The 72,089-nt window shown below is 36.7% G+C and overlaps 1 protein-coding gene across 1 annotated transcript; it reads right to left on the minus strand.

Annotated features, from left to right (window-relative positions):
* Positions 1-12,104: 12,104 nt before the first annotated feature.
* On the minus strand, positions 12,105-48,992 carry klf7a (Kruppel-like factor 7a). The gene is made up of 4 exons (XM_043240720.1): positions 48,625-48,992; positions 25,111-25,723; positions 20,857-20,980; positions 12,105-17,069 (listed from the first exon to the last, which is right to left on the minus strand). Exons 1-4 carry the CDS (start codon positions 48,811-48,813, stop codon positions 17,018-17,020), a joined length of 978 nt encoding a protein of 325 aa, XP_043096655.1. The 5' UTR covers positions 48,814-48,992; the 3' UTR covers positions 12,105-17,017.
* Between the last annotated feature and the right edge of the window lie 23,097 nt (positions 48,993-72,089).

The following is a 72,089-nucleotide window of genomic DNA, read 5'->3' on the forward strand; positions in this document are numbered from 1 at the left end:
GGAGTTCTATATCATTTAGTATAACCATGCTAAAGTATTCATATAAAGTCAAACCAATACATGATGAATCATATTGTTTTGGTGTTTTAAATTGCCCTATTGTGGCTTTTTGAAAATGAGCTTGCGTGCAGTGTATAACACAGCTCTAAGTAAATGAAAACATCCAAAAAATATTCATTCTGATAGTGTATAGTTATTGTCTTTTAAAAGAAAGAGTCGACTCTGAATCATTAAAACGAGTCGTTTCTAAAACGAGTCCCAAGCCGTTTCATGTTGACATCGAAATAAAACATTAGCATATTAAAAAAGACTCACTGGTCTTTTTGCGTTGGTCTGATTGAAAATGTAATTTCATTCTTTGCCACTAGGTGTCGCTTTTAGAGCTTTTCACACAAACAGTTATTTAAATAAAATCAACTGATCACCGGAGAGGTTTGGAAAAATGAACCGCTGAACGAATCGTTTAGGGAGTGTTATATAAATGCATATTATAAGAAAATTATATTATTATATATTATATTTTGACGGTGTTTTTCATGCATATCAACCTCCCAAAACCGACATATGCTTCTCTCATAACCCATAATGGTGCGCTTTAAAGACATGTTGCGCGCGTGTCCGTTTGTGAACAGCAGATGGCAGACCCCTCACACGGATTCCTTCCAGAGGGTCTCCAGCCAAAACGGCATCGCAGAGTTTTGAAATGGCCATCTAATCTAAAATGTTTATCAACCTCTGAATGTCGCTGAGAGAGACCTCAAAGCCGCTTTATTACGCGCCGCACAATAATGTCAGATTTCGGTCGGTCTGACAATACGGCAGTCAGCGCGATGAATGAAAATAGATGTTAATTAGCACCTTCCGCCGCGGAGCGCGCGCATCCAGCGGCGCCGGGAGAGCAGCGCGTCTTTGCCGCATGAAAGAGCGTGCTGATGCGGGCGCTAGAAGCGCTCTCGCCGCGCAATCAGCCGGACCTTGATTGGCGGTTGTGTGAACGCCCGCCTGGCCCACCGCCTCTGTTCAATGAGGCGGTGTTTTCAGGGTCCCTTAGAAACCTATTTCAGCTGTTTTATCTGTTCGGTAGTGCTTTGCTGACACTACCCATAAACCCTTGTGCTTTTAGTGTGACATGGACCATGCTCTATTTGTGTGTGTGTGTGTGTGTGTGTGTGTGTGAAGTGAGTGGGGGTGACCCTGAGCTGTAACAGCTGGTGTGTAGGATCCCATGGGACGTGATAAACTCATCTGATATATAATAATAAATCAGGAAGGTTAGTCTTTTTTTTCTGCACAAAATACTATGGTAAATGCACTCGCTGGTATCGATGCGTCGGACGCGTACGCACTGATTCACAATCACTGGCAATTTGGGCTTGTCGTTCCGTGCGCTTCAATATCTCACAAATGTGCACGTACAGATGCGCGCGCACAGACATATTGAGTTATTGACCTTGAGGGAGTAAAAAAAAAAGAAAAAGAAAAAGAAAAAAGCTCGTAGTGGCTCTAAAAGATTCCCTGCGAATCATTCCGCTCAATAGAATGATGCACATTCCCCTCGGTGGAGAAAATGAGCCCAAAAAATCTACAAAAATCTGATTGTTCTTTTTTTTTTTTAGTTACTTGCAAAATTACCATAGTGTGATTGTGTGAAGCCAAACCTATTGCTGTTGTAATGCAAAAAAAATTAAAAATAAATATATATATATATATATATATATATATATATATATATATATATATATATATATATATATATATATTTTTTTTTTTTTCTATTTTAGGTACTTAATAAATTATCATAGTGTTATTGTGTTACGTTCAAAAGGTAAATCTATTGTTGTTGTATTGCCCAAAAAAAGATATATATATATTTTTTTTTATATATATATATATATATATATATATATATATATATATATATATATATATATATATATATATATATATATATATATTTTTTTTTTTTTCTTTTTAGGTACTTAATAAATTACCATAGTGTTATTGTGTTACGTTCAAAAAGGTAAATCTATTGCTGTTGTATTGCCCAAAAAAGATATATATATACTTTTTTTTCTTTATATATATATATATATATATATATATATATATATATATATATATATATATATATATTGTTAAAGAGAGTGTGCAATATACCTCTTTCTTTATTATTATTATTGTTATTATTAATATTAATATTATTATTCATTTGCATTGTTATCGCTTTTTTATATAATGTTAAAAAGGAAAAAAAAACATTGCTCCGTAATGTTCTTTTGCAAGACTCATGCAGATTTGATTCTCTGCCACTAGAGGGCGAAAAGTTACAATGTAGGCCCAACATGGCAAAGGCTATATGTTAATCTATGTACAAAAAAAATAGAAAGAAGAACCATGTTGTTTTCGACACATATCATTGTATAATTTCGTACCATAAACATAATATTATACCACTGGACCACCGTAGTATGTTTTTGTAAAAGAGTAAAATCAAGTAGAATATGATCTTGCAACAGTTTGCTGGTCCAGTTATGGTTATAGTTATGGTTTATTTTCATTACTTCCTTTCATTTTCAAGATCCTGCTTGTGGCTACTTTGAATTTGTAGCTCCAGAACCAAAAAGAGATCCCGCCAAACTCGCTTTTCATACCGGTGACAATAATAGCCTCGAATCTCGAATATTCCTTGTCATTCCTTCCAAATGGATGTTGCATGCTTACGTATCTGTTCAATCACGAGATTTATCTTGACGTGGATAAACGTTTCCCTGAAAAATACCCACTGAACGTGAACCACGGAAACAGACAGACATCAATTTCAACGCGTGACAATTTAGCGGCTCACCAGACACCTTATCATCACACATTTACAAAACACGTCTGCCGTGAAGTTGACGTATAGCTCTGATGCGATCTCTTGCGTTGTGGAGGACAGGAGTGTGCATGATAAAATAACGAAGCGGGAGCGGTATGGACCTCCACGGGTCTATTTTTACAGGCATGGCAGGAGGAAGTGAAATGGAAAGGCTATCTTGCATTATGCATGGCCTGAGAGAAAGAGAGGAGCAGAGGATAGAAAAAAACAGCACTTCCTCTAGTGGGACAACACAACAGACAAAAGAATGCTTTTATATTTAGTGTATGTATGTTTTATGATCTGTACTGTGGTATGAGAAAAAAATATATATATACATACATATATAATGTACTGAATTATTCTTAATAATAATGATAGTAACATTTGTATTGAGAACGTGAATGACTTTCCCCATGCAAATCTTGCTGCTATGATCCAGGATGTTCTGGGGCATATTTTATTCTGTTGCTATGGGGTTGCTAAGGTCGATTTGAGTGTTGCTATGTGGCATTAGTGTGTTGGTATGTTGTTAAAATGGTTTCGGGGTGGTTGCTAGGGTGATCTGAATAGGTTTTATCGTGTTGTTATGGGTTCTGGGTAGTTGCTAGGGTGTTGCTATATAGTTCCTAGGGTTTTCCAACTGGGTTTTCGCATGTTGCTAAGGGGTTTCAGTGGTTTCCAGAGTGCTGCTACATTATATGGTTGCTAGGGTCTTCTCAGTAGTTCTTTGCTGTGTGTTCAGGGTGGTTGCTAGGGCATTTCAATATGGTTGCTGTTTTCCAAGTGTTGCTGTGTTTTTTGCCATGTTGTAGCTATGGGTTCTGGGTGGTTGCTAAGACATTATTGTATGGTTTCTAGGGTGGTTTAGCGTGTTATTACATGATTGCAGTGTGTTCTGGGCGGTTTCTATGGTGTTGCTATACGGTTGCTAAGTGTATTTTTCGCATGTTGCTAGGGCTTTTCTACAGTCTATGGTTGCTAAGGTCTTCCCCGTGGTTTTTAATGTGTTGTATTGTCACTGCTGGGTGTTATGGGTGGTTGCTAGGGCATTTCAATATGATTGCTGTGGTTCTCCGAGTGGTTGCCGGGTTCTGGGTGGATTTGGTCTGTTACGCATGGGTGGTTGCTAAGGCATTAGTATATGGTTGCTAGGGGTTTTTGAGAAGATTTTGTGTGTTATCATATGATTTTTGGGTGGTTTGTAAGTTTTTACCTTACAGTTGTTAGGGTTTTCTGATTGTTTTGTGTACGGGTTGGTATGTTGTTGCTAGGGTGCTCACTAGATGGTTGTTCACTGGTCCTGGTGAAAATCTATATTAGCGAGTGCTAATCAACCAAAACTAAATTCCGCGCAGGTTCTGAGAAGTTCGGGGAATTTAAAACTGTGACGCTATGATAAAAGCCCCGTTGAGTGATAAGTAATGCATATTTGATTTAGTCAAATGAAGGCTGATTTGAATGAAAAGCTGTGTGTGAAGTGTGTCTCTCATGAGCAGCAGCAGCGGGTTTGGATCTCTGGAGACAGGTGTTGACTAATGAGGAGCTTTTTCTGAATCCAGCCATGATGATTAAGTGTTAATTACAACAGGTCAGCTTGACACATTCCCAATAATTGGAAATATTTTGAGACTTTTTGATTTGCAGGACAACACAAAAGAATACATTAGTGCGCCTAATGAGATGTCTATTTAGCTCACCACTGACCCTCTTAACTTTCTGCTGTCTCCTTCAAGGACTATTCAGAGTTTAGAGAAAGGGCTTCATCGACCGGCTGAGGTAGTCGAACACATTGTCAGAATGTTTTCGATAGTCGTGTTCAATACATCAACTTGGATCAACAAAACGTATGTCTCTGAAAAGCTTTCTTGTCTCACAGTTATCCGTTTTATGCTTCGCTCAGTGGTGGAAGCTGATGTTTATTGAAATTTGAAATATGTTGATAGGCTCTGCTCCTTTAAGACGGACACTTGTGACGCTTGCCTTTTAAAATCAATCACCTCGAACAGGAAGCAGTCAGTGTGAAGGTGGAGAATCAAGTGTGATCTTATAAACGTATAAACGGCTGCAGTTGTGATACAGATACAGGATCTCTTCAGGAGCACTTTTAGTGCTTTTCAACCTGTTTGATCACGGGACTTTATTCTCATTTGAGATGCAAGTGTGGGCTGGATGTTTGGTAGAGAGTCTTTAAATGCTCACAATTGTCTTTTGTCCTCCATCTCAGCTCCTCTTTTTTTTCTTAAAAAAAAAAAAAGAGAGTATATATATATACTAATTGAATATATATATATATATATATATATATATATATATATATAATGCGATATACATTGTCAGGTCTAGCAGTCTTGGACTATTTTTTGTTTGCACTTGACCCAACATTGATAGCACCTCTCTTCTTCTTCTTCTTCTCCTGTCTTCCTATCCTTTTCTTGTTTAAAAAAAAAAAAAAAAAAAAAAAAAAAAAAGCCTTGTGTCTGCGTTAGGTCATGTGCCCTTTTGCTGATATTAATTTGCCTCTATATGCCTACCTTTTGTTGCTTTTGTCTGCTAAATGTGCACACATTGTGTCTTTGGACTCTTTTGTTGTTGTTTTTGTCTTGTGTCATGTGCTCTGTGCCCTACCTTCCCTTCCTATTAATTGTATAATTGTCTTCAGCTGTCTCTTGTTAATTTGGTCAATTATGTTGTATATTTAAGTCCTGTGTGTTTGTATTCAGTTTGTCTGATTGTCGCGGTCCACACGTGTGGTTTATGTTCTGCCTGCCTGCTTGTATATTATTATTTTGCCCGTTTAAAAGGATTACATCTGTTGAAGTTTATTTTACTTGTCGAGCGCTCCTTAGCGCTAACCACACCCGTGACACACATGCACTCATTTTTAATATTTTTATTTAAAACCCATAATGTTTTGTCTGTTTCTTGGGTTATTAGCGGATTCATTTTGTCCGATTTATTTCATTTAATTTTATGATTTTGTCAAAATATATTTAAATATTTAAGTGTAAAGATCAGTTATATTAATATAAATACATACATGGAAAATTTTATATAAAATAATTACATATAATGTAAACAAAAACTTTTACTTTGGATGCAATTGATCTTGATTAATTGTTTGACAGCAGAAGAGCTTTTCAATATTTGTTACATTTTGTAATTGTTCTTTTTATTGTGATTCCACAATAAATGTGACTTATACTTTGCATAATAAGACTTATTTAAAATGTTAACCATTCTAGTGCAACTTTTTTTAAATGTTTGACCGCTGTTGCAAATTATAAGGATGTCCTGTAATTTTATTGAATGTCATTGAAGTGATTATATATATAAATGTTGTACATTTATAATAAAAATATATTTTATAATATATTTTGTATAAATATAATATATTTTGTAAAAATAACAATTTTTTTTTGTTTTTTAATTTTTTTGTATTATTATAATACAGTTACATTCTTTTAAAGTAAGTTGATGGCACAAAACAATATTTATAGTGCATATGAAAATTTTTTATCTTACTTTTTGTAACTTGCAGTTTATGTCAAAACAGTAAAAATCTACCGTGATACGACTTCAAATATACCATAGCTAAATTATGGTTACAGTGCAAAATCAATGGCTTGGCACACCGATCTAAAGCTTTGGTTATAGTCAAAGTGTTTAGTAATAAAACAACACAATTGAATTACGCTCCTGTGTGAGTGAATCGAATGAACGAGGGATGAATTTGTTGAGGGTGGTGAATTCGCGTCTAAAGCAGACTACCGTAGTAAACCCTCTCAACCACGCCAGGCTTGTTTATAATAAAGCTGTAGTGAGGAGCAAGATAAGCGCAGACGCTGAACTCTATTTCTAACTTGGCAGGCTTGTAAACACTGCCAAATGTGACAATAATGTCCCGTAACCGCTGCCAGCTGCCTGCCAGATACCTGACAGCTCTCAATGATTCTGCTGTTTCTCCGCCAATAGGGTTTGTAAGGCCTGTCCCGCCGCATTAAGAGCTCTGACGCTTCCAGATTCTTCTCCCGCTTTGAAAACGCACCCCTAACGCTAGACGGACGGCGTCCAAAAGAGCTGTTTTGGTATTACCAAGGTGCAGCTGCTAAATCTCTGAGCGTTTCCAGGCTTTTAAGAACTTTCTCAGAGTTTGATGCTTCATCATCTTGAATTATCGCCACTTTATCGCTTCAAAGAACGAACGGCGAACCAAACAGTCACACTCCGTAAACATAAAAAGCAGCAGACGCTCGAAAAAACGCCATCCGTTTGAAGAATAGGTCTACGTTTCATTCCAATCGCACCGAGATTCTCAGTTAAAGGACTAATTCAATTAAGCTGGAGAAGAATTCACCCCTTTGTCTTGGTGCCTGGATGAATTAAGGTTTAAACAGACTTGATACGGACTGTCAGACCCCATTAGAAAACAGCAATCTGACAAAAAAAGAGAGGGAGTGAGAGCTATGGCGCGAAGCTACTAGTGCCAACGCTATTCAGGCGGTCGGTATAAATTAAACATTGACTGTACTCGTACGACTGCCGGGACACAAACGCTCCACTGATTATATGCTGTCAGCGTGCGGCAAACACAGCCAGAGAAAGTGAAGGTCAAACATGTCGGGATTTAACATGAGAGAGAGAGACTTCACTCTACTGTTTGATTGATGCCGCTCTTTCATCCGACATCACCTTTCTTGCAGCTCTCCAAATATGAAATGATGCAAGAGATGAGGACTGTATGACAGATTTGCCTACCTCAAACCCTTTTAAGGTTGGCGCTACATTTCGGAGAAGAAACCTCCCGAAAAAAGGACGTTTTAGAGACTGTTTGCACTTCGGAGGTTAGGACAATTTTGCAACCTCAATTCATTTCGAGGTTTGCATCAGACTCTAAAAAAGAAAATGCACCTCTCCAGACTGAAAAAAAAAAAGATTAAGAGACAATTGGCCGCATTTCAGAGCTAAAAGCCTGTTTTTAGTTCGCAATTGCTTGATAAACATAGTCCTGAAACACTACTACTATTTAATATTAGACATTGTAGTTAAATAAGTTACTATAGTTAGTATAGTTCCACTTTAAAGCAGTCATTTAAGTAATCCTGATTGTATTTGTCCCGTAAACATGTTTTATGATTGTGCCCGTTTAAAAAAAAAACAATTAGACTAATTCAAGACTATCATTCGTCAGTGTTTTTAACACACTGCTTCATGAGCGACAAGTCAATAAAACGTTTTAAGTCTCACGATAAGGTTTCCTGTTTATTTCGAATCAGAAATAACCAGCAAATGACTCTTGATTCAGTGAGGGAGTCACTTATGTTGAATGATTCATTATTATTCGAATGGCTAAAGGCTTGTTCGCACCAAGAAACACAAACTATAACGATTATCAGCGGTGTCCATTATTTGGCCGTCAATGGGACAGTCCCAAGCCTCCCGGTTTTTATCCGAAATATCTTAAACTGTGTTCCGATGATGAATGAAGCTTTTATAGGTTTGGAACGACTAAGTGGTAAGTGATTCATGACACAGTTTTTATTTCAGGGGAAGTAACCCTTTAATAAGCAAATGCTGCTGTTTTGTTGTCTGTTCAAACTCTTTACAGTGAATGGATTTTAATTGGCTATGAAAGTTTTTATTTCACATCATTCTTAGCTGTGGTATGGACTTCCTTTTTGCCAATTAGAAGAATAATTAAAATCTCAAAAACATGACTGACGCTTTAAAAGCAACTGGTTCAAAATTTGCAATGGTTTTAACTGTTATAACGGGACTATTGGTCTAAACTTCCATTGCTTGTTAAAAACAATAAATCCTAATGGAATATGTCCCATAAATGCATTACTGAAAATGTCTTTTATTGGTTAAAAGTTGACGGTTCGTAATGTTTGGTAGAATTTTACAGTTAGTATTTTTCTATTGCTTCTTGAGGGATCTGGTGGTGAATCAGACATCATGAGTTTCTGAGTTTATTTAAATGAAGTTCATTTTTCAAATATCGTTGCAATCTCTTTAGCCTTAGTCTGGTCCCATAAACACGCAGCGTATTCAGAATCGAGACGTGAGGTCAGGTTTCCTCTGTGCCAGAAAAGCATTACGTCATCACTGTATATGTGTGATATGATGAGATGTGAAATCAGAGAACAGGTCAGTGCAGATATAGGGCAATGTGCGTATTTCTCTGTGCGTGTCTCTGCGCTGACATTTGATCGTGATGAATTTTAAAGCAGGATCAGGAGGCAGCGACGGTCTAGGGCAGTTCATGAAGACAGTGGGAGGTATTGGTGCTTTATGTGTATGTGCAGGACCGCACTGAATCACACAGTGGGATCAGAAAGCCTTGGGGTTGAAGGGCAGTGTGTTTAGTCCATGCAGTCAGTGTGTGGTATGTTTTTATGTATGTCTGATCAAAGCAGTGGTTATGAAACTCCACCCCCTCTCGGCCAGGCCAGCATTCAGACAGTTATTCAAGCAAGAAGAAAACCCCTTGGTATTAAAAGTTCACAATGTTATCACGTAATTATATATATATATATATATATGTGTGTGTGTGTGTATAAACACGAGGAAAGAGAGAAAGCGGTGAAATATGACCTCAGGTTGGTGACATTTTTGCTATTTTTACTCTTACTACTGTAAACCTATGTATTTCTGCACCAACTAATCACATCTCTCATCAGAACCGCCATCTTCAGTCTCTTGTGCATCTTCTTATCATGGCATAGGATATACATTACGAGACAGAAATTAGTTACAAAGAGCTGCAGACGACTCAAAGCAAACGTCTTCAGAGTACAATTAAAGCAAACTCCACAACTGGGTTGTCTGGTGTTATCTCTCCAGTCAGTGTCTTTGATCAGAGCATCCCTCCAGCCCCCCTGTTTCCAGGCAGTAAAGCCCCCAAGAGCTGCTCTCCTCTGTCATTTTTCCTCCTTACGCGTCCTCCAACCCTCTCTCTCCCCCCTGCTTCTAGGAAATATTTCTCCCGGGACCGTCTTTGTTTAAAGCAAATAGGCAGAATCCAAGCCAAAAGCAGAAAATGAGCGCTTCCATTCATATACATGCACTGATGCTGGTTTTGAGGCCAAGAGTCGACTAAGCCAAGACAGTGCTGAGTAAATCTTTTGCATCCAACCTGCTGCTATTTGAAAACAAGAATAGAAGACTAATTATTCATTTTGCTCTGTATGTACATAAACATATATTTTGTACGCCAACAGAATACTCTATTCTGGCTTTCATCTCCCAAAAACATGTCTTATTTCAGCTAGGATCAAAGAAAAAAGAATAATACATTGTTCGTGCAAAGAAGCGAAGCCTGTTATTAAAGATCATTAAGATTTGTTGCATTGTAACGTTATTGTCCTGAAAATTAAACAGTCAAATTTGTGTGATCGTATATAATGTAATATATGTAATATACATACATTAAATCTAATTTAATATAGTACAATAATAAATTCAATTTGATCTATAATATATATTGTATTATATATATATATATATATATATATATATATATATATATATACATTAAATCTAATTTAATATATTACAGTAATAAATTAAATTTGATCTATAATATATATATATATATATATTTATTATAAACACAAATATATATTAAATAAATATATATTATGCAAACAAAATTTTTATTTTGTATGTAAATTATCGTTTGACAGCACTATAATATCTATTCTTTCTGGTTCATTGTAATGAGAATGAGACTGCACTATGGTAATGAGGTTTAAAATGTGCTTAATGAAACTAATGCCGTAATGGTCTTCATTTTCAGAAAGCAAAATCTAATTTATTATTCTCTTTGTCTTGATTTTGGGCTGAAATATGACCTGCACATGATCTGGACAGGTTTCGTGTGATTCACCATTTAAGTGAAAGGAACGTCATATTCAGAGATTTTTCTCTCTCTATTGCAAATGGATTCCCAGTCCCCAAAGCACTCTAGACATGAACCATCATGTCAGTGTAATTGTAAAATGATAGGCAATAAGTCAGACAGATACAAGTGAATGAATCGTAAGATGAGGGTGCCCGTTTCAATTATGTACATTAGTTATAGATGAGGAACCTTTTGGGAATAACCCATACCGAATACATTTGCAGAATTAATACACTGTGCAAGGCCATTTTCTTGTACGTAATTGCACCCTAATTATCCATTAGTTATTGAATTACCCTTTTATCTGTTTGTCACGGGCAAAGGCTTAATAAATGGAAGAGAAATCATCAACTTGGTTATCAACGCTCCAAATTTGCAACACAGAGAGAGAGAGAGAAAAAATACAGCAAGAGAGACTGCACTACAGTGACAGAGAAAGATGGAGACAGACAGAGAGAGATAAAGAGGCATAGATGGAGAGAAAGATGCATACATATATTCATGAGCATCTTCGGGTTTGTAATTAAGAATCAAATAGCTACAAGGAAGCCATTAGTTTATTAAGTGTAAGAGACCGCGCAAGTAACTCACAAGATTTTTTTGCATTTCTCTCTCTCTTCTGATGTACAGGAATCGGGGAAATTATTTCAACTATGAAGTTTTTTTTTTTTTTATACATAATTTATTACATTTATTAATTTATATAGAGTATATATATAGCATAGTAGTCTCTCTCTCATATATATATATATATATATATATATATATATATATATATATATATATATATATATATATATATATATAATTGTTTTTTTTTTTAAATAACAAATGTATTTATTTACACAAATTTGCATTTTTCCTTTTTAAATATTTTTCAGTAATAATAGATTAATGTTGTATCACATCAAAAGTTGCACACTAATACACATTTAAAAATTAACATTTTTGAAACAGTATTTACTCAGAAATACAGCAGTTTGAGAGATTGCAAATGGTCTCAGTTATGATATTTTGAGGTTATTTATTTAAACTAAATAATATTTATTTATATATAACTCTACTGTATTGTAGACACATATTCCGAGTTTGCTTACCTTAATTCAACAGAATCCAGCCACATTTTTTTACGTAATTGGCATTGGTATTTGGGAACATTTTTCATTGGGAAATGATGTTTTTGATCTCATTAAAATGATTAAAATTACAATTCTTTTTGGTTCCGAATGGTAGAAATTGTAATACCAGTATACATCCCTTAACGAAATAGACGTAGAAATATTCAGAGACATTCTGACTTCAAGTCACGAAGGGTTAAAAATAACAAGGAGACTACAATATCAGTAAGATTCTACCATTTATTACACATAATGACATTCTTAAATAAAAATGCTTCACTTAACAGTTCTTGCATAGATATATTACAATACCAATTTAAAAAAGAATTATGAAACAAACCGGTAACAAAAATAAACTCTTTTCCTTTTTCCTTAATAAAGAACATTGTCATACTAACATCATATAATACAAATAATATATGCAAACACTTTTTACAGCAAATAAAACAAAAATAAAAAACGGCATAAATATAGGAGCAGAGTGGAAAGCATGAAATGCCTGCGAAAAGCAGAGGGATCGGAACAGATTTAATTTACAGCAGGAAGTGTGGAAAAAAGCCTTTAACCAGAAAACTATGCTACGAGTGCAACGAACATTGGAAATCACTCTGTTTATCGGCTTCATACCGTCCATTTGAAAGCTTTTAGCACAGCGTTTTGAGCAATAGAAGGGTACAAAGGAAACAATGCTTCAGATGTCTAGTGAGCGAATGGAGACCAGCTGCTAACGTGAACGTATAGACTAATGCGTCAATCCAAAAACATAACTATAACATGTACAGACCTCTAAAGCGGACTAATCATAACGTCACGAATTATGAAATGCATTCGAACTCCTAATTCAGTGTTCCCTGCATGTTTAGTGGTGTCTCAGCTCATGCCAGATCTTTAAGATGGAACCGTTTCATTGCCGAATGTAAAAAAACGTACCTGCAAGTGTGCATCGGTAATTACAAATCATTGCATTGTCCCACAGCAAAAAGGTCAGTTAGTTGTCTGTGCGATTTAAAAGCCGTTTAAGTGGGTAACATACAAGGTTTATACACACTCGAGAGAAACTAAAGACGGCGCACATAAAACAAGCCCTAAAAAGCAGACAACGAGCTGCTCTGTGGGGTTTCTCAGGACCATTAAGACGAACTCATTAGCTAGTTTTTGCCAAGGTAACATGCCTAATTGGTCCGGCTGGAGGATGTTAAAGAAGGGTTTTAAGAAAAAGGTGCACTTAAAGTGAACAAATGGTCAAATGTCCACTGGGAAAACTACTAGTGAACATCATATATCTTGATTCATAGAATGCAATAACTTGACAAGCTCCGTGAGAATTTCAGCACAAGACTTGTGATGTGAACACTGTCCTCACAAAGCCTGACGAGAAATGCCTACGTCATATTTCACCTAAAACTGCCAATTAACATTATTTTGCATCGTGACAATATTATCATGACAGTATTGTTTATGAACATATACATATATTGTTATACGATTACATATATAGTTACATTACATGTATAGTTGTACAATTTTACATTATTTATTAAATATATTACAGTTAAAGCTGCAGTCCATAAGTTTTGCCTCTTTGTATGTGACTATCAATATACACCGTATGAACCAAATGTTAATTTTCACTGGACATGTCTGCCGCTTTTGTTCTGTTTATTCATATATACTGGTTATTCATATACTTTGTTATCAACATGTTAAATATTTCGCTTGACTATTGTTTATTACCAATAAATCAAGCTAAGTTAAGGAGATCGCTAAGGAAAGTTTTCAACACTGGCTGGTTACTTGCCCAATAACTGATTTAGCATCATTTTGAACCAAAACAAAGTTAAGAACTGCAACTTTAAATGAGAATTGGGTAATAATGTCACACTGCAGAATAAACGCCTCATTTAATCTCAGTATTATCTCTTTCGTTTTTCGAGGTGAAATATGAAACGTGTTTGTGATGTTATTTATCGTATGGAGTTTATCCTTCTCGCCATAGACCCTAAAACAAATACTATTGTGTGCACCAATATCAAATCTAAGTCTTTGTCAAACTGAAATTATTATCTTGCATACATGATCAACAGGATTGATCTACTAATAGTTTTCGAGACTTGACATTGGATTGTTTTGCCCAAAAATGTGGGACAACATGAAGCTTCGCTTCCTAGTCTGCATAGCCCACGATCATGTTTTCTGAACTACAGATAAATTGTAACATTTCAGGTTGCAGTCTTGAATCCTCTATGAAAAGCAGATATCATGCACTAGATTTCAGCTGGAAAAGCGGCCCGTGCGATGGTCTCTTGAGGACATCGGATGCACGCGGCTCTGCTCTGGATTCCGGTGACCTTGTGTCTTTGTTATTTTTCATGGAGCTAATGTGGCTAGGGAAGGAGGTAAGCTGACACCCGGCTACATGGTGAAATTGACTGTGTCGGGCGGTTGCGATAAGATCTCCCGGTCAGCATAAGTGTGGCGTCCGACCCCCAGTGTGGTCCTACTCCGTTCCGCCCCATTGAGAGGGCGACCAGCGCTGGCCGCAGCCGGGAGAGCCCAATTCCTTTCTCATTACCCATACTGCCATTCTGTCAGACGGGCCTCCCGTTGGTCCATGTTAGACAAGTGAGTGAGAAGGGCAAAAAACTGACAGACGGCTTGAGCAAGACATGAATATCCTTGTCCATCACCTATTTTTGGGTGATATGATCCAGATGGTGCTTTTTATGATCTGTAGATATGGTTAATAAAGGTCATGATATGCAATAAAAATGCTAATGTGTATGCTGTCTAAAATTTAATTTTGGTTCCGTTTATGCATTGATCTCAGGGGTTTATAAGTCTTTGAATCGGCATCTTGATGTTTATATACAGTGCGGTGGTTAAAAAATAAAGCAAATCTATGTTGTTTGTGCTCATTTTATACATCTTCAGATCTCGGCCTCTCAGTTTAATCACACAAATGAACACAAAACCGCTTAATCAGGTTGTTGGAAAAGCAATAGTTCACATGAAATTGTTATTTATTGACCTTCATGTTGGTCCAAAGCTGTATGACTTATGACAGGAAAATATTGGGAATCGGGATTGGGAATCAAACTCGAGTCACTGTGAGGCTATTGGTGTTCGACTATCATTTTCATATATAACATAAAAGCAGCTTCAATGAAATCTGAAATCTTACGTATTATAGGTGCGCGAAGATACTTTTGTCCTAAAACCCAAGCTTTTTCCATGTCTTATTTGTCATTTTGAAAATATGGAAGTGAGAATGAGATTCAAGAGCTACCGCAAAAAAGTAAGACTTGAATAACGAGTAAATTTTGGTCCGTTTCGCACAAGTCTTGAATTACAGTCGCACTATAGACTATTTTTATGGTCCTTCAATGTCTTTTTTTTTTGTTTGACAGCCTCCGTTCCTGTTTTCCATTCTTTAGCGTTCCACCAAGGAAAGAAAGTCATACTGGTTTGGAATGACATTAGGTTGAGTAAACGATGACCGATTTCTCATTTGATGTGAATTATTCCTTCATCAACAAGCATTCGTGTAGATCTTCATGCATGAGCCAAAGTGGGATCTATGTTGAGAAGATCAGGCCTTTCAGTGGTCTGAATGATTGCATAAGTGCAGGGCCGTCCACAATCAAACAACCTTACATTCAGGAACACTTTCCATCCCACACTTGATTGTACGTTGTAATTTAAACCTCACTTTTACTATACAATTTACACACTGTACAGCTGTTTTTACCGGGAACACAAGATATGTAATGTGTAAGAAAAAAAAAACAAAGAAAAAAAAACATCACAAAGTCACCTGCAGGACCAGCGAAACACAACACACACCTTTCTTAGGATGCTTCCATCCGTGCAAACTAAAATAACTGATGGGAAATGTCTGTCCGGACAGTTTTTCGGGACATACCGTGATGCATTTACAGAATCTAAACGTTGTGATTGCAAATCTCTGCCTTGAATGATGGAAGTCATTATTCTGTAGTGAAGTCCGCAGATAAACCATGGTGCTTTTCTCATTTCATGCTAGTCCTAGAAATCCCGAAGGAACCCAAGTTTATGGGATAACGTTTCATGGGTCATAAATAATGTTGAGGAATGCTCAAAACGTGTGCAACAACAACATTGCTTTTCTTTTCTTTTCTTTTCTTTTTTTCACCACTAAAAGTTTGCGTTTCTATAGAAATGAAGTCCACCTCTGTCTGTGCCAGTGTAGAATCCACTACTCTTCGCTTGTGCATATGGCAGTTTTTTTTTTTTTTTTTTTTTTTTGGTCCATTTTTATGTAATTTTCTTTTTCTATTTTGTACACATCCACAGGAGAAAAGCAAAAAAGAAGTCTTCTGAATTATATAACACAGTCATCATTCAAAAAGATCTCTTCTTTATTTTTTTTTTTCTTTTATAAAAAGTCTCAAAGTGTCGCTGCGCAGCAGTTGGTTGGCAGGGAGGGACGTGAAAGAGAGATTAATCTGTCTGCGAAGAAGGTAAGAGTGTTTCCTCCACTGCCCCCAATCAGATTCACATTTGAGCGATGGGTGAGTCCACTTCACCTTTGAAGTCTAGATTTCTCTGAATGGACGTTCCACTTTAGATCTTGGCTGTGGATTGGCGGGATCAAAGCGGAAAGATAATCCTTGCTCAAAATGGGAAACAAAAAAAAAAAAAATTCCTTTGAAATAACATCCTATCGCTACGATGTTCTCCGAAGGTTTTTGAGAAGATCATTTTGGGACACATCCTGTCTGTTTGTGACATACTCTATGTAAGACTGATGAAAGCTTTCAATGTTTCTCAGAGAAGTTGGAACGCAATAATAGTATCTTTTTAAGTTTTGAGCATTGGGCAAATACCTACTGAAGCACATTAAGTGACATAAAATGTCGTACCACCTTCTCAGATCTGTAGACCTCTGAATTTCCATCCTCATGATCAGACGTGGCCGACCAATCCTCAAGACCTGGTCTAAGTTCAGCCCGTGCTGATCGGTTCCCCTACGGGAGGCCACTCTTGGTGGGAGGAGCGAACGGCCTGAGTGGTATCCGGCTCCTTCCCATCATCCCTCTCCTTCTCTCCCTCTACCTTCCGTCTCCTCCTCCACCTCGCCATTTTGCCACCTCCTCCTCCTCAGATGTGCCTCTTCATGTGCAGTGCCAAGTGATCGGATCGGGAGAAACACCTGAGGGGTGAAGAAAAAAGACCTTATTAGGAAACCTGTGTGATCTGAAGTCTGGACGGGTTTGATCGTAACCTCATTATTATCTGACGACACATACAATGGATGAGCTGGAACAGTAAGGAGTACTTTTTTAGTTTTAAAGGACTGAGCTTTTTTAACTTTTTAAATGGCATCTCATATATTTTATAACAGTGTGTAAGTATGAATAATGATGTATAAATAAAAACTAATTGTATACATTGTCTAACGGAAATAAAATAATAATAATAATAATAATAATATGCAACAATATGATGATGTTTTATTATATGCAATACTATATTATTATTATTATGATTGTGGAATATTATTGTGTGTATTCTGTCTCCTGATATTGATGTTAATTAGTTTCTATTTCTTAGACTTGACTTGTAAAGTGGCCTTGGGTTTTGAAAAGGCATAAAAAAAAAAAAATATATATATATATATATATATATATATATATATATATATATATATATATATATATATATATATATTACAGCAATATTATTATTATTATTATTATTATTATTATTATTAATAAATTATTCCTATTATATTTTTAACACTCTCCTAAAGCTGAATAAAATGGGAGTCTAGATAAACCTATTGATTGTTGGAGCATCTTGACCCGTCCCTAAGACATATGCTTTCATGCTAAGTCTCACCTGTCCTGGAACGGCGAGGGGAGGAACACGAATTGGGAAATCAAGGGGTGTGTTTTTGGCAGGACCGGACAGATGGCAGATCAAGCCACTGCCAGGAGGCACCAAACCAGCTGGTGTACCTCCACCCTCCTCCACACCCCCACCCCGCTGTCCTGACAGGGGGTCCGGACACGGTCGGGCCGGATTAAGAAGGGGCCTGAGGGCCACAGCTACAGGTCTAGCGTCTCGCTCTACTGTATTTACTGTTCAGACGAGACGGGGAGCCCCTCCGCATGCTGCTCTCCACTGTTCCCGTCAACTCCATCATTGTAATGGTAATCCGGGGCTCCCTCGACAACGGCAGAATGGATTCCCCAAGGTGTACGAGCAGCCAGGATGACAAGAGAGGGCGGAGCTGAGCTCAAAGTGAGATACGCAAGTCTAACAAGCATGAAGGACCTATTTATACATCAAAGCGAAGACGAGTTAAGATTCACTTCAGAGGTGGAAGCTCTTGGTCAATACCAGGAGGCAAGTGTCTCGCAGGCACTGCGCCCAAATTGAAAATGTTCTGAAAGAAAGCACAGATCTGGGTGCTTAGCTTTGTACCCAAATGGAAATGCATACTTTTTTTTATATTTTATGATGTTTATGTTTTATGAAATAAAAGAACTTCCATGTAAAGTATGTTGGAACATTTAGAGCGCAGCAGCATGCATTTGCATTGATTACAGCTTTTGTGCGGAGCGCTCCGAATCCTTCAGTTTAGCGTCTAAGGCGGAACCGTTATTGCTGGAACCAAATGTTCAAAAATGCAACTAGTTTATACGTTTGCCAAAATCTGAGGCAAACTGTTGCTTATTCATGTGACTGTCGATGGATTATCAAAGGCTCGATCTGAGAGAAGTGGCAAATCCTGAAAAGGATTGAGCCGTGAAATGTGTTTTGACTAGGAATGACATCAGTAAAGATCTACAGGTTTAGCCAATGAGAAAGCACGATACAGAGTAAGGGACATTTCAGTGGGAATAATCGTAGAGCTCTCGTGGTATATATATATATATATATATATATATATATATATAAAGCCTATATATTTAACAGTTGTAATAATCTGGTAACGTTTTATTTTTAACTAGCTAGTTGCAATTAGTTAACATTAGTTAATTAACTAACATGAACAAACATTGAACAATACATTACAGTAATTATTTTTGTTAATGTTCATAAAAATACTGTTCATTGTTTGTTAGTTCATGTTAGTTTATAAGCTAATGGTAACAAACTTGTAATTTTAAATAATGCATTAGTAAACGCTGAAATTAATTAATAAATGCTGTTCAAGTATTGTGCATTCTTAGTTCATGTTAATTAGTTTTGTTAACTAATGTTAACCAATTAACCTTACCGTAAAGTGTTACCGTGTTTAGTAGTTAATGTTTTTTTATTATGCATTACATTTTTTATTGTGTTTTATTGCGTTAGCTAGCTAGTTAGTTAGTAAGTTAGTTGTTCTTAGTTACTTTTAACCCAATCAGATCTGACTGCAGGTTATTTTTTATTTTAGTTATCTGCAAAATATAGAAATGACTAGCTTTTTGTTGATCAAGATACCAGTTGGTCTTTTTTGCACAGTTGTGCGGGTATATATAGTACAATGCAATGTTGAAAATCAAAACAAATGCAGCAAATACTTGTCCCTCACCACGCTCTATCTGAAAGCTTATCTACAAGACCTGAATAGAGAGGAACCGTTGTCTGAATTGCAGATGTTTTTAATCATTAAGCTACATCTACTGGCACAGGTGACAGGTGGACCATCTTAGATACAGATTTGAAAATGAAAAGATTTCAGACTATTCATCACATTTTTAGACCCAGGACACCTGTGTTAGGTTTTGCCATTAAAAATAATGTTTAAGATATAAATCAGGTTACACAAATTGCTGACCAAAAATTCCCCAAATCCCTTCAAGGTGCTAGAACTAAACAGGTCTTAGTTAGAACTAAATGATTTGTTTTTATTTATAAAATTACTAAATATTATTACAAATCGGTATTTCTTAAATAACAAACTTTTGTCTTCGCTTAAAGTTACAAAATGGTATTATAATAGTGGTTAATATTTAATTATATTGAGAATTACAAAATATGCAAAGTATTTTTGCATTAATATATACATGAAAAACTATCTATTTTTGGTGCTGCTCATTAATTGCAGTATATGCAATTTAGAAATGTTTAGTGTAGTCAAACGATTAATCACATCCAAAATAAAGGTTTTTGTTTACATGATATATGTGTGCTGTGTATTTTTATTATGTATACATAAAAACAAACACATACTGTAAAGTATTTACATGTATCTATTTATATTGATATATTTTATATTATATATAAATTTTGTTTATATAATAAAAATTATTATATGTTTTCCCAAATAAATAATATATATATATATATATATATATATATATATATATATATACACATATATGTGTATTTATTTATGGGTCAAACATTTAAAAAGGGCTCAAGTACAAAACAATAATACTGCTTTAAAATTGCTTTTTTTTTTTTAATAAATTAAAAGGTTTGTTAATAAGAATATTTTGCTAGTTTAAAACACAATCAAATATAATAGGCTCCCTTATTCTTTTATATATTTTTTAATATGTCAGAATAAGTATGAATTTTTACATAAATATTCTGTTACACTAAATTACAATGTAACATTATTTAAACCAAATTGTGACATTTTATTCTCCAAAATGTATTTAAAATCTTAAAAGCATATATGGACGTTTTTATGGACATAAACCCACTTTTGTAAATGTATTTAATCCATTTACATAATTAATATACACAGTACACACATATTACGTAAACCAAAACCTCTATTTTGGATGCAATTAATCAAGATCTGTTTTATCTTGCATCTGTAATGATTATACGATAATGACAAAGGGTTTAAAATAGAAATATATTAAATAGATGATGAATAAATAATATGAAGTGTAGCATTGTCACTCTATTGTTTGCTACGAAATGAACTATAATATAAAGTCAGCTAGCTCTCGCAGGCATCACACAGACGATGGCCTCATGTTTAGACTCACCTGTCGCAGTGATTGCACTTGAAAGGCTTGGCGCCGGTATGTTTGCGGTAGTGCCTCGTCAACTCGTCGCTTCGCGCGAACCGCCATTCGCAGCCTTCCCATGAGCACTTGTACGGCTTCTCCCCTGATACGACACACAAACAGACGCACACACACACCTGATTAAAAACCCCGCTTTCTTCCTCGTGGGTCCTTGAAATCAGCAACTCGGCCCAACCAGCCGTCTAATTCATTTGTTTTAAGTTGATTAGCCTATCGGAAGAGTGTTGACACAATTGGAGTTTATGAAATACATGATCGTCATTAGAGAGCACAGCTGTCGGACCAAATGAACTCGATGAGCTTTCAATGAGATCTTCACTGCGTTTAACAGATGTGAGAGGCTGCGTTCACATTTTTGATGTTGCGCGTTTCGGTCGTGGATGGGAGCTGCCTCGTAGGAGAGCTGCGGTTCGTACGGGGTCTCGTCGCTCGTTCATTAGCGCTGCTGTGAACGTATCGTATGAAATGGGGGGCAGGCAGAGTTTATTTGGATCTCTGGGAGAGGTGATAATTGGAGTAGTAATGATGGGTAATGGGGAGGAACCTCATATTTACTGTCAACCAGCTGGCCCTGTCTCCACTGTTTGCCACATCTACAAATCTTCCGAAACAAGACTGTGGCTTCATATAAATCGCTTGATGATAAAATAAGTCAGATTTTCGTGCAAACACGGCTCTTAAATTTAACTAGCAGTCATTAAATCAACATTAACTCAAATGCGAAAGCAAAATTGATCCTATTTACTATCTTAATACATATTAGTCTGTAAAAACAAACAGGCAAACATAATATTTTTTACAGTTTTACTGACATGTGATATAACATTAACAAAGTAATAACCAAGTAGTTTCATTAAGTACTAGCATTTACGACACATTTGTTTTATCCACGTGATTGACTGAATAATATTTATTTGATTTTAAATATAATATTATTTATTTTTAAATCTTATTTAGTTGTTTGTTTTAAATGTTGTTTAATTTATTTATTTACTTATTTATTTTGACAGCTTATTTAGTTATTTGTTTATTTTAAATATTTCATTATTATTTGCTTTTTATTTATTCATTTATTTTAAAGTTTCATTTATAATTTCTTTAACTGTATTTATTCGGCTATTTTTAAAGCTTATTTATTTCAATTATCAATTTTTAAAAAAACTAAATTTAAACATCCGTTTCACTTTTGTACAGGTACCACTAGGCAAGTAAAATGGACTGAATTCATTTCATGGCGACTTGTTGTTCAGCACGAAGAACCTTCCATGACAGCCACACTTTCATTCTGAGCCGTAAAAACAACAACAAGTTATATTTAGATCAGAATTTTGAGCGCTAAATTGCGTTCCATTTCACACACATTCACAAGCTAGCCACATTAAGCAGGACAGGTTTAGACCTGCGCTCCCTACGACCACAGCACCAGCCAATTATAAGTCAGGGAGGCACGGATGCTGGAGTTTGTCGCCTAGCAACCGGGCAGGAGCGTAACGTAGGAGGCAGCAGTGGAGCCGGCTCGATCTGGCATCGTCTGTCCCTCTGTGCCACCAGCCAATTACGGCTCATACTGGCAGGGGAGGATGCAGTTGCCTGGCAACCGGGATGTTACATGATACACGTATGTACAAGTGGATATATGCGTGTATGCGCGGTGGGAATGAAAGTGCACGGACGAGGCTAGCGGTGTAAGCTGAAACCAGCGCAGAGACCCGAGAATCGTTCCCAATTATAGAGTCCCGTTCAGAGACACACTAGTTGCCTGGCAACTCCCCACCCCCATCACACAACCTTTCGTCTCTCACACACACTTTTTCTCTCTCTCTGCACCCTTACAGGTGCCGGAGTCTCGCTTAATTACATTTTCTCAGTTAAACTGCAGACAGAAAGACTCATTATGATCTGGGCGGCACACGGCGGCACCAAGCAGAAAGCCATTTTCTGCCCTTCACCGCTCTTCCAAGTTTCAGACTTCGTTATAATGGAACGCAGGGCAACAGACAAAGTGGAAACGACTGCCGCCGCGTTCCTCTCCGCACCCCTCTGCGTCTCGCCCGAAAACCCGCTCTTATCTCGTTCCCGAAACGCCATTCATAAAACGCTCCAGAGGGCAATGTCATTTCCATTCACGCCGCCTTCGTTTCTGCGCAAATCTCAATCACAGAATTTGTCCAAGTAATAACGCCTCCGAAATAGGATTTCGCTAATTGCAAACGAGTTGACGAATCGCTTTGGCATCAGATTTGAACGCAGCTCATTGCTGCTTTGTTTTTTTGTTTTTTTGGACAAATGCAGTACGGAAATACAGAAACTGCTCAAAGACTACAGCTAATGAATTATGCAGTTTTACTTCGCAAAAAGAAATTACAGTTTGCATTATTGTTTCAGGCAAGCACAATTTTTTTCGGAAAAAGGTTTAATGATATAATATACGTTTTTTTTAAAGTCATCTAAACATTCTTTAATATATTGTTTGGTGTAAGAGTTTAATGCAATTCAAAGACATTGCAATTGATCAAAAACTAGGCCTAAAGAATAATGCAGTTTTATATTATATTATATTATATTATATTATATTATATTATATTATATTATATTATTATGTGATGTTATGTCATATCGTTTTATTTAATTTTTTAGCACATTTAAAATGTAAAAAAAAGTTCCCAGATATGTAAATATTTCTTGTAACACAAATATTATTTGTTTGGCTTTTGGTTTTTGAGTCTTCAAACTTGGTGTGAAATGTCAAGGTTTAAAAACTATGGTATACAGTAAGATTTTCAGAGAATTGTTACTTAAAGCTGTGACTTGAGAAAGCTAAGAAAGAGCATCAAACACTTTTTATGGTGCTTTCTTGTCCTTTTTGGACCTTGACAAGGCGTCCTGTGTTCTTGTGCATTCTGGACCGTCAATCCTCCTGTCATAATATACATGTCCTAAATACTGTCTAATACATCAGAAGGGAGCCATTACCATGTGGCATGTTCGGGTTTAAAGAAATGGGGATCTGCTCTGGTGTGTTAACAGGCGTGCGGCAGACATAGGGAAATATACAGGCGAGTACGTCTCATTCCAGCCGGTCCATCCATCATGAGGCAGTTATTCACTCCGTGGACAGCTTTGGGACAGCAGTCTGAGTGCTTTTGGATTGAGATCGAAGAGACAGAGAATTATGGCCGTTTCCTGCACCATTCGAATCTGCTGAGGAAGTACTGTCGCAACCTTGAGAAAATGTTTGCCACGAGGGGCTGGACAGGCACGCTGCCATGGCGACGACGAAGCACCATTAATTACATCAGCTTGTCGCTTATTGTGTAAAATAAGATCGATTGCTCAAAATAAGAAAATTAATGATAAATGTGGTAAAACCGAGTATTTCTAAATGTATAACGTTATTACTGGAGGAGGTTAAGTGTTTATAGCCACAACTAATCTAAACTTATGTGTGTGTGTGTGTGTAAATCTATATATGTGTATATGTTTGTATGCATGTGTAATATTTAGTTTTTCAGAATAATGATTTAATGACTCACTCAGAAATTCACTTTTTTCATTCCTCAGCAAATCAGTGTTTCTGAACAAATCAATTCAATAAATGACTTACTCATACAGTTAATCATTTAAATCGATTTTTCAGAACAAATCAGTTGAAGGAATGATTCAATAATTCACTCAACTGCAGTTATTTGTATTGTTCCGGAATAAATCTGCGTTTTTTGAACAAATCAGTTCCACAAATGATTCAATGACTCACTTACTACAGTTAAGTGCGTCATTCTTCAACAAATCAATGTTTCTGAACGAGTCAGTTAAGTGAATAATTAAATAATTTCCGTAAATGACTTAATCATAAGTACAGTTAATTGTTTCAATCAGTTTTCCGAACAAATTGGTTAAATGAATGATTCAACGACACATTCAAATGTAGGAAATTTGTATAGTTCCTAATTAAATCAGTGTTTTAGAACAAATCAGTTTGACTCAATGACTAAATATAGTTAAATATAGTTAATTGTTTCTTTCTTCAACAAATCAGTGTTTTTGAATGAGTCAGTTAACTGAACGATTCACTTATTTATTAATTCCATATCCGTCTACTTGCCACCTACTGGGGAACTGTGCAACATGCAGGACACTAAAGTCACAAAAAAAAAATGGGAAACCATCAGCACAATAATTACAATATGGAATTTCAAAAATATACTGGCTTACCTGTATGTGTCCTCTGATGCGCCTTCAGATGTGAGCTCTTGGTGTAGACCTTCCGACACCCGTTGAACTGGCAGCGATGGACTCTCTTCTTGTTCTCTGCCATCTCGCCAGCTCCCACGGTGCAGGGGCCGCCCTGTTCTCCGTCGCTCTGTGCGCCGCTGCTGCCATGCTGCGGAGAAAGCGGCACAGGGTGGGCCGCCACAAGTTTGGCAGAACTTAAGCCCACCTTTCGGGCCACAAGCTTGAGCGTGAGGGTCCCGTCGGGCGAGGCACTGAGTGTGTGGGTGGGTTTGACTAAGTGACGGCCCAGTTCCGGGGACGAGGGAGGTGTTAGTGAGGTGACGGCATTCAGCTGGGCTGCGTTGACCCCTAAGGTGATGTCTGGAGAGGTCACGGTAGAGGAAGTGGAGGACAGGGTTTCTTTGCGTGGGGTGAGCTGAGGAGGAGGAGGGCTGGGGGGGTTGTTGAGGCTGGGAAGGAGCGGGTCTAACAGGTCTTCATCCACATCTTCCTTCATGAAGGAGGGGGTAAGTAGGCCGTCTAGTTCCTCGTCAAAAAGATCGGAGAGCCGTTTGGGTTCCGTCTGTAGATAGCGTTCCAACTCCAAACATGTCTGTGGAAAAAAGATTTCAATGTTTTTATTGACCTGAACAATGCAAGTGATTTGATTATATATATATATATATATATATATATATATATATATATATATATATATATATATATATATATATATATATATATATATATATATATATATATATATATATATATATATATATATAGATATAGATATAGGTATAGATCAGAATAGTACAGTTTTATTGTAAAACCTTCATAAAAACATGACTAAACATAGTTTAAGACTAAATTATTAAATTTCACATTATGTTAAGCTTACTTTGCTTACTAGTTATTTTTAAATTGCTGCCAAGAACGCAATACATTTTTCATAAAGCATTCTTACATTGTCATAAAACAAAGGGATTTTTAAAGAAATCATTCATAAATCATTTGCATAAAATAATTTGTTAGAATTACATCTTTATTAGCAAACATGTATTGCAATGGTTTCATGAATCAGTAATCATAATCATAAAGCTTACTTTACATACTTTAGGTCTCAGTCTTTCACTGAGATGCATCTAAAATGCAGTTGTTACTTGACACCAGATCCATTTCTTCTTTTAATATCACTTTAAATATAACATTTACACTTTGTTTGTACCTATTAAACAACTCAAGCAATTAAATGCAAGATAAAATCATCCAGGCTAATCTACCTCATTAGCGCTGCGTGTAAAGTAATGCATTTTTTTTCCTTTTTCTTCAGACTAACCCCTTTCTGGACTGTTAACTAGGTACTGAGACTGCTACTGCATATCATTTGCTTCAGCAGGTCTTCAGGAATAGATGGTTACACTGTGATTGATTACACAGGCTAGACTGGAGCTCTCTGGAGCTGAAGAAACAGACCTGGCCTGAATTGCTTGTTAGAGCGCTTTATGTGGAGCAAAACTGGCTCTTCAAACAGAAGGGGGAGAGAGAAAGAGAGCGAGTGTGAAAGAGAAAGAGCCATCAGACTTGTATTCTTCCATTTTGGATGGGTTTTTATATTTCACTATAAAGAATTGTGCTCAGAACAGCAGCGTCAACATAATACGATGTAATGGCAACTTACGAGCCGCTACCGCTCCTTTAAGATACTTCAAGGGGCCATATAAAGGATCATTTAAAAATTTCTTTGTTTTGAAATTAAACAACACAAAACCTCTTTCAGTGTACACTTTTTAAACTGTAAAAAAAAAACCCTGTAAACGCTCCTTTGCGACTGCTATGTCATATATGACCCTATTAACAGTCTTTTATTACTGTATGAGATTATACACACACACACACACACACACATTATATATACATATATATATATATATATATATATATATATATATATATATATATATATATATACATAGTATATATATATATATATATATATATATATATATATATATATATATATATATTTTTTCTTTAAAGCATAGGTGCGTAAATGTAATGACATGTAAATCTAAAATAAATAAAAAAAAAACATTGGAAGCAAAAACAGTTGGAAGATCTATCAATTTATTTACTTTTTAAATAAATAATTGCACAGTTGTCTAAGAAGGAGCAGTAATGTCAAGCTTTCATTTTCTGAAACGTTTCTCATAACATGACCCAAACCTTTTACAAAATGATAAAGAACAGTAACCTATCATCTCAGACAAACTGGCCTCTAGCTATAAATGTCTCGCTTGAATCTCTGGCTCCAAACACAGAGCAGCTTCTGTTGCTAGGCGATGTTGTTTGCTTGTCATTTTATGAAAGGAGCGTCTGCCGTTTTTTCTCAGCGTTAAAAGCATTTTAATGTCTGCGCTGAACTGAAGGTTTCAGAAGTCAGGTAAACAGAGCATAGCTGAACTGACATTACCTGAGACGTCACCCGGAATATCTAAACACGACAGGAGACGTTATAGTTAGAAGACACAGATCTTCGCATAACCGTCTCAGAGCGTTCTCGACTCGTTCAAAATAAATATTTGCGCTTCTAAAAATCTGTTGTTTTCCCTTTTACAAAAACACACACGGTTTCTCGCTGCGCCCTGAACTGATGGGTAATTAGTCACTTAAATGAAGCAGTAAAGAGATGCTCTCCATTCAGTGCAAGCGCTGATGGGCTCGTGCCTCTCTGTGCATGTTTCCTAGCTCAACCGATGACATTTAAAAGCCTCCACTCAGCACGCCGGCAGCGGTGAGCGCTGTATGGGCCCTTTGGACGCTCGCCGACACAGGAGGGATTGATTTTCTAATGTGCTATAGGGCTGCGGTGGTCTGGAGTGTCATGCCTGCATGCTGTCGAACCGTCACACGTATGACAGGAACACGGGCAGACCGAGTTCATGGGAGTTCGCCTGAGCATGTGGTATCGAGAAAGGGCAGCATGTGCATGTGTGTGTCTGGAAAAAGAGGCAGATACGTTGTGAAGGTGAAGCATTTGGGAGTCAGGTATTTCTTATCGCTCGTTCGCTTTCTCCGTCTCTTCGCCCCTCCTCCCGCAGGCCCCCCGAGGAAGTGACATTCAGGGGATATTGTTACTTAAAATGGCAGCAAATGCAATGCGTCCAGCGCCGTCTGGGTCGCTCTAGGCCATGTGATTTAGCGGTGCGCCAGACTGGATGCCAATCGAGTCGAAAAGCGTCGCCGTAAAAGCCACCCGGCGGATTCACGAATCTCTGACAATTTGGATGTTTAATCAAAACTGATCGCAACTCGACGCCCCAGTTTTGCCATAAAATAGGCAATAAAAAGGCAGAGCGTCGCTCGGTTTGATAGCAGATGGCTAGAATTTTGTGTTGTAGTCCCTGTGTGGGTCACACATGATCTGCGAGCGACTATGGCATAAAACAAACCTCAAGTCCCAAGTCAAGGTCATTTGGTGTCTTCCAGGCGTTTCATTGCAATCAGAAAGCCAAGCCAAGCTATTAGGTATTCATTAGACCGAGCTGTACGAAACGGTATGAACAGATAGAGCGCCAGATATAGTATAGTTTTCATCTGCAAAAAACAATTAAATGAAACGCCAGTAGCATTTTTTAAAACTTTTTATTAGCTTGTCCAGGCTGAATACAATCAAGAATACACAGATATACACACAACCCAAGAAACAAGCTGGTAACTGTAAATAGGTAACAGTTAAAACAGGTTTACTTGATGGTTATAGATTTTTTTATTATTTATAGAATGTATTATTATTATTATTATTATTATTATTATTATTAATAATAACAATAAATGCTGAATTAGATTATTATATTTAAAACCTAAATATACTTTAATATTTAAAAAATCTTTAATACTATTACTATTATTATTAATATAGATTAAATCATATCATAATTAGATTAATAAAATAATTAATAATTTTATTGTTTTATTATATATATATATATATATATATATATATATATATATATATATATATATATATATATATATAATTAATTTAATTATACATATAAATGAGCATGCATACTAGAGCAATGATCGAACTGAAAGATGTACTGAAAGGTCAAAAAAATTGGTAAGAATTGTGCCACATGTTTTTCAGTAAAAAAAACAGCAAACAGATCTCTGGCATCTGAGATATATTTTTAACTATTTCCTCTTGACATGCTGTCTTAAAAATGCAGTATTTGAGGCACAAGATGCTTATAAATATGGCAAGATGTGATGCAATGGTAAAACATGATGTTCTGATGCATATGTACATTGACAAGCAATTTAAAAATAGCACAGAAAGAACTCGTTCTACACTCTGCTGATTGATTTGGAGTATTTAAGCAGGCAAAATGAACATCCCCAGTGACAACCACTACACTAATGACAAAAACATTACCATAGAAACACAACAAACAAATGAAAAACATCATCTTACATTAACCAGGTGTGACATTTCTTATTTTTTGTCCGATCTTGCTCCAAATATCTTTTAATTGGCCGTTTAATTGCCTCTTTTAATGCCGTATTTTCAACATTTGCTTGTCGGTGAAAACCTGCTGTGCCAATATGCTTAAAAAATAAAGGTCCTTTAATAGTATCTGAGGTTCTATAAACAACCTTTACCGTCCATGGAATATGCACACTGCACAAAAGGTTCTTTAAAAAAAGATTTAGATTGCTCAAATGTTTTTGCCACTAAGAAAAAATATTATATTTTGGAACTGACCACAGAAAGGTGCTTTTGGAAACCTGCAATGTTCTGTAGTTGAGGTCATGCTATTTCATGCATTCTGACTTATTTACACTGCTAAAGAGTTGAATTCTCATGCTAAACATGACCAAACTCTACTCTCTACTCTCACTCTACTGCGTTTTAGTTTTAAAACAGCGTTCAGGAATAAAAACGATCCCCATTTACAATCTGTTTATACCACACAACCTAAAATGCATGTCACATGTCAGATTTATTCTTTAAAAACTAACTGGCATCTACAACAAATCAGATTTTTGTGTCTGTTTGTTTAACCGTAGAGTCTCTTTGTTGGTTCGTTCTTTATTTTGATGCATTGCTAGGCTATTGAAACATCAAAATCTTCCAGAATGAAATTTTAGTGAAAATGCTGGCAGCTGCCAATTGTTTCCTAATACGCTGACGAGGAAAGAGTTAAGAGTGTGGTTTGGATGTATAGAAACAGTACACAAAATAAAACGAATCATGATAAACCTCAGTTGCAACTTGCATGCATCTACCAGTGTCTAATGTCACTGGGCGTAGAAACCGAGCAAGTGAAGACCCCCTGCCGGCATCTCGCACCACGTCGTAGAAAGAGCGCCTGTCAAACATGGTGAGGTTTGAACTGATAAAGTGAGTCATCTGTGACGTGCCCCGCAGCGAGCGCAGCTGAGAATACGAGGGCGAGAAACGCAAGGCCCTTCGCTGTCACTCACTTGTTTTGGAAGCCTGTCCATCGTCGCCGATTTGTGACCCGTCCCTCGCCGCCGGTTCGCCGCGATCTATCATCTGTAAAGTGACGATCCTGGCTCGCGATCGGTTGTTATGGCAGCGATGTTGACATGTCTGTCTTCTGTAGTCGAACCCGCTGCGCAATTATCTTTTCTGCATCTGTGCACCTGTGACAACATGTCACTTCCTCTTGCATCTCAGTATGGCCTTTGGCCGTCGAACCCAATACCGGCATAAACGGAGCAACGGGCGAGAGCGATGTAAGAGCGGCTATCGCTCGCACTATATTAAGTTTAATATAGGGTAATCTGATCTGAAAAAGGAGTCGGAGATACCCTCGTACAATCTTCCTCTCGCACCGTGACGCTCAGCGGGAATACCGTCGTGCGGTGCGCCAATTAACAGCGAAGCACTGCTTCCCTCCAGCAGACAAAGCTAATAAAACAAGCTGGTTATAAAAATGAATGAGGAGCCCGTGGAAGAGAAGCAGCACCGACATCCAGACCAAATGCAAACAGCTGTTAAGCGAGTTGACAGAGAAATGCTCTATTAATTTTTGGGAGATGATTTAGCATCAGCTGTCCCTAGCTAAAGGCCGTTGGCGGCGGAGAGGCAAAAACATGGGGAACGGGGGTTATTTGTCAGGTCAGGTTGTTGATCGCTGTCCTAGAACGTTTGTCAAAGGGTCTCAAAACGTGCTTGTGGAAAATAATCTTTCTCTGCGGCTGGAACCTCCAATTTGGAGAATGGAAGAATCGTTTGCTGCTCGGGACACGTGATGTTTCCACATCAGCCTGCTTTCAAAAGCATCTGCACTTGGCCCCCGTGCTAAAAATCCTTTACCTAGTTTGCTGTTACCTGCGACCGGACTTTTAATAAACATAAAAAAATTTGTTTGTAAAAATGCTGAATGCAATATTAGAAATGTATGAGTTATTTTTTGGGGACACTAATTGTAACAATCATAAAAAAATTATAAAAAATTAAATCACCAAATTTTAGCCTGATGTGCTAACATAAACAAGCATTTTAGGGAAAAGACAAGTAAAATGACCAGAACACAGCATGAGGGGTGATGAGAGACATATAATAAAATAAAATAGTAAGATAAAATAAATGGTTTAGGTTGTAGAATGTTACTTGTGTGTAAAATCATTTTTTTAAATGCTTATTTTATTCATTATTTTCTAAATTAATTTAGTTATTTTTTTATTTGCAACCCATTTTTCCCCTGTGGGTTTCATTGGCTACATGACTGTTTATACGTGAGTTGTTGAGTCATTTACAGTTCATTCAATGATTCATTCAGTGACTCATGCTCTCCAAGGCTACATTTATTTAAATACAGTTAAAACAATAATACTACTAATAAAACTTTTAACTTTTCTATTTGGATATAATATTAGATTTAATTATTAAAATCTAATTCATTCCTGTGACGTCAAAGCTGAATTTTCAGCATCATTACTCCAGTCTTCAGTGTCACATGATCCTTCAGAAATCACAATATGCTGATTTGCTGCTCAAGAAACAGTTATTTTTGTTATGTTGAAAACACTTGTGCTGCTTCAAAATATTACCATCTTAACATTATAAACACTTTTCTGTCACTTTTGATCAGGATAGTCATCATTGCAAAAAGAGGACCGCTTGATATCAGTTTCAGTGGTGCAGATGGTAAAAGGTATGGTGATTATATTTTGATGCGATCAACGTAGGTTTGAATCAGTCTTATGACATTTTTTTCTCCATTTTTACATTTTAAATCACATCATAAAAACATTTATATTCAATAATAATGAAGGGAATAATCAAAAAAGTGTTTGGTTATGGTGTGGTTAGGGTAGGTGTAGAGAGGGATTTATTGACTAAAGGGGGTCGACCATTTATTAATTTGTTAATATATATTTTCACTTAGTGTAAATAGCATATCACTAAAAAATTCTGGTATTTTTACCTAGTGTAAATAGAATCCATTGCTATTTGGACTTATGCTAATTTATTTAGTGTAAATAGCATCTAATTGTGAAAATCTTAATTATGTCAAACTTTTGATAGTTTGTGCATTCTATTTATCTATCCATTTAAGAACATTTTTTTCTCTCTGTAAGTTCCTAAATGAGGTATTTGTTGCCTTTCTGACCGTACCGACTGTCTGATATACCACATGCAAGGTGATTAGTCATTGGACAAAACAAAGAAACCCTTCCAAAGGCTTTTTAAAAGACCAGGGCCTGTTAGATATACACAGCGACTCCAGAGATCCACTTACTCCAATGACACCCTCCTGACGGATGGGCTTAGAAGTGAAACTCATCCAGCCTGTTCTCTGATCAGTCATTGATCTGTAATGTAAGACTTGGGCTAAAGGGAGAGGGGGACCACAAATGACCACCTGCCAGTGCTTTGATTCAGGAAGGGACTGGCCAGCTGGCGGCACCCTGAGACACAATCCCCCTTCAGGCCGCGGCCGATCGATAGGACGGGGGGAATGATGGGGCCGTGCGTGATCTCATCAACAGTGGCCCTCACAACTCGCCCTGCCTCCCATTTACAGCCTCGCCAGGCGGCGCCTAAAAATAACCTGCATCTCATCTGCGGATGCTTGCCGACACACACATTCATACGTAGTCTCGGGCTCACAGAAGATGCGAGAGCCAGACCCGACTCCAGGTTCAAAGCTGCTAAGAAGACTTTGTAGTTAGAAGCATTTGCATGACCAAGTTATTAAACATCTGAACATTAAACAGGGCACAACATGAAGAGATTAGGGCCTCAAACTCACTGTTACTGTGTTTTTATAATATTTTTTCATTTTACTTTTTACATAATTTACATTTATGCTGCTTTATATTGATTTAGCATTCAAGGTAGATAGATTTAAATTAATAAATGTAATGAATTTAATAATACTAAATTGCTATATATAATAAAATAATAAAGAATAATTATTTATTATTAATCGAAAATAAAATAGCTTTTGTGTTCTGAATATATTAATTATGTATATATAAATACAAACATATACAATATATATTTTGAATATTATAATACAATTTAAATTATAAACAAATATAAACATGTATGAGTGTGTATTTATGTATACATAAGACATATTTTATTTTGGATATATATATATATATATATATATATATATATATATATATATGACTAGCTACACTGTAGAAACATTTGTTATCAGCTAATTTGATTTAATTCAAGAGAAATTAAAGTTGATTAAAAATCAACAATTGCAACAATGCAAAAAATGCATGGTAAGCCGAACTGACCGCTATTTTCGCCAGTCGTCTGCACATATGTTTTTGGTCTTGCTTGACTGTAAACCTAAAATTAACTACACAACACGTCTTAAATTATTCCCCAGACTCCAGAGTAGTTTTTAAGCATCCCTGCTGACTTTTTCAAAGGAATGACATTGATCTAAGTGTACGAATGCTCACATTATCGGAGCGTGGCTGTTCTGCTGAATGTAGGCTAATGCCTCCTGACACCTTTAAGTAACCATAAAGGCAAAGCTGGCACTCGTGAAATGGATCCTGAAGAGCCCTGTTGACATAAGCATTAATAGGAGCGTGTGCAGTGAGGGACAAAACAATGGCCTCCACTAAAGATGTAAATGTTTCCTCAGAGGACGTTTGTCATCTCCTTGTTGATATATGGACCTGTCCGACTCCAAACACGGCATCCGGCGCAGTCGCATATAATGGCAGAAGAGGATAATGACTTAATTATGCCTGTGCTTATCAAGGAACCTCTGCAAACAGAATATCTTCAGCCCAAGTTTTAGCGAAGATGCTTGCTGCAGCTCGTTTAAAGGTGCTAAAGGTACAGAGTAGCATGCATTTCAGGTCTGATAAACCAGGCGCCGACAATATAGCAGATATGACATAACGCCAATTAAGAAATCACACTCTCGCACAGAGGCCCTGGCATATTTTTACAAGCTGGAGGCAAATGAAGCACTCCAAGTGTTCCTGTCCCTCCTGAGCTGTAGCGCTAATCTTATGCTCACACTTATGGGAGAAAGGCAATGTAATTAGCAATAAACCAGCTCTCTGATGTGTGTGGATCAATCAGCACTAGACCATTTGAAGCTAGTTTTACTGTTGGAGGAAGAAAGTGCTTGCTAAGAATGTGCAATGACTGTTTTTTCTTGCCAATAATGTGACTATTGCAAGCTAAAGCAGGTTCTCCAGTGACATTTAGTTTTACTTCCACAAATGAATAAATATAAATGCAGAAATATATATATATATATATATATATATATATATATATATATATATATATATATATATATATGTATATGTATATGTATATATATTTATATATGTATATATGTATAAAATTTACACACACACATACAGTATATATTTTGATATATTTACATGAGTTTATGTCTATATTTACATTGACATAATTTATATTATACATTTATATATTAACATATGATGATATTGTGAAAATAATATAAACAAAAATTATATATATATAGATATATATAAAGAGAGTTAGTTAGTAATAATACAAAGATTTATTTCAAAATAATGAACTTAATGAGAACCTGATATTGATTCATGAACTGTTCTGGGCTGCATTTCCCAAAAGCATTGTAAGCTTAAGTACATCGTAAACCAATGGAGCTACGATCAACCTAGGCTTACAGTGCTTTTGGGAAACACAGACCTGATCAATTCGGTTTATCCAAGAATCAGACTACACTTGTGCTGTACGTTTCTGATTCACTAGGAATAACCAGTTCAGAAGAATCGATATCACGTTTTTGATTTGCTAATAAATAAAGAAATAAATCAGAAGACGACGACTAAACTAGTCACACTGATTCACACACACAAAAAAAGGGGCTCATAAGAATGACTCGTTCTTGAATCAGACTGCTCTGGTCACCATGTACGTTTCTGATTCACTACTAAGAACCAGCTGATAGTCATTTAGGTGCAGTGAGCTGTTGATAACCGACTGCAAGCTCAGCTGACTTCTGCTACCACGTCTTTGCAGTGTTTCAGGCAGTTCAGCACAATACAGTCACAGTGCCAATATAGTGGGTTAAAAACCCCGGGTTAGAGGTCACAGCATGGGTACAGAGCCCCGGTCAGACGCTCGATCAGCAAAACCATGTCAGGCGTGCGATGGCGCTTTGTGCGCTCCGCAACCTCGCACCTCGCCAGTGTTCGTCGCATGCGTCAGGGCCTTTGTCACTCTAATTGTCAGAGGAAGTTCATTTGAATATGAATTAGTGTTGACATTTTCCCTCGCAATGATTCGAGTGGAAGCTAAAAGGGAGTAGGCGCTTCGCTATCAGCATGTCGTATTAATCCACAAAAAATTGTGCGAGGGCTAAATCGGGATTTACAAAAGAAGAAACATTAGCGGTGGTGCCTCGAAAAAGTCAATCCAATATATTTTTTCCATTGATTCGAATGCTTGAACCATGCAGCGATGCTTCTTGAAGGAAAATAAAGGACGGGGTGCCAGAGATAATCCCAGCGACAATGCCAAAGCGCCGTACGGGATCCACTATCTAGCTTTAACAGGATTTGGTTGTTTATGTGTTTACGGCTTGCCTTACGGGCCGCAGTCTGCCAATGCAAACTAATCTTATCAAGATCCACCAATTTTCATTAAAGCACTCATAGAGCATTAAGTCTCAGCGTGAATCCATTGATAGCAGGGGAGAGAAGGGGGTGTTGCTCGTTTTAACTGAGGGTTAACAGCTTGTTACCATACAAGGGGCGGCTGTCTGCCCTGAGGATGGGACGACCTGTTGTGGCACGAGGCAGCGGGCCTAATCCTCATAATGAGAGCCACAAAGACAGAAGCATTAAAGCATGGAGCAAAATAAGGATAATGGGTGAAAAAAAAACTAGGCGGCATTGCTTAATGAGCTGACGGGAAATGTTTTTATGAAAACTTGATGTGCGGATCTATGATCACAAGTCAGCTTTAACAATGTAAACAACACATTCCAACCCAATTTTCCTAAATCGGAGACGGCAGATAGCACGGTGCTCTGACATGTTGCATGGCGGCGATTATTAGGGATAGAATCGTGAATAATGATTTAGATTCATTAAAGGTTCTATTGATGGTGGTGTTATGCTTCTACAGAGAAGGTGTTACAACTATTTTGCTACCAAGAAATAAAATTTTTAATTTAATAAATTGATGAGAAAATACAGCCTATACAGCCTAAATTAACTCCAGATATTGACCTTAATATTAAACAATAATACAAAAAACTAATATATATATATATATATATATATATATATATATATATATATATATATATATATATATATATATAGATTTTGTTAAATATATGATTTAACAAAATGACTTTTTTTCATGATTTTAACACTGTAAAAATATATTTCATAGTTGTAATGAAAATGTTATATTAAATCAATGTGTAAATTGCTCTTTGTAATTTAAAATAAAATAGCAAATAAAATCCAACATAATTTTACCCCCAATGTACAGTAAAATTTATTTAAAAAGTAGTATTTGATTTGATGATTTTGTCTCATTTGTCATCATTAAGTTGTTTTTTCAGCACTGTATGGCTTCCGACCACCCTGCTCATTAAACATTAGCATCAGCCATTAAAAACCCATACTAGTCAACCACTACTCATTATCTGATCCTATCCTTTCTTCCGCTGTCCCATAAAGACTAAACGCCCATTACTGTAAAAGACGGTGCAAATTCTGAGAAACCGGCTTCATATCTTACCTGCACGAGTCAGGACGCATCCAGATTAACTGTGTAGCCCAAATTTCGAGTGAGAAATTGACAACTGCACCCCCTCTATCAGCACGAACCATGGTACCATCATGAAGATTCTCCCTGGTGTCCTACTCTCTCCTCCTTTTGATTTGCATTACAAAGGGCAGGATCAAAGGGCTCGGGTTGGGTAAGCTGGCAGTGAACATCCCTCTACAGCGAGCCATTGTGTTGTTATGCAGCGCACATTCGACACAGTGCAACAGGCCTGGTGTGGGGAGATTCCCAGCGCTGCTCTGATGCATCCGATGCGGCTTTTAGTTTTGGCCAGTTTCTGACCAAAAGGCAATGGGATTTTTGGCTTGTACTGTGGTGATTGCGCAAAATTCTTTGGTGGTTTGCTTGCATGTGAGTCTTAAATATCTCAGTAACTCTAGTAGCAAGAAACGATCGTTATTTCTAAAACTGAAAGCTGCTCTGTCTGTGTGGGTTATGATATCGGAGGAGGTGAACAGAGAAGTCTCAGCTTAAATAAAAGCTGATTTTACATTCAAATCAACAGCATTTTTATCTATGTAGGTGAACATAATGCCTTTTTCTAATAAGGTACTCTCAATGTGGAATCTCCACGGTATTAGTATTAAAGTTTGAGACATGATACATTTGAAAGACTTCAATTCCAAGATAAGACTAATGTATGACAAAAATAAATGAATAAATAAATAAAATTTGCAGTTAAAAGTGACACTTGACAAAACAATATATATATATATATATATATATATATATATATATATATATATATATATATATATATATATATATATATATATATATATATATATTTATATATATTATATATTATATATTATATTATATTATATTATATATATATATATAAATAATATTTCTTTAAAAAATATATATTAAAAATAAAATCATAAACTGGCGTAGTGGTGCTCAAAATTCAGTTTTGCATCCCAGGAATAAATGACATGTTAAAATATATTAAAATAGAAAACACTAATATTTAAAAAAAAATGTTTAAGGTGACTCTAGCAAAAAGCTTTTACATTAACCTTAAAAGACTTCCAAATTGCGGAAAGTCCTCCATTAAATCCTCCACAAATTAAATGCACTGTAACATTTTTATGGCCCCTGAACTTCAAAAGGTGTTTTGGGGACACATCCATTGTGATCCTGATGTATAATTCCTAGTGAAACTGGCCACATTTTGGGCAATTTAAGATTTTTACAGTTGCTTAACAGAATCTATCTATCTTTTTCTATATCTACAGATATCCTTGACAGCAATGATTCATTGAGAGCATCTTCACACACACACACCTAGCCACAAATGCAAACAAATTCCTTTCTCCTCAGTTTTTCGATCTATCACATACTTATATGATGGAAGTGTTGCTGTAGGTTCACTCTGACCATCGAAAAACACACGCAACGGTATGAAAATGAACAAATCCGCTGAGCCATCTGCAAGCAGACGCACCTCAAGGAAGCGCAGAGCTGCCGTTTTCATATTCCCTCCATCTCAGGGAAGCGCGACAGCCCCCGCCTTCCCTTCCGCGGCGAGTTCATTGAGTTCAGTCCATTAAGGCAGAGCTGCTATAGCCTACTTACTGTGGCCATTTTGAGTTATCGCAAATAATTTACAGCCAACTTTTGAATTGTCTTTAGAGTGGACCGAAGATGCAAGATGGAGTCCAGACTTCTCAAGACTCCCACTCTCGGACCCGTTTACTCATGCTGACCCTTCGCTGTTACGGTATGCGATTAACATGCCTGCTAATGGAGGACGGTGAGTCACGCTTTTCGCATGGCAACGTTAGCCTATTGTTCTCGAGGCACGTGGGTAATGTTTCAACCTCCGAGGAATGAATACGAGAGTCCGAGCCAAGAGCGAAAGCGAAACCTTGGGATTTGTGATGGGGAGGATGATCTTTTCACACCTGCTTAAGTTTGCGGCTCCACATGTGCTGTGATTCAAATGACTCATAATTGGATTAATTAGAAGTAGATGATTAAATACCAAAAGGCCCAGAGCATGAAGCCATTTAAAGAGCTGGAGAAATAGATACTGTATGTTTGGAATTGTTAATGCTTTTAAAAGGCATCTGTATGTTCACACACAAAAATAAATGAAAGAATAACAATAACAACGTTTTTGTTTTTCATTTCAAATGAACACTGCTAAACATATGTAAATGAGTACACGCAAACTAACTTAAAGATGGTCTCATTTCAACTATTACTCACTCCCACAGGTATTTCTAGCAATGCATCCCAAAATAACTTCCGACCCAAATAGCTCTCCCATGCTAAAACAAAGACAAACCTCCTTATGCCACAAGAACTGGTGAGTCTGTACAGGCTCTTCTAAAGAATAATTGGGAGAACCGCTTCTGTTAAGAAGAATGAAAATATAAAGATTATATGCACATATTTGATAGATGTAACTGATTTTTAACTTTAATTTTGGAAATGTGATTTATGAATATACTGTATATTGATGCATTGACTTTCATTTTAGTTCTTATTGGTTGAAAAGTGCATTAATATGGATCCAAAGCAGTTTAAAGGAACTACGTGTAAGTTTTCGCCGCTAGAGGTCCCATTTTCAAAACAATAACAAAGGCGAAATTCGATGACGTTGGGGAATGTCGCTTTCACAAATCATGCTCACGGAAGCAAAAACTAAATTATACTTATTTAACCACCTAATCATCTGTACATCACTATTACTTAAAATAAATAAATAATATATATTTGCTCACCTGCCTATCAAAACATATGCAAGTCTCTTTAGTCCGAAGCTCTAGCCATTTCGGAAAAACCACGCTGTAATTTATTTTACTTTTATTTCTGTGTTTGTTCCAATACCAATAATTGGATTCTTGTCTCAGCTGGTTAACGTCTACGTTTTTCGGATTTCCCGTAATTTGCAAATGAATTTTATATAATATTATGTGTCGTTCTTCTTTCTGTTGACTTGAGATAATCAGAATCGTTACATTCTATTAAAAGACTTTGTTTGTAATTGTAAAATAAAAAATAAAACAAACTAAATCCACAAATACAGCCTAAAAAAGCCCTTTTCTACATGATCAAACTGACAATTTTCACTAGCAGACAACAAACATGCTTACTAACATCAATGATTTGCTTAGCTTTAAATATTAATAACCAGTGCCTCATTCAATCTTTTTCAAGTTTCTTTTTTTTTTTGTGGGTATATTATTAAGATACAAAACAAGCTGCCAATGTTGTGCAACCTTGACATGAACCAATTCAGCTTGACTGATATTCGTCCAAATTTGGACAGTGCTTTGCCAGCCTTCCTTTCACTTCCTCCAGTGAGCAGCAACTGCAAAGCAGTCAGAAAGAAAGAGCTTGTTTGCATGCTTCAGCATAAGGGATGGGGTGGTGGTGAGACTGGGTATTGCTGTATCCAGGTGTTACAATGCAGGCCAGTACTGGAGCCAGGCCAGGTCATGTGGAACTCAGACAACGGTAACTTGGAGCATATGGAAATACAGCTGGCTTTGCATATATGCCACGGCTGAGTAAGTTGCATGCGCACACACACGCGCCACAGACACCGAGGCAGTAGAGGTGCTGAGCTCAGCAATGTTTTGTGGAGAAATCCCTCATCTGACACTCAAATGCATGCAAAAATGCACACTTGCATGGCGCATGCATACGGCATGATGGTCTTTTGTATGCGCTTGAAAAACGTTACATGTTATAATATGCAGTGGTCTCATTATTGTAGCAGTTAAGCAATGCGTGCTTTCGTGCATACTTGACTCAAAATCAAACACAAAAAAAGATGACTTTCTCTCCTTTGCAAAACAGTGTCCAATTGGTCTCTCTGTGCAGCAATAGATGGAGTGATTGATTGAAGCTTGCATAAACCTTGATAAACAACGCCTCTTGTCGCTTTAAGTTTCATGACCCATTTTGAGGCTGAATCGTTGCCGGCGGTGATTGATGGCTTCAAATGAAAAAAGAGAAGAAAAGCGATGGGATGTTTACAGAGAGAACATTGTCCTTCATTGTATCTCTCAAGGTCTGTTGGAAGACTTTCTCCGGAGGTATCGCGGGAGACGCTGGCTGCGAGATTCCATGCATACAGTGACCGATGAGGAGAACGACGCCAAAACAAACAAGTTCGATAGCTGTAACAAAACACTGTTCCTTAGCAACGAGTTTCTTTAGTAAATCTGCTGTCAGTGGCAAACAATGTGATTAAAAATGAGGGACCGTTCCAGGTCGGACAGAGCAAGAGGAGTCATCACAATAAGATCCTTTTTTTCATAATTGAAGGTTTCACTAAGTCAAATATAGTTAAGTCACTATGTGTCAAATATAGACCCCAAATAAACACTTTAGAACATCTTGCCAAGGCTTTATTCATTTGATTAAAAAATACAGTAAAAACTGTAATATTGTAATGATAAAGCTGAATTTTGAGAATCATTTCTCCAGTCTTCAGTTTAACATGATTTTTCAGAAATCATTTTAATATGCTGATTTGCTGCTCAAGAAACACTTTTAATTATTAATACTTTTGTGGAAACAGCGGTGCATCCTTTAGGATTTTTGATGAATCGAAAGTTCTAAAGAAACAGCAATTATTTAAAAATTGTCACTTTTGATCAATTGAACTAATCCTTTCTGAAGTATTCTGACCCCAAACTTTTGAACGGTAGTGTGTATTAAAAGTAACTAGGGTCAATTTGGATTCCACGTTGACTTGAAAAGACTAATCTTCCTGAAACTTTCCACATGAAGGTGAGACTATTTGCATTTCTTATGCACGTTATTGCCGGTCCAATCATTCCCTGCCCTGCGCCGCCTTGTAAAAGTTTTACATTCTATCTTAAATGAGGGAAAAATCGCTGTCAAGCTGCGCGCAAAAGTGAAAAAAGCACTCAGTTCTACTCGGCCTGTTAATCAAAGCCTTGAGTGCCAGCGCTGTGTCTCCCGTCTGCGCTAGATTCGGGACTCATACATAAAGATGCTCCACTTCACTCCTTTTCCCCCGCTCCACAGCTCTGGGTGCTGACACTTACTCCAGAGGCCTTCGACAAATGAGTGCACCATCTCCCGTCTCCTCTTTCATCAGACGCTAACCTTTTCATCACCCTTCAATGTGGCAGCCATCATGGGCAATCATCTGGCCCCAGTCAGATTAATGATCTCAGCGCCTAGAGTGGGTTGCCTACTCACTGCTGTAGTGCAGGAGTCTAATTGGATTGCTAGGGGTCAGCTTGAGTATTGTTACAGGGTGACCCTGACAGTTGCACTTGAGCTTGGCAGTGGGAAGACTGTTGTTATTGTTAAGATAAGAGTCATATGCGACAACATAATGCAAGTGCATGCGAGTTTTTGATGCAAAGGACGGGTGAAGAGTGTTGGATGCTCTGGCAAAAATGTCACCGGTGATGGCGGAGCCGTTAAAAGACATTAAAACATTCTAGGGTTAAAAACAAAATTTATGTCACAAGCTTGCAAAACTGCCTACCGAGTATTATGACCGGGTAAGACGGGTGCTGCACAATCACTGAATTATCAGACAACGGTGAGCAAGAGCTCATGCAAGAGCGGAATGCAACCACATTCTTAAGTAATCTTGAGAAAGCGCCATATGTCTGCTTCGCGGGAGTCAGGACTACTGATGAAACAGGCTCTGTTTTTTATACCTGAAATCCACCCGCAGAAGAGAACCTGTCAGAAGGTACAGCGAGACATCTCGGCCGAGGCACTAATGATATCTCTGCATATTTAAAGACGCTTCACCTCTTATAAGGTTCCCACGTCGGGCCCATTTCTCGCTCGACTCGACTGTCTTAAAGCAGTAGCCATGCGCTCTGCATGACAACTATATTGCAATAACTCCCAGAATTGACTCATGCGATGGAGAGCGCTATCGCTTTGTCATTTTCAATTACTGATGCTTGTCAGTAGCAATGGGATCAGTGCACTGATGTTATCTCAAGCAACCAGATCATTTCAGCTCCATTACACGGCGTGTTATCCAAAAATCTGTCGCTGGTTTCGATGATAAATGAGGACTGTGATGTAGTTAATATGAGCCAGCACATCTGATAATGTAGAGGACTCAATCTCAGGGCCGTGCAATCAAGCGAAAAGTGTGAATGGAATCTCTAAAGGGTGCGAATGGACCCAATTACGGATTCATATTGGTTCGGAATAAGAGCTGGCTAATAGTGTCTCAACAACATTAGGCGCTTGTGGATGCTCTTTTGCGTAACATTTTAGGATTGAAAACAAGGCAGCCCGAGGACAGCCTCGTTTTCTTCTCCAAGGAAGCCACATGCACTAAACAACTAGTCCATAAATTATTCTTAAGAGGAAGAGCTCTGTGTATTTTACTAAATGATCCATATGGTCTGACTCCCAGCATGAAGACGTGGCCTACGGAGCCGTGTGATCCGGAAACCTCTTTAAGATTTCACGGTGATGTGGCTGGGTTTGGTTCTCTCCGGCGGGCCGACTTGCACACTGTAAGAAGGCAGCTGTGGCGCTGAGAGAATTACATAACACACATTTCAGCAGTCATCGCCTACGGTAATGGGAATCCGCTCAGATCCATGGGCCTAAATGAGGAGGTGGATATGTGAGAGCTTGGGGCCAATGCCTGGACTGGCCCAAACTTGGGTCGAAAATGGTTTTGTGGCATGCAAAACTCAGTTTCAATGCAACCAATGAATGGGAAAGCATATGGAAATATGGTTTCATCTTTTCGGTCTCCTTTTCTTTCCGGATTCTCGGCAGCCAGGGTTTCAGAGTGGCAGAGACTGCAGCACAGAATATGCATGCTTGGCACTTTTGCTCAATGCCTCCTGTCAATCCTCATAAGCATGCAACTACAGGAGCTGGTCTGCAGTTTGGGACATGAGGCTGTGATATAGGATCAATTTCAGAGAAACATGGCATGTTTTTTTTGGTCGTTTTGCATTGAGGTTTGCCAACAGTTAAAAAAAAAGCAGGTGCAGAAACATTTTCCACTCAGAACTTACTAGCAAATTTAACAAGGAAACAGCAAACGCTGAATTAAACATCAAAAATTTGTACATGAAATAACTTGAAAAAGCTACCACAATTAAAAATTAAAATAAGACTTTATGTATGAGTCACTGAATCATTTACTCACCCTTTTCATTCAAAAAAGCGATTGTTTCTAGTCATTTTTCTTGGCAGAGTGATGAAGAGACTGTTACTTGTTTTTTGGAGGGGGGTGGTTACATTAAAGTTTGGCTAAGCTGAGGAAACAATCAATTTTCATTAGGAAATTATTAGTAAAAAAAAAAAAAAAAAAACACAAAGAAGCGTCGATTAACAAAAAATCTGAAATAGAATATTGAACATAGCCTATATTGAATACGCCTACATCGTTTATTGTAAAATATACTATAACACTCGTTATTTACAACTTTGAAAAATCATTTTGGGACGTATGGGTTAAACTGGGTTGGTTTATTCTTAGACTTTCTCCCAACTTTTCCTTGGGGCATTTAGTCAAGAAAGCAACGTAATGACTTTAGAGAAGCGTTCCTGTAAGTAGTTGACACTGTGAAACACACAATGTGCTGCCGTAGCACAGTGCATTAGGCTCTTTGGAGAGTCATTACAGTATCAGTTACAGAGTTTGCCCTGGCCTGAGGCTGCAAGAGAAAAGCGTCTGTGTTGGATCAGAGCGCGCAAAAATCCAAAACTACAAAAACATTTTCTTAACCACATCCTGATTACAATCCGACATGGAAATACAAGAGCCTCTTAAAACGAAGGGGTCAAACATCCTTTCTGTGATTATAGTATTAACACATAAATTAAATGTAGTAAAGAGCTTTTCAAAGAACTAAAAGTGTAATTTTCCTTTTGCGCTTGTCAGTCAGACTTCTAATGCTTATTAGTAGTTCATTGCTTGCCATATGACAAATCGTGTAAGAACAGCTGGGAAGCACCATTAACTAGAGCCATTAAATGACTGAAACCTCATGCTGTGGGAAAAGTACTATTTTTGATATCTACGTTCATTAACATTTTTCCTTAATCTCATAAAGCAATGCTACTTATCAGAGCTGGGTAATGTGCAGTGGTGTGCTAATAGTGGGCAGGACTATTTAACATTATGTGAAAAACGGGACATAACAGAGCAATTAAAACTCACAGCGTTGAGTGTACTGTTTGAGTTTTTGCACTGATGTTAGAATTATCATTTTATGAACGATCTTATTTTTAGAGCTGTCAAATAATTAATCACGATTAACTGCATCAAAAATAAAAGTCTTTTTGCATAATGTATGTATTTACATGTATTTGCATGTATATATTTATATTCATATAAATTATGTCATAGAAATATATTTAATATATGCATGCATGTGTGTGTGTATTTATACACAAACATTATGTAAACAAAAATGTTTTTTTAGGATACAATTAATCAGGATTAATTATTCGAGAGCACTACTTATCTTTTAGTTTTGAGTTTTGTTAAATAAGGTATTTAATTTACTGGATTTTCCAAAAAAGTTTCCACTCACAAATTAACAATTTAAATAAATACTAATTTGTTTTAATAGTTACAGTTACATTGATTCACTAGTAGAAGGTGACAAGTGACGGTATGAGTGAGTCATTGAGTCATTCATTCAAATGATTTGTTTAAAAAGAGGTTTGGTTGAGTCAATGAATCATTCACCCAACTAATTTGTTCAAAAACACTACTGTGTGTTGCAACTGTTCTGCAGCGGCTTTGTTCTATTTTTGTCTGACAAAAACGAAACACTGTCAATATTGTGTCTAAAATGGAGCTCATTATTACATTCTCCTTTACTGAACTGCTGTATAAGAGCAATAACGCACTTTTGAATTTGTATGTTATTTGGTATGTTATTGTTTCCCAAGATTCTGGTCATATCATCCATCTCTAATACTTATTATTTTGGTTAAACAGTGGGAAACATCTCATAAAGGCATTCTTTTCCTTGTCCCGCATGCACCACAACATGTTATTGCAGCTGCAAGCAAGATTTCAGTACCAAGTCTAAAAATATCAGACAGTTGAAATGAAAGCAATGAGAACAAAAGACATTTCAAGTTCCCTTAAGTCCCAAAATAGATGTTACGAGACAAAAGCACTCCAGAATAGTCTGATGTGCCACTGTATCCCATGAGTTCCAGAGTGGTCATTCGGTTTCGATGGGAACAGACGCCATTCTATTCTCTGTTCCAATATTGCAGTTACCCTTCTCCACAGGAGTAGGTGAGTCACACTGAAAGCCTCTTCAAGGTGAGATTTTTTTGGATATCCTCTGTCATGGCTATAGGGCATGTGATGGTTGATGGAGTGGCTTCGGGCAAGAAACTTTTGTTCTATATTGAATCTTGCAACTACACAATCCCTCTTCAACACTTTTCAATAGCTTCTCGCTTGACATAGCTGGATACTTGAGCTGCACATTAAAAAAAATTAAAAATGAATTGGATTTTTCTAGCAATATCATATTTATGACCTGGAATGGCTCCTGGGGTCTTCAAGTGCAACGTGTCAATATGATGACTGACATTTCACTTAGCTAAAGTCAGGATGTTTTTACCGAGTCTCACACATCATCGCCATCCGCATTCAGTCAGTTCTAAAAACAACCAGAAGCTTAACCTGAGGTGAAAAGCTGCAACGTCTAGAGAATAAGTAGTCTTGTAGGCCTATCAAAGCTTGGAAGAAGGTCTCCACTGTTCTGGCCTATTTCTTTCCACTTACTCGAGATTACACGGTTTGTGAGCAATATTCACTGCTCTAGAGGAAGAAGTCTGGCCTTTAGGATCACTTAGCACTATAGAGCACCAAGGGCACGGGAGCTCTATTGAGGTCAAATGTCAGTGTTTGAGCATTTCTTATTCATACAAACCATTGTCAAGTCAATAGCAAAGCCAATCACCGGCTTTCAAGCTCCAACACACACTTTCTACTATACCAATACACACCGCAGACACATCGTTGAACTTTCTTCTAGATTGGATATTTAACTTATTTTTAAGTCCGCATTTTGGTTGCTGTAAATGCAATTCAACAGTTTTAATAACGTTTAGGTTCTTTGCATTTCGCTTAACGGTCCTGATAAGTGGATTTTTAAAAGTACTCATTTGAATTATTATCATGCATGTGCATTAGCGCATGACATTTTAAGACACTCTTGCATATATCCATTCTTAAAATTACCAATACTGCATGGCCATCTATCAAAACTCAAGGTTAGAGACACGATGACCAAATAATCCAACCAAAAAAAAAAAAACATAATGCCAAAGAAGCCCTATTGCATGCGCATGCTTTCAGTTCTCATGTTGAGAAAAAAAGCATGGCAGTGCAATCACAACCCATAGGTTAATAAAAAATGGCCGAGCAATCTAAAAATCAATGCACGTTGAGGAGGGAATGCACCGGCATCAATGGATGGACCACGCGTTGCCCCTTCAGCACTGCGGAGAGCTCAACTCTGCGCAAAGCATGCCTCCATCCGTGCGCCCGCGACGCACCACAGTCATTACTCACATGTGCACGGTGCAAACCAATTCTGTTCTCTAAATGGATTTCATAAATCTCAAATCGTTACCAATGCACGCCGGTGCATAAACCAGCGTCCATGTGGATGTCAGTGTGCTTTGTCCACGCGCCGCATGGCTCCGTACTCGTGAATAAGAAAAGTGGCATTTACATGAAAATGAGTTGATTATGCATATGATTCTTCACAGTTGCATAGATGTTGGCGCTGTATACTTCTGTCATGCACGTTTAACTGCCAGACACATCATGAGTCAATCACGCGCGTGCATTTATATATAATGCAGTAGAGTCGAGAGTCTGTGCAATGCCGATGGGACTGAAAAAACACTGATAGGACAGATGTATATCTATTATTTAAAGAGCCTCTGTTTGTATTATTCAGATCTTAATTTCCCAGCATGTTTAGCTACATTGCACTTGGTCGCAAGAAGTATGCGGTATGGCATCAAAACATCAACACATTTCAACCACATGGTATTTTTAAATGCGTATGCAATAGTATGCAGAGTTGCAATTAATGTTGTTTGTCGCGTCTTTACAAGTTGCGCGCACACGCAGGAGCGCACTGACAAGCGAAAAAAAAAAAGTTGGATAAATTGCAAAAACAGAAATAAAAGCAATTCACCTGCTGCCAGTTTTCCTCCAGAGACGGCATCGCGGAGAAGTAGCCAGTGTCATGAACAAGTTGAAGTTCTTGAAAAATACTGTAATTGGCCAGAACATCCATGTTTGTGCAGCTAAACGGTGCGTTAGAGAGACTTTGATTCTCTGCGCGAGGAATCCGCGTTCGCTTCAGCGCGAGCGACTGAAACATTCAGATCAATCGCGAAATCCGAAACGTTTCAGTTCACTATGGATACTAAAATGTGTTTAAAAGTAAAGGATCCATCCATGCAGGTTTGTTTTCTTTCCTCACAATGTTTCTGGAAGGGGAGCAGCGGGAGCACAGTAGCGCACAGGTTACTGTGTCAGTCAGTGTGTGGAGCCAGCGTAGAGTCTGCGGATGCCCGCGAATCGAGGGGGCGTGTTTTTCCGTCAATCAACTTCGTGCGTAACCATATAAGGAAAAAAGGGACGAAAACTTTGGTGGTGATTCAGAAAGGCGCAGCTAAATTCGCGTAGTGGGAGGGGTTAGAAACTGTAGTGCATCTCCGATTGGTTCTCCGAATTGTCACTCACAACATATATGCCTTTGAAAGCGGAGCTATTTTTAGACCGCTATATAACGTGCGAATCAGCGTTCGAGCCTCATTCGAAGCTAGAGCTTCCAGAGAGCTACAACGTGGTGGTTTGGGTCTGCTCAACACACCACAGTGCTAAAAAAAATACCCATTTGAACACACACGTAACGCATTAAACGTAAAAAAACAAAGAAATTGCTAAGGTAAACCGTGCTCGCGATAGCGAGGTTAAAACGGCTGTCCCTGTCACACTGTAAGAGGTTTGCTTATGAAATTCATATTTCATTTGATGTATTTAGCCGATGTGAAGCGCATAAGTACACATATCTGTTTGATAAAAGTTAAAAACGTCCTCAACATGAATTTTCATGCCATCAACATTTCTTGAGGTAAAAACCTTGATACTTGTTTCTTCAAGATACTTTTTTTGCAATTGCTATCTATCTATCTATCTATCTATCTATCTATCTATCTATCTATCTATCTATCTATCTATCTATCTATCTATCTATCTATCTATCTATCTATCTATCTATCTATCTGACTGTCTGTCTATCTGTCTATCTATCTATCTATCTATCTATCTATCTATCTATCTATCTATCTATCTATCTATCTATCTATCTATCATTATCTAGCTGTCTGTTTACTTGCTCTGTGTAACCCTGACTTTTGATTTGTTATGTGCCGCTTAACTCGTGTGTTATTTACATGGAAATCAGATGGCATATAAGCTCGAGTACCTCTTTGAACTATAAGTACTCCTCAGCCATCTCACAACATCCCTGACCTTGTGTCATGCATGTAATTAGATAAGTGGAACCTATAAACTGTGAGAGGCTCTGAAAGGAAAATCTTGACCAAATCTGTTCGCTCTTTCGCTTCAGCTGGAAAGAAAAGAGGGGGGGAAATCGCGGAATAGGCTTTAGTTGTTATGGCTCATTTGATTTGAATTATTCATATTCTTCACCAGATGATACTTTGGCTCTTGGTGAGCATGTGTTATTTCTTTCATCTGGTACCTGCTCTGTAGATGGAAGGAACGAGGTATGAATGAATTCATGAATTCACTGGTGAATCTAAGAGTGACCTTAAAAAACACTCTGGAGATGGAGGAAGGAAAGAACGAATGCGTTTCTGTCCTCTATAGCAGTTTTCATTCAAGATGGTCTGAGACGTTGGGATTTTCCTCTGTGCTATTAAAACAGAAGGCTGGGGGACAGAGGGATTGTTCCATCAAGAGTGAGGTCTTAAGGTTTTAGTAGTTAAGAACGTCCTCTCACGCGTCAATTTTGACTGACCTATATGGATGCGAGTTGCAAATGGTTCTTTGGAGATAATAAAAGATGTTTCCTGATAGGTTTTTCAGATCAGCATCTTGCTGCTTCACTTGCTGCTTGAGACTTAATGACGAATAAAGCTTTTAATGAAAAAAATTGCATAATGTGGAAACATTGTAAATGAATTGTATGCATGTTGATTCATACTTTTTTTAATTATAATATATATATATATATTTATATATATATATATATATATATATATATATAAAGAATATATACCTAATCATTTCAAGTATATTACCGTCTTTTTTGTGTGTGTGTGTGTGTGTGTGTGTGTATTTTTAAAGCATGAATTTAATTATTTTTTCTTAAGGTTGTACCCTTTTTATTTGGCAACCTGATCTTGTTAACATAAAAATGTAGATCTTGACACAGAGTCATGAATGTCTGCAGAGGTCTGCTATGTGTTATCATTTTCTGTTTTCTCATATGAAACAAATCTATTTAGATTTAAAAATATACAGTTTTATTTGTTTAACATTTTTTTCTTTTTTGGAAAAAAAACCCAAAAACTTTTTTGCTTTTTCTTTGGTTTTTGAATCATATTTAAAGTTTCACCAGCTAAACATACGTCTAGACACACTCACACAAACGGTTTCATCATTGTCTGTATAAATTGCATTTTTAATGCATTTTAGAATAAATTAGATTTAGACAATGAGCTTGATGACATTTTGACCCTTTTAATTTCTACCTGGAGCTCCGTTTTTTTTTTTTAAAGAGTGTGAGAAATTTGTCCCCCTCTTTATCTGAGCAAACTCTCATTTCTGCTAAATCAACTGTGCATGTTAACTGCATGTTATGCAAATATGTGGAAATGAGTGGTTTGGAGACAGTGTGATTCTGGAGTGAGAGACTGGAGAGATAACGTAACTTGAAGAGTGACCGACTGTGAAAGACAGTTGGAAAGTGAGGTAATTGTAATCTGCCTCAGCGCAAAGCCTACTTTTTCCTTCAGCGTGTGTGAAATGTAGCTGATTTGCTCTCTTTGTGTAAGCCAGGTTTATGTGTGCCTCCCCAGCCCACCCCTGTGCGTCCACAGTGGCAGCGAGTGCTGTAATCTCATTATTCTGCTCTGGGAGGCTGGCTGTCGGCCCTGGAACTACGATTTACACATGGCATTTCAACAGGGAGGGGAGGGCCTGCTGTCGATGAAGCGCCCACTGACATTTATCCATTTGACACGTTCCCCTCTCTCTCTCTCTCTTTCTCTATCTCTAACTTTTGCACGCAAACAAACACCAAATGTGTTTACCATTCCACTTAATCTATAACGCAGCTGTATTATATGTTTATTGGCAATAGTTATGGCGAGCATCACTAGGGAATTCAATAAACTATATCAAGTCAGTAATGTCATATGGATATTTTGCACAAAAATGTACAAGTTTTACGTTCTCTTTTTGTGTGTGTGTATGTGTGTGTGTGTGTTCATGTCATTCCATGTTCTTTGCAACAACCATATAATAACAATCAAGAATCAGTTATATACAACAATACAGCATTAAAAAACAAACACGTGAAAAGAAATACATTTATTGAATAGTTTTATAATTTTGAATGTTTATAGAGATTTTTAGTGGAGGAGGTTTTTGTTTGTTTATTTATTTTTACATAATTGTACGCAGAAGTGTCATACACAGAAATTTTAGACATTATGTAGCTCCTTGCTGGCAGAAACTTAATCTTAATGGCTTAAGGCTTATTACAAAAACTAAAACTATGGTTTCACAGAACCATAAATGTTCGAAATATCATGAATCATCTAACAGAATTGTCATTTTTGGGTGAAAATGCGTCAAACTTAACATCAAATTAAAATAGACCCTACTTTTTTTCTTAATGCATTTGTCTATTCATGTTGCCTGTGCTATTCCAAAGAAGAAGAAGAAAAAAGAAAACTACAAACTTGTGGCTTTTGACATCCATTACACCCTAGCATTAAGTCTGTGACCGTTACACATTCAAGCAGTACTCCTATTTCTTCAGAAAAATTTAAAATTTTAGTTTTTAAATCGTAATCTGAGTTGATTTATGTCTTACGGCAAAGTAATGAGAAGTGAACTCGCATTGCCCTCACACAAATTCTGCTTTTACCCTTCTGTGCTCCACACATCTCTGCAAGTCTTCTCTTTTCTTTTCCAAAAAGCGCTGTTGATTTTACATTAATATTAAAGCAGTTGCACCGACTTTAAAGGATATCTAAACCGAAGGGCCAATTACCGTCACCGTATTGCTTCAGAAAAACTGTCATCTGACTTATCTCTACAATAAGTACAGTCATATTGCCCCGATTTTATGGCAAAGGCCATAATGTGTCCATAACCACACAGAGGCACTGACGAATACATTAATCTCCACTCTCCTGCATTTCGTTTCACTGCTGACATAGCTATTTACTGACAGTTAGTGGTATTACCGCATTAATAATGGAAAAGATGCCATCCACCACACCACCATGAAAAGGCTAATGGCAGCAAACTGCGTATTTGGAGTTTTTCATCTTTAATGTAATGCCACAGTGCAAGACACAGGAATCAGAAAGAAATTATGTGCATTAAATTAAATATACTAGCTGCTAATGATGGATGTCTTTTGAACACAACTAAACATAAAATAAACTTTTTATCTAGCACATTATTTAGTGCATGCTTTGCTGTCTTGAGAATGCAGGGCAATACCCATGCTTTTACAGGGTAAAAAAGCAATTACATTTCACACTGGACTTTTTGAGCCACAAACTCTAAGTCATTTTGAATCGACAATCACATGTTAAATCAGAAGCGTTCCCCGTAATTTATATAACAGATGCATATTTAACAGTGTTGTTGAATGATGGCTTTAAGGACCCAGCATGACTGGTTTATGTGTTTACGGATTATTGTTATTGCTGAAGTAATTTTTCATCTGATTGTGTTGCCAGTTGTAGCATTTTGTTGTGGTATAAGTGTATCTTAAAGTCATTACTTGTTCATCACCCTTACTGAGGCTTGTGTGATAAATGCAAAGGTTGATATTTGTCTAATACGTGACTACACACACACACACAAAAAAGGTTCTTAGTTGGTTCTTTGGGTTGGTTAAAGTGCTATATATCACTGTTACTGTATAAAGAACTCGATAAACCTAGTATAGTCCTTCTGTTTGTTCCATTTTTTCTGATTACATTTTATTAATAAATAACACCATTACATGTATCTAGTTACTCGCTAATAATGAGGTGCTAGCAGTTAAATTGCTATAGTTCTACAGCTTTAGAGAGTAACTAGGTACAAGTAACAGTGTTATGCAATTTAGCACCATTTTGTTAGAGTGTATGGCATATTTATGTTATACAGTCTTAAAAAAAAATAAAAAAATTGAAAGATAACTTTTAACATGGCTAGTTTCGCTTGTGTAGGTTGTTATTATATAAAGGTAGTTAATATTCTGTTTTAGAATATTACATTTTGTATCATTATTATTATTATTATTATATTCTTCAAAAAATAATGTAATAATTTAGATTTTTGCTTTAATTAAACAATATTTTTCTGTTTTTTTTTAAGACATTTTCTGTTGGCTTTCATTATGAAAATATTTTGAGGCTTGGTCGAGTTTGTTGTATTTTATTCATTTGATGAACTTACACAGCAAATGCAAATATTGCTGGCCTTCTCAAGGGTATACAGCTTGTTTCGAGGACGTATCGGAAACCAGGATGCAAATACAGATTAAGAAGAATACTTTTGCCGTGTATTGAATGCAAAATAGACACGGAGCATAAATCTAACTTTGGTCTTTATTTTTGCATAAGACTTTAAGGCTAGATTTCCTTCATTATTTTTAATCAGTTACTCATCCTGAAGGAGTACAAGTAATGGAAATATCATTATTGTTGACTCTGGATGTTAAGCCTCCCGTTGCTCAAGAGAAAAGAATAGAGTGCTACAAAACGCCCTCTCAGCTCGCTCTCACAGTTAATGCTGCGCTGGTGCTTCTCATGCCAAGCCAGAGGAATAAACAGCAGAAAGCAGACAAGAGAAAATGCAGACAGGACCACAAAGGGCAGAGCCTCTCAAGCCAATTAAATGAGAGAGAATGGCACACAGACAGGAAATTTCCTCTGACCTCCCTGCCTTGCTCTGAAAGGTTACAGGGATGCAAATGTAGCCTCTGTGGAGAATATTGATAATCGCGCTTGCCTTTTGTTAGTCTGTGTGGTTTTAGTAATGGGCCCAGGAGAGATATGGGACTTTAAGGTGTCACTTCTTGAATGCAATTTAAGTAATTAGTGATTTTGCTGAAGCTTGTGAAGATTTGCATGCTTTACACATGTAGTAAAAATCACAAATTAGATTTCCTTCCAGTTGCTAGTTTTTCCTGTGAGATGGGAATATCTTGTATCTTATTTCAGTGCCCCTCTTCTCTTTGGCCCTAAGAAAAATACCCTAGTAATCTCACATGGTGTCTTAGCATTGTCTCAAATTGTGGTCAGATATGCCAAGATACCAAAGTCACAATGAACTCAGTATAACTAAATTCTCCCTAAATCAAATTACCTCCGTTTCAGGCTCTGTGTTGAACCAGAGCAGTAAAACTTCACTTTGGGAACAAACAAACATGCATACAGACACCAAGTTGTTGCGATCAATTGCCTTACGAGTTCTGCGATAATGTATGCAAGTCAATATATTTAAATAAGTCATCAGCATAAAGACAAAAGCCATTTGAAAGAGCATAATTTTCATTGATCGAGCTCCCTTTAGATCTGTGTGTTGTCAGTTTTCGCTAAATAGCTTTAACAAGCATCTAAAAGAGTCTTCAGCAAAATCAAAAGACTGCTTAGTGGGAATCTACATAAAAACGAATCTGCATTGATCAGAACCCACTGTAGCTCTTTTTGTGCTGGATATGTGAAATGAAAGAAGGCAATTATAACTCCGCTTTGTGTAATGTTGACATAATGCAGAGATTAATTCAGATGTGCCTCAGATGAGCAGTGAACAGTTCATATGTGTGTGTGTGTGTGTGTGTGTGTGTGTGTGGACTGTGTTAGATTTGTGATGTTTGCATGGTGACTGAGCACAAAAGAGAAGTCAGAGGTCACAGATTTGAGCCATTCACCAGGAAACCATGGCAACGGTCACAGCATAGCAGCTGTCAGGTAATGACATTCACTGACTGGTGTGTGTCTTTTGTGTAGAGGGGGAGGGTGGTGTCTTTACACAAATCATTCATCAACTGGAGAGTGACATATGCCTCTTTAAGTGCCAAACCATTACTGTATACAAAACACCTAAATCTCACCATATGAATCACATAAAGGTAAAAATCTTTTACAAATTAACCATTGCAACCATAGTTTTCACCAAAATACCATGTTTACATGAGTTACTGTTACTCTAAAAAAACACTGAGGTTGTCAATGGGGTGGTACCTAAAGACACAAAAGCTAAAATGTAAGTTTTTATTGTAACTGATTTACCAATAAATAAAACATCAGCACTGAGTATTAATAACTTTTGAAAAGATAGTGGTATGATTGTAACACTTTTGGTTTGAGCATCAGTAACTCAGAGACTGTTTGTGCTAGATGTCTTAAATTTTGATATATGGTACTCATATGTATCTACTGCAATTTGAACATACTTGGATGTGCACTGCATAATCACAGATTATGTGAGTTAATGTCAAATACAAAGTTCTGGTCTTTGGGGTAAGTTGTAACACTAGCTGGTGTAGATGTAATACAATGAATGTAATTAGCTGATATAAAATCCATACTATTCAATTTTTGCATTATTGAAGAACATAGAAAAAACAGCTTTGAACAATGTGAACCATTTAAACCGACAAAAACATTGTATTGTAAGTTTTCTGTTCATTATAAGATATTATTAGACGGCTTTGCGGAATACTCGATTCTGATTGGTCAGTCGCCAAGGTTCGTTATTCCCAGACAACAAATTCATACATTATGACACATTTAACTAATAACAATTTATTAAATACTCAGTCTATGAATGTTCATTAATGCAGTAATCATTAAGTCAGTACTGTTGATCTGTGAGCTGTTGAAATCGGCAAAATCCTAGTGAATAAAAACAATTTGGTTGAGAATTAGACTTGGCCTTGCACCTCTGGTTGTTAATGCTTACTGAAGTGTACAGAAACGTTCTTAAGGAAGACATCAATGTACTGTATATACTAATCCTTTTTTTCAAAGTCTGCATAGAAGTGTCCTTTGCTGCCTGTTATGTTGATAGAGCTTCTGAAAAAAAAACCCCATAAAAAATAAATGAATAAAATGAAAGCAATATTTGCTTTATTATATGTGTAACTTATTATTTTCTACATCCCATTGTTGTGCCTAGAAGCCAGTCTTGCTGACCCAAATGCTGTCCGTAAGCTGTCTGTGACTGGCCGGACAGTGAGGTTTCAGACACAGGCTACACTCCAGCCGAAAGGAGAAAGATTGTCTGTTCATCCATTTCCCCAGCAGCTCAGGCCATGCGCACACGTCTGCTCTGACTCTAGACAGTCTTTATCGTGAGCGCTCAGCTCCCTCAGTTCATGCGAGGCTACTGATAACAGGTTTCTCCAATCAATACACAACATGCCCCTGCAGACCATCTCAGGCACTGTTTTCATCAGCGCTATGATTCTGTGAAATAACTTCTTTTTTTAATTATGTCTTTACCCTCAGGCTTTGGTGGAAATCATAACTTGTCCGGTCTGAGGTCAACAAAGCCAGAGAATCCAAAAGCTACACTTGTCCACAAGTGGATAGTGCTATTTAATTTTTGCTGAGGTCTTAAGGTACTTGTTATCAAGACACACACACATTTAACAAAAGGGAACGCCCCTTTTTTTAACCCTTAATGAATGAATGAATGAATGAATTAATTAATTAATTAATCTATTTACTTACTTGCCTCTCTATATATTAGAAAATTAAAAAAAAATGGATGAGATTAGTCTTGCTGTCAGTTGCTTGTTGAATGGAGAAGTGTTGAGATCACATGTTCTGTGTCTGATCTCAGTCTCCTGACCTTCATGTGGCTTCAGCCAAACACATTCCAAGACTCTTGCGAAAGATGACAGTAACAGCACAATGTGAGGTCTTTTCAGTGAACTATTTAATAACATCTGGTCTGTCTATGTGTCATATATATATATATATATATATATATATATATATATATATATATATATGATATGAGCTATGTGCTGTGAAATGATAGATCACATCCAAAATAAAAGTTTTTGTTTACATACTATATATGTGTGTACTCTTTAGCCTAGCCATACAGTACTGTGCAAAAGTTTTAGGCAGGTGTGAAAAAATGCTGTAAACAAAGAATGCTTTAAAAATGGAAGTGTTAAACATTTATTTTCATGAATGAATCAAACGCAGTGAAAGACAAATCTAAATCAAATCAATATTTGGTGTGAACTCGGCTGGTAGCTTGTTCCAAACATCTTAGAGAACTAACCACAGATCTTCTGTGGATGTAGGCTTTCTCACATCCTTCTGTCTCTTAACTCAATGATGTTGAGATCAGGGCTCTTTGGGGGCCATGCCATCACTTCAAGTACTTGGTCTTTATGCTGAAGATAGTTCTTAATGACTTTGACTGTATATTTAGGGTCGTTGTCCTGCTGCAGAATAAATTTAGGGCCAATCATATGCCTCCTTATGGTATTGCATGATGTATAAGTATCTCTCAGCATTGACAACACCATTAATCCTGACCAAATCTCCAACTCCATTTGCAAAAATGCAGCCCCAACCTTTAAAGGAACCTCCACCATGCTTCACTGTTGCCTGCAGACACTCATTATTGTACCACTCTCCAGCCCTTCGAAGAACAAATTGCCTTCTACTACAGCCAAATATTTCACATTTTGATTCATCAGTCCAGAGCACCTGCTGCCATTTTTCTGCAACCTAGTTCCTATGTTTTTGTGCATACTTGAGTCTCTTGGCCTTGTTCCCACGTCAAAGGTATGGCTTTTTGGCGGCAACTCTTCCATGAAGACCACTTCTGGCCAGACTTCTCCGGACAGTGGCACTGATGGACATCTACCAGTTTCGAAGAGTAATACGCTTGATGTGTCTTTTTCATCTGCACTAAGTTTCCTTGGTCGACCACTGCGTCTACGATCCTCAACGTTGCCCATTTCCTGTGCTTCTTCAAAAAAACTTGAACAGTACATCTTGAAGCCCCAGTGTGCTTTGAAATCTTTGTCTGGGAGAGACAAAGACTACCTTGTATTTTGTTGCTGTGCCCAATCTTGCCATGACATGAAACTGTCTTTAAGCCCAAATGCCTGTAATGTTTAACTGTTTTCTACGGCTTCTGCTAGTCATGTGACTCTGCCTGTGTGTGTGTTTGTGTATGTGTGTGTGTTTTTTAGCTGAATCTCTCAAGTATATCCTCCAGTTAACCAGATAACCTCTGTTCCTAGAGTGTCTCAGCCATGGAATTCTATTAAGATTTCAGATTAGGGAGAATTGTGATGGTGAACATGGATGAAATCCTTTTGGGACAGTGAAGAGCCTCAAAATCCATGACCTCCAGAAATGAAAGCGAAGGATAGATGGCTTTGTCATAGAGGATTCAGAACTCTTTGGTTTTGAAGAGTGAAACTGTGGTACACATGTGAATATACGGTCTAAACTAGACTTAACCAGGCAGAAAATCAGAGCAGTTGTAGTAGATGACAGAATGCAGAGGAAGTGTCTTTCTGTCACGACATCTAACAGACTTGTAATTCTGCCGCTCATATAAACTTTCTGCTTGCTCTGTCCAAAACAAAAGCTACTAATATTGATTTCTTTAAAAGCTTAAAATTAGTCTGGGAATATTTTTATAGGGTACATGTGGTTTAAAGGTTCTGCTGATAGTAAGATTTTGTTTGAACGAGTCATCAAGGTGCAGTACTTTCTGATTTTCAAGTTGCACTTAGTTTTTACTTCCATAAACTCCATAAACATTATTTCTTTTTTATACACAAGTGACCTAAAATGAAGCCTTAAGCAAAGATTTGGTTTTGGCCTTTTCTCAGTTAATAATGCTGGGTCAATTTTAATTCTTCATTAAAGGATTATCTTGTTCTCTGTTTCATTGTTTTAAGGCTTTACTATCAGTAATTAATCCCAGTTACTAAGGATTCAAAACGATCATGTTTTAATTTTCAAGGATTAGAATCCCTCTTCAAAACTGCATTCTCTTCCTTTCACTGAAATAGAGCACATGCAAGTTTATAAAAGTGTATATATATATATATATATATATATATATATATATATATATATATATATATATATATATATATATATATATATATATATATATATATATATAGCAAAAAGAGTTTATTTATTTATTAACATCATGTTTTAAATATGTTTTATTGTGTTAGTTAGCTAGTATATTTTTGTTATTTGTTATTTTTATTTTTAAGTGGAGTTATCTGTTTTTGTGAATAATCCCTTCGTAAATACATATAAATGTAAATTGCATTATTCACTTTTAAAAGTGGCCCTTCTGTATTAATTCCTGTCTTCTTATTGCTTGCCATTGTACTTTTGCTTGATATTTGAACATAAAAACATTTGTGTGCTGTGATTGAAGAAAATCCTGTCTCTAAAAAGATGTTAACTCAGCATTAAGTGTATTGTAGCAATCCTTTTATTGCATTAGCATCACTTTTTTACTACATTGACCATCATGTAGAGACTCAGCCAAGGTTTTCGCCATTTATTATTGCTAGTGTCACCCATTTGCCAGTTTGTTCCTCTGTGGTTTGCAGATGAATATAGATGTGAATGACAGGTGGTTAGAGGACAGTGCTGGGTCAGTGGCATCCAATGTAGTTTGTACCCCAACATTATGTTACAAAGAAGACTTCCAAATGGCTTTCTATACAGGTTTGTTGACTAAATTTAATTTGACTAGCAACATTCCACTGAGCATTTTATCTCTTGATTAACTGAGGTTTGCAGTTCAATTGCAGATGTAACCTACTGAGATAACCAACTGTAAGTGCCCTACAGAAGGGCAAAACAGCGATTGGGCAGGAAATGGTTCATAGCAGCCCCTCAGTGTTCTTCTAGCCTGCAGCGTTTGTGTCAGATGGCAAAACGAGAGACCGCTATCATTCCGGAGCATGTGGTCTATACCGCTCATTTTAATGCAGACAAAGGAAGAAACGAGCTAAATCATACAGCTCAGCCACACAGCTCACCAGGAATCACTCTAGGAAGACGTCGCTGTGCTCATTTGCAGCAATTAGACCCATCCTGAGATAGTTCATCAGGGATCGTCTCTCACCCAATCAGCTAGACGTAGACATCCTCCTCCACCTGTCTGGACTGCAGGAGCTCTCCAGGTAGCTGTCAAAACCAACGTTTCAAACACTATGCGAGTTGCACTACCATGCCCTCGTTTGGTATCATACCTTCTTCGACGATGGGGGCGGTAGTTCTCTCCGCCTCGGGGCCCATATCATCTCTGTCACGGGGCCCGTACCTTCCCCCACGGTGGAGCTCATGCAGTATTGATGGAGCAGTAGTGCTTTACGGGGACACTGTAATTACGTCCCTTCATAAGGCCAATTTTGGCTGGGTGGGCTCATAACCTTTCTTGGCTGTATGTGCATCAGGGGGCCCATGAGACAGAGTTCATTAGGGCCTGACACCGCACTAGACGGGGAGTAATGGGCCGAGGCGAAGCGTGCTGTTTATCTTAGGCCATAGAGGCTAATGACGGGGCGGACTGTGTGTGTGCGTGCTATTGAGCCGGCCTTGGGGGTGGAGAGATTCCATTAATAGGCAAAAGGCGTGGGACACCACTTTCATTATTAGAGCTTTTGAAGCTGGCTGATTGCTCACAGCTCTGCATACAGCTGGGGGCTTATTTATTTATTTATGCCCCATCCTGACAGAAGCGACAGTGCCGCTCCTCCAAAAACGTGCTTTGAGGGCAGCCGTAAACAAATATCCTATATGACATGAAGGTGACATAAATGCTAATGAAACTTTATACGGCCCAACTGTCGTTTCTTAGATATACTGTAATTTGTTTTACTGCCAAGGATAGCTTAATGCTAATATAAGCAAATATACAAGATGATTTGCACTTCCTGAAGAAGTTCCAAGTAGTGTTAATGTTTTACAGTAGGTACGTTTAGGTTTTACGTGTTTCGTGGGTTCAGCGTAAATGAAATATCACATCTGAAATGCTGGGGTGTTGCGGGTGGTTACTTTGTTGATATTCTCTAGATATGTAGTTAGCCTTCTTTAATAATTTATACAAATAAAATACAGCAAACAATTTAAATGTTTAAAATTAATGTTTTAGCTGCTATTAAAATATATACATTATTATATAAGTATATTATTTATGTATATATATATATATATATATATATATATATATATATATATATATATATATATATATATATATATATATATATATATATATATTATTTCATTATGTTTTAAAGATATATTTATTAATTTGATGGCTAACCTGAATTTTTCAGTCTTCATTGTCACTCTTCAGAAATACATATATATCATGGTGGGTGTGATTTCACCAAGTACAAGATGTTCCTGGATCAACATTCAAATCAACCAATAAGATTTGAGGGATATTTTTCTGAAAATATAATTTTTAGGCTTATGATCCGGGTTAGGTGCTTCTAAACCCTTGTTAATCAGCTATCATTTCCCATCATGTCTTACTTGGCAAAATCACAACGATCATTCTATTATTACAATCAAATATGCTGATTTGCTGCTCAAAAAACATTTCTGATTGTTATCCATATTGAAAACATGCTACTTCATATATTTCTGGAAATTGATATTTTTTCACCATACTTTGATGAATAGAAAGTTCAAAAGAAAAGCATTTATAAAAATAAGAAACCTTTTATAACATCATAAACGTCTTTACAGTCACTTCTGATGCTTGATATTAGTATTAATTATTATCTTACTGACCTCATACTTTTACCAGACTTATATTTGTAGATGGAAAAAAAATGATATTAAACAGCCGAAAATCACAAGACACTATGGTATTGGAAAAACACTAATATATCATACCCCCCCCAAAAAAGCAACTGCTTTTTTCTTCCTCATCCATCATCATCGTCAAAAAGGCCTTTGAAAGACAAAATGCCATTAAGACTCATTAAAGAGAACTTAATGACAATAATATATTCATAAATGAAATAGAAAAGCCATAGCAGAGCAAACAATTGGCCACAATCAGTCAAGTGAAGCCACATCATCAAAGTGTCAATGGCGTTGAATAACAAATGCACTGCAGCTGTTGCTTAGGACAGAACGTAATGGTTTCCATAGACCAGCGGGGGCACGGAAGCCCACGCAAATGTGTTGATCTGATGCATGGAGGCAAACGCAGCAAATGGAAGAGCGCTTGGACAATTAATAAACGCTAGTCTCAAATGGACTTCTGGTGATCGCCGAGGGACCAGCTGAGACCGAGTAGTGCAAGTAGCTCGTTTAGTCGATGCAAATTTTTCATGCTTTGCTCTCTGTTGCACTCCATGGGTGTGCACTAACATGCCGAGGAGGCTGTCAAAAACCTTGCTTTGATCACGCAGCAATGGGCCCCAACGGTAACATCACAGCAGAGCAGCAAAGAAGGCAGTTAGGGAAGAGGGTAATATTGCACTTAGCCAGGGACTGCTGTGCGTGCGTGTTAGTGTGTGTGTGTGTGTGTGTGTGTGTTCATTTGCTGGCCTGACTGCAGGAGCCAGAGCCAGATTGCTTTACTGAGATAGGAACATCTTAAAGTAGGTTAGATCCAACGTGCACATGTTCCTCTGGAAAATCCCTCTACAAAACGCACCATCAAAGGCCGATAATCTCAGTCAGGACCTCTGACCCTGTTCAAACAGCGACAACCACGGCGGCGCAATTCTATCGTGACCTCAGCAACAGCTGTATAGTGTATAGATACAGCCAGAGGTCACATGTTGGTTTACTACTGTGAGATTTTGCACTGTCCTCTGATTCTACTTCTTGACGTCTAGAATGAGTGTACCGAATATATTCAAGCCCCATGCAGCACAAAAATGGAATACAATAAGTAAAAAATAACAACAAAGGGAAAATGTGATTTGAAAGTGTCAGAAAATATCAATGTTGTCTCGCTCTGTGTGCCGCCCTCAATGTGACACTTTAACTCTGTGTCCCATGAAGGCAATTTCAAGGTTTCCCAAAATCTTCCACAGCGATTTAGTAATATATAAGCTTTGTTTCAAAGCAGTGTGCTGCCTCCATAGTCAGCAACAAGGCAGCATACTAATAGTCATGGAAACTCAAGTGACTGATTCAAAATTTTCTATATAAGCAGTAACTCATTCAGATCATTCAGTGCTGCTTATGCAAAGTGCTTGAGACTTGATTATTATTATTATTTTTTTAAGTATTCTCTTTATTTTAACACACTGCTGATACTCTAATTAGCATGAATCTGGATGAATTTTGGCAAATGAGGAAATAAAGAATTAATTGCCCTATAATAAGCCACAATATTTTGTCACTTCCACAACATTGTTTATTCAGTATCATAGTAAATGTCTGATTTCACTATAAGACAACATCGTACAGATTAGAATATTGGTATTGATAAATATCATAATATAATTTAATTATTTCATTTAGTTTTTTACTATAATTTATTTTTAATTTTATTAAATATGTATTCCTATGTTCTTTTAGTCAAAATGTATAAAATGTCTTGTTCATTTTTACTTGCTAAACTTAGCTTAATATTACATTATACTAATATGACATTTTTTATACTGCTTTTATTCTCTGCATTTATTACTTTAAATGTGATTGGCGGGCGGAAATAACTGTAAAATCCTGTAATTTGTGGGAAAAAATAAAACTATAATATCATGATAAACATTGAATATTCTCCAAAGGCTAAAAAATACTTTGTTTTTTGTCCTTAATGAAGCTCTATATGCTGTTATGAGTGGACCACAGCAGTATGAAGATTCTTCGTAGAGGAAAAAAATTGTGCTGGCTTGAAACAACACAAGGGTGAGTAAATGGAATTTTTTTCTGCTGTAAACCTGCTTTATTTTTTCTGTATGGTCTGAACGGAGTGCATCAGAATGCATTAGAATTTACAATGGCTTCAGCATTGTTTATTCCACGTCATATTGCTTAGGAAATGTCAGATCCCACTATAAGACAACATGGGATTAAGTCAGCAAGAGTTTTTACAAATGTCAAAAGACTATCCACAATGCAATTTCCTTTTTAATGAGCTGGGAGAGATTTCATTGCTCTTTGTCGTGATATAATTAAATTTGTGTTCGCTGCAGCCGTACGGCTATCGGGTTTGACAAAATTAGAGAAAAAAACGTAATTCACTCCCAATCCTGTCTGAGCTATCGCTGTTGTTGAACACGTTAAATTGAAAACCTCAAACGTACCACTGGCTGTCATGTGTGGCTATTCCCTCTAGCGTGGCTGGGCTGGGACCTTATGATTGTCTTATGATTGCATCGGATCCTGATGGCTACGGGGAAAGTGGTGTCGGCAATAGGGGTGATTATTTCTGCTTGGACCAATGGGGAGCAGGTGAAGTGCTGGAGTAATTAATATCTGTCTTTTCAAGCCTGTATTGTGGCGCTCAGGGCCTGTGCTTGGAGAAGTCGAGAGTGTGAGGGTATTTTCTTTGCCTGTGGGAACTGATACGCTTATGCATGGAAAGACAACACGCATGCACACAGACAAACACTTTCACATTCTTCTCTGCTCTGTCGATTTCAATTTTGGACCGAGAACGTTTAACTTTAGCTTCCTTTTGCTCAGCATTTGCTTTGAGTGGACTGTGCATTTTCTGTGGCATGCAACTCGACTTGTTAGGCCTGGAGCACCACGCAGTCATTATCAGGGTGCTAGAACGCTAATAGCCAATCTAAACCGCAAGTAACTGATGTGGAAAGACATGACAAATATCGTTTAAGTTACCTGCCGAGCAGCATTACTATTATTATTAACATTCAAGCTCTGTTGCATTGCTAAAGTGGAGAACCCGTCGTTGCTCATCCAAAGCAATGTTAGCAATTCATAAAAAAACCTTGTATTCTTATAAGCCACAAAGCTTCATCCCTGTTTGAATACTGCTCACTGAAAAAAGGTGTAGGATTTCCTTTTTCAATTTCCACTTTTAAGTAAATTTAAATAATAATTACAAGTAAACCCCAAATAGAGTATTACATTAAATGTAGATCACAGAGAAAGAGTTTATTTGCAAAATTAGACAACTCTGCTTGTAACAGAATTTTTAAAAATCATGTTTTTTCATTGTGCACACCAATCAAATTGGATTATTTTTTATTAAAATACAGCTAACTCAAACAATATTTACATTTTTAATTTTAATTTTCAATGTCTATAACTTATAAAATAACTGTAGTATAAATCATCATAAATTTAGTATAAATTATCAAGCATTATTTAATTATTCATATATATATATATATATATATATATATATATATATATATATATATATATATATATACTGCAAGTTTTAGTTTCATACATTTAACTGCTCTGAGCTCACTTTACTCATCGTTGTTGCACAGCTAAAAAAGTTGGCAGAGAACTGTCACAAACTTCTGTCATGCAAGGATTTGTGGGCAATATTAACCCAAAATCATGCATGGATGCACACTTTTCAAATCCATTGGAAATTGTATACCATCGAGGCACCTTTGGCACTCTTTTCATCATACTATGATTTGAGACACGCTAATCCTAATCTCACATACTATTTAGGATGAATAATATGCAAATTGGGATGTTGCCACGGCTAGAGGCTCTGCATACTGACAAACTTTCTATCACTCAGCTCTTCTCAGCCAGCCCAATCACGGCGTGTGTTTACTTAATTGGAAGGCACTGAAGGATGAAAAGACACTTCTGGTGGTGAACCAGGCACAGCATGTCAGAGAGACATGCAAGCTGCAATATGACACTAAAGGTAAGCCAATGCTGAATAAACTTTCTTTGACCAGAAATAAGACATTATAAGGCAGGTAGCTGTATCATATTAAACATCTCTGAGCAGTGCTGGCTGATGTTAAAGGAATAGGTCACACAAAAATGTAATTTATTTGATTATTTACTCGGCCGCATGCTGTTCTAAACCTGTATGACTTTCTTTCTTCCACGGACCACAAAAGGAAAAGTTTTTTTTTTTTTTTATTCCCCCATGCAGTTACATTAAATGAAAACTGAAGCTTTCAAGATTTATAAAAGGATTCAAAAGAAGTATGAAATATAAAAGTGTTAAAACGCCCCATGTGGTATATTCCAGGCCTTCTAAAGCTGTACAATAACTTTGAGAAACAGACTGAAATTTAAATGGCTATTCAACTAAAAACTCTACTATTGATCCGAAGAGGAGTATCAATGACAGTTTCAACCCAGTGATTCGTTTGAGTTGAATCTTTAAAAAAAATGCTGATCTGATTGACATAATGATTTTTTTGCTAATTGCACGGATGCAGTGCATTGAGTGAACTTACCGATGCTTTTGAATTAGATCTTTTTAATGAACTACTTGATTCAGTTTACACAATTATTATCACAAATTGAATTAATTAGGTGCTCACTGACTCTTAAGAGCTTGATCTTTTCAGTCAATCAGTGGAATATGTTCACACAATTAAAAAAATGCATATTTACAAATTGAACTGATTTTAACACATTTTCAAAAATCATGTTTTTTTCATTGTGCATACCAATTAATCTCAATCAAACTGGTTTTTTGATTATGTTAAAGAATAATTTAAAAAATACAGATGACTAACACAATATTTACATTTTTCATTAGATTTTTTTTTTTGTTTTTTTAGTTTGTTCAATGTCAATAATTACAAATTGGACTGTTTCAACGTTTCACCGATTCTTTTAAACTGAATCTTTTCAAGGAATCTGATTGTTTGATTCACAAAATGGTTTGCTGACAAATTGGATGAGTCAAGCACTTTGGTTTAACTCACCGATTCTTTACAGTTTTCAGTGAATGAGACGATTCTCTTCAGAAAATTATTTGCTTATGAATTTTTGGCCTGTAAAATATTACCAAAATGTTGCAAATGTGACCACACTGTTCATCACAAAAAAACTATGTCGCAAATATAGCTCATGGAATACATTTATGATGCTCCTAGTGTTTTTTTGGTTTTTTGGAAATTAAAATATTCTCTTTATAAAAATTGTATACGTATGGCAAAGCGTAATTTGTGCAGTAAGTATTTCTCCTTCTGTGTTCCACAGAAGATAAAAAAGTCTTCGTAAATGATGACAGAATCTTGATTTTTGTATGAACTATCCCTTTAAATGCTCTCTAAATGCCACTAACGTCATCCTTATTTTTTGTTCTGTTTTAATATCCTCCCTCTTTTTTAATCAAAGAGAGATTTGAGAGTATAGACTCATCACTTGTCACTATTAAAATGTTGATTTGGCTTTCGCTCGGCGTGATGCAGATATGACTGTGTGATGATGTTTTTCCAGCAAAACAATAACAGCAATATGACCAGCCAGGCTAACTGCGCTGATCTAATCAGTCTCACGATCTGTTTTCTTCCGGTACTGTCGTTCAGAAGCGGACTCGGTTTACTCAAATAAGCTCCAAAACACCTCAGCTCAGATATTAATCCCTCCACATGTTCAAACAGAAGGAGGAAGAGAAGGAGGGAGGAAGACAGAAAATGAGAGAGATAAAGGTAAACAGAGGAGGCGCAGATGAAGAAAGAAAATGAGAGAATGATACACATCAGATGAGACGGAGACAGAGTATTTATAGACTGACTGTGTGAAAGTTCCACAAAACTAAACCTTAAAAATAATAATTTAATGGTTCGACATTTGGCAGAGTTTTAGCATTCCGATAAGCTGCAGATCTTAATGGTTTCCAAAAATCATTACACATCACATTTTATGGCGTTGCTGTGAAAGGCAAGTATTCATCAGCAAGTATTAACTGTTTTCATGAAAATCATTCAGAAGCTCTTTCACGTTATTTTTAAGCCGTGACTTATGTCTTAACTCTTCCGGCGTTGAGTTTTTTTTTGTAGTTTTTAAAAAATATATATTATTCGTATTTTATTTATAATAAATTATTACAATTTAAAATAACTTTTTATATATATATATATGTTTAACAAAGTATTCATGCAAAGCTAAATTTTCCAGTTTTCATTGTCACATGATCCTGCATAAATCATCATTCTTATATGCTGATTTGCTGCTCAATTTGTATTATTATTATTTATATTATGATAATTATTATTATTTTGCATTATATTTGTTTGTGTGTGTAAATATATATTAGTCCTATCAAACGATTATTCCTGATTAATCTTATCCAAAATAAAAGTTTTTGTTTACATTATATATGTGTGTGTACTGTACCATGTGTAATATTATGTATATTTAAATAAATACACACTATACATGCACTGTATACATTTAGAAAAAAATTGCATTTAAAAATGTATATAGTCATATTTTTATATAAACATAACATATTTTTATAAAATATATACATGCATGTTTTTATATATACAAAATAAATATGCAGAGTATGAATGTGATTAAAACAACACACACACACACACACACACACATATATATATATATATATATATATATATATATATATATATATATGCACTTTAATATAATCTATATTATATTTTGTTATCTATATATATATATATATATATATATATATATATATATATATATATATATATATATATATATATATATATATATATATATATATATATTTCCTTAATAGTGCTTGAATGGATGGCTGCACTGTGAACATGTGTTTTGCATCATATTGTATTACTATATTGTGTGTTTTATTAAGCATTAAGAACGTCTTAAAAAGAAGAGAGATGAGCTAAGAGCTCGAGCAGCTGGACTCACAAGTGCTTGTCACCTGAGCTGTATGTGTCGTCCTCTCAGCCCCAGCAGCTCTAATTGATGATGCGGCGTCTCAGTCATGCTCTCCGGCCAATCTGCCGCTTCACAGATGGCTCTGTTTGGGCCACATGTGAGAGCCACTCACTCAATATTTGCTTCTAAAGAATGTGCTGGCTTATTTTAATAACGCTCCGTGTTTGGTCGACATGAATTAGATACACACGAGATGTACATACAGGTGGCTTGCTTTGCCCGAGCCCCTTTTCAGCACACCTCAGATCGGTTATAGACAACCGTCATGAATCTGATGTTGTACGGACATGCGGCATTGGTTGCACTCGTAAATATGATCACGTCCATATATAATCACGCTTATGCAGTGCCTACGATATAAGCTGGAACACCACTCTTGCTAACGCGATTATGGATTAAAGTTTATAAAGTTTTAAATGTGGATATTTTTCTCACACAAACGCATTGCTCCACTTCAGAAGTTTTTTTTTTTTAATGGATGCACCTTCTTGGGCTTTAAAATGTCGACCCCCATTCACTGCTGTTATAAAGCTCGGAAGAGCCAGGATTTTTAAATATAACTCTGAAAGAAGAAAGTCATATACACCTAGGCTGGTTTGAGTATAAATCATGGGCTAATTAAATTTTTTTACGTATTTTCATATATTTTACTTGGGGTGGAAAAAAGAAAGAAAAATAGCACTATAGCTGTTGAAAAGTCATATTTATTCATGCTACTGGTATATGAGTGTGTGTATATATGTATATGTATATGTCTATGTATGAAACATATATGTATACACACATAAATAAAAAAAAACTTTTACTTTTTTACATTTATGCTTGGAAGGAGAAAAGAAACATAATATTTGTTTAAAGGGATGGTTCACCCTAAAATTTTAATACTGTCATCATTTTCTAACCATCATTTTGTTCTAAACCTGAATAACATCTTTCAGTTGTTGAACACAAAATAATATATTTTGAAGAATGCTGGTAACCAAACGGATGATGGACTCCTTTTGGCTTCCATGTAGAAATCAATGGGGACCATCAGTCGATCTGGTTACACACCTTCAAAACATAATCCTTTATGTTGAATAGGATATATGGATAGATAATGATTTTGTTGGTGTAGGCTGGGTCGTGTAATAACAAACAGGTGTCAGGATCAGCATGTTTGCCGTTGCGATGTCCTCATAAAAACCTGATTAACGGTTAGCAATCAAGTTAACACCTGCCTCCTACATGCGCACAATCCAGCCCATGGCACGGGGCTCAAAGCAAGCAACTAATGTCTAATTAATTGAAGAAGTCAACTGTGTTTATCAAATTTCACATTTATATGAACACTACAGTCGTCACACTCAATTGAACATAGTAAAACTGAGATATCAGGTGAGTTTGGGGCAGTCCTGGCCTACTGGATAGAGAGTGAGACTTCTAACCGGAAGGTCAAGGGTTTGAGTCTCAAGGATTGTAGGAGGGGGGAATGAATGTCCAGCGATCTCAATACTACAACTGAGATGAGACCCTTGAGCAAGATTCGCAGCATTATTCTTCATGATCACATTAATAGAGAACGATCTTAGCACAGTCAGACAGCTCTGCTGAAGTAAACAGCATGCGAAAGGTATCACTTTGCGTCAGTCGAATCACCGAACCTGCGCTCACCTTGTGTTCTCGGGCTTGTCCGAATAAGGAAAAGGTTTGTGAGGTTTTTTTTACCCTTCTAAACACTGAAATAATTTTACGAGATGTTGTAGACCAGCCTCGGCGGAGCCATAGACCTGTAACCTTTCAGATGGCAGCTGAAGCCTTACCCTAAAAGGCTTCCTGTGTGTGGTGAAGGGTTTAAGAGTGCCCTAAAGTTTCTAAGGGGGCGTTGTTCAGGGCAGTAGCAGTTTTGTACAGTAGTAAGGTTTTCAAAAAAAGCCACACAGGATCTGCTCTGGTCGATTGTTATTTCCCTAGTCTGCACAAGGAAAAGATGCCTGTGCTAAACTTCAGGCCTGAAATAATCTAGTATCTAGTATATACATTATATACTTCAATTCAAAATTGCATTCTTAATTACTTTTTAATTCAGTTTTGTTTTGTTATTTTCAGGCAAAATGATCAGAAATCAGATAATATATATGGATAGTTGATGTATTAATGTATTAATGTATTAATTCATGCTTGTATTTGTAACTCTAAGTATAAATATACATTTTTTATGTTTATATGTATTTCTGTTTTTATTTTCTATGTGACACCACGAATATATATATATATATATATATATATATATATATATATATATATATATATATATATATATATGTATAGTAGTTACTTATAAAGTACTTATTATTTTTTATTTCTTCTCAAAAAGCTGCAGAGTTTTGACATTTGTATTTGCATTGCTTGCCAAATTTTAATACTCTGGGATATAGATTTGAACAGCAACAGCAAGCCAGCAACACTAAATATATGAAACTATAATGATGAAGCATTGGACAATTAATCTTTATATTCAGGCAGTACATGTTGGCTCAGTGTACTTCCT

Source organism: Puntigrus tetrazona, chromosome 1, assembly GCF_018831695.1.
Source record: "Puntigrus tetrazona isolate hp1 chromosome 1, ASM1883169v1, whole genome shotgun sequence".
NCBI lineage: Eukaryota > Metazoa > Chordata > Actinopteri > Cypriniformes > Cyprinidae > Puntigrus > Puntigrus tetrazona.

Bases quoted from the DNA above. Each gene is read 5' to 3' on its own strand.
- klf7a (XM_043240720.1), bottom strand. From the start codon at position 48,813: ATGTTTCAGTCGCTCGCGCTGAAGCGAACGCGGATTCCTCGCGCAGAG. The intron at 25,724-48,624 runs GTGAATTGCTTT...TTTTTTCCACAG, and splicing joins TGGAGGAAAACTGGCAGCAG to ACATGTTTGGAGTTGGAACG. The intron at 20,981-25,110 runs GTAAGCCAGTAT...GTGTCGTATCAG, and splicing joins GCATCAGAGGACACATACAG to GGGAGAAGCCGTACAAGTGC.